Source organism: Sinohyriopsis cumingii, chromosome 7 (assembly GCF_028554795.1).
Source record: "Sinohyriopsis cumingii isolate HCF-2022 chromosome 7, ASM2855479v2, whole genome shotgun sequence".
Taxonomy (NCBI): domain Eukaryota; kingdom Metazoa; phylum Mollusca; class Bivalvia; order Unionida; family Unionidae; genus Sinohyriopsis; species Sinohyriopsis cumingii.
The window spans coordinates 103263481-103335569 of NC_142967.1; the positions used below are offsets into that span (position 1 = coordinate 103263481).

Genomic DNA, 72089 nt, shown 5'->3' on the forward strand with positions numbered 1-72089 from the left:
ATGGACTCAAGGACGGAAGTGATAAGTGTACTACAGGTGTAATGGCATCAATGTACTGGCACGAGTTAACATCACCATTATAGCGTGGGATCTTATGACATTACGACCAGCAGGAAAACTACACGAAACTGACCAACAATATGGGATTTACCAATTGCACATCCATGGTCTTTACTAGATGCTCAGGAAGAATTTCGGAGAGAGATCTGCAAATGAATTACACAGGATTTACTTCATTGGGCACTCGAACAATCATGAACATTGAGTCAGATTTATGGTTCATAAAGGACATGGGTTGGAGTCATGGGTTGTCAACCAGTGTCGAAGACGATGATTAAGATCCGCCTGAGGGCATCTCCTTTCAACAGCAACATTACATAAGTTTATGACCAAACACCTAGAAACGATGACGAGTAAGAGGATGGTTTATGCGACCATGGTTTATCTCTCATTAACAAGACATTCAAGAAGGATATTATATTCATTAAAGGAGACTGAAATGCCAATACTGAAGACGCACATCACCACATTGAAAATGTTTTTGGTCCGTACTCCAATGAAAAAATAACGAGAGGGGGATGACGTTCATAGGCTTCGACACCCACAAGAACCTAGTGCTAACAGCCACGCTTAGCCCCCACATATACTGGAGAAGAGGGTTTGCTGCTATCATGAGCTTTAGGTACTGTCCTAGATGATTGCTGTTGTGTATTTACAAACAGAAGGTCTTACCTACTGAATGTTGAGATGCGATGCATTTTGTGACTGGTTTATTAGTTAACTTGGTTTACTTCAAATGCCTGTTTTGAAGTAGAAGGGTTAAACATTCCGGAAGCCGGTATTTAATCATTATATGCAAATAAATATATTCGTATTTATTAACAGTAATAATGTATAGCAACGATGATTTCAGTGTAAAATGGAGATCATTTAACAGATTCACGCTCATTATAATTCTTTTAAAAACTGATGATTCTCACGTGATTTGGGACTCTAAAGCAAATGGGTGTCACTTTAAATAACCCTAGACTATATCCAGACGTGCTTCAAGATAATATGTTTTATTCCTATGTCTAAACTCAGATTTAGGGACCACTCTTCCTCCTAACGGCACACAATATTCAGTTTATTCTAACACGTTTATTTACAAACTTTACGAGTATTAGGTATCAGGTTTGGAAAGACATACACAGGAACGTGCATACCTTAATTGACTCCATTTGGGCGTGTGATTATATTGGAGTGGAGATTAGTGGAGTGTATGTTGTTCTCGATTGTGTTGATTTCGTCTTCAAGAAAGGTATTTTCATATATTTCGAAGACAAAGCCGAAATAGGAATGAACCAACAGTCGCGTAGAAGCTTTCTTGACAAATTGTACATATGCTAGTGCACGTTTGGTCGTGTCAATCATCTTAGTGTCGAAATCATCCAATGCTCGGTTTGTACCTGCAAATACTGATTCTTCTGAAGGCACGATTAAAGTCCCGTCAATTTTCAAAATATACAAAGGTAAAGGTTTCAACATTTGCAAATTATGCACTTAAATGAAATAAGAAACTTAATGATATTGATCATTGGCGAAATCTGATGGCAATTTGGTCAGAATAAGCCTTTTCCGAATCAGCATGTATATGAATGACTTTGCTTAGCAGTAGTGTGAGCATATTTGATGATGGATCAGCATTCAGTTTGATTAAAATAGTAAACCACATTACAGAAGGTTCATAAGAAGGACTACATCGTTTTTTTACGAGATAATGATTTAATGAGAAATTACGAATGATCCCACTATTTCTTTAATTTCTTAATTCTTCTGTTAGTGGTATAATTAATAACATTGATGAAACTGACGAAGCGATCAGAACATATTGGATTTCTTCTTTCTTGAGAAACCCCCGGCGAACAAAATTACTGCACCAAAATATATGTGAGGCATTCAAATTTTCTCGAAGATGCCATTACAGATTTCATATTTCCGAAAGTGACAAACATTATACAGAACATCATGTTTCTTAGGATACTTCTCTTTGAAATGTGAAGATTTAACTGTACATTTCTGATTACATTTAAACTAGGAATTCCAAATATCACCATAAGACAAATCAGACTTGATTAGCAACTGTTGTCTAACCGTCTAATTTCTCTCTCCCACAACGCTTTGTGTCAAAATTGGTCATTGTTTCAGAACTTGTTTTAATGTCGCTTTCCTTGATTTATGTTTAAACTGTTTTGTAACAGTAACAATGGTGTAAGCATGAAAAACAAAACATAAATGGAGAGCTTTTATTAAACTTCAAATGAAAAAGTAATTTCAGATTCATTTACGCTGCAGTTAAAATGGGTTATGGAGTGTATACTGCATACTTATTTCTGTAATGATTTGAGCCTTTCTGTTGACTTTGCACAGCACAAAAAATATAAATGATGGCTGCAAACGATGAATGGAAAAAAAGTAGGAGAAAATGCCACATGAAGTGAATTATCTTTGCTAACAAATATTTGTTTCAAGCACAGGGCCAGAGTCATTAAAACAAAAACGTTGCATGATTGTACATCAAAGCTCAACCGAAATATCATGATTGTACGTATTTAATTTTTAATATGAAGATTAATGGTATATTTACGAAAACAATTTCGTTAGGCATAAACATTTAATATGCAAGATCGATTTTTTTTAATTTGGAGATTGCAACATATTCATGCCATTCAAGGATTCATATCCACCTTTATTGGTTAGGAAAACATATTTACGGGCAAGGTATAATAATCGAAGAATGTGATCAGATGTTAGTATCACTCAAAATACTGGAAGAGAAGTTATACAAGTGATAGTGTTTGGAAAGAAGTTAGGACACGTCAGGCTTTCCCTATGTTGGTAGTTCATGGGCCACTTTTTCATACTGTACATTACACTCGTCAAAGCAATTAAGATGGCTAAGGGTGTATTAACTACTCTATGATTATATCTTGAATTCACCAGAATAGGCCTGAGGGGATGTTGCTGGTCTGTGAAAGTGATCACGAAACGTTGTGCATCGCCGCATTTGACAATATATCAGTAACTATATAGCCTCTGCCAAACATGATTTCTTCTTAGTGTTTTCAAGTGGGACCTGAGTTTACTGAGGCCACTAGCTGTTTATGTTATAAGAAACTATATATATATATATATATATATATATATATATATATATATATATATATACTATTATTTAAGGTGGGTCGTGGGCAGTTTTGTCGTCCTCAGACGGTTTCGTGGGCAGATAAAAGTTCGTGGGCAGATTTCCATCTGCCCACGAAACACGTCGTCCTTTTCTGCACTCTTGCCACAAATATCAATAAAATAAATGCATATTTACGCTGCTGAATGTTAAATATTCGATAAATATTCATCTGCAAAATAAATAATTGCCTTTTTACCTATTTATTTCCATTTTTTCATTAATGAATTGAATTGAATAGCACAACTTGAGTTACCTCCCATTATGGACTAGTATATATTGCACCTTAAAAATAGATTGACCCGGAAGTAGTATGTTTCAAATTTACTGCCCATGATGACAGGGGGTCGTTACAAAGAAAATCAAGGGATGGGGTTCTAACCTGTAACAATATAATATGTTAATAGTGTTACAGGTTAGAACCCAAATCTGTTGATTTTCTTTGTAACGAGCCACTGTGCCCGTGATTATTATTGTGAGAGATCAAAACTGCCCGGGAACCAAGATGTGGAGTGAATAATCTGCCAATGTCGCCAACAAGCACCATACATATATACTATTTATTTTGATATCTAAGAAGTTTTCAATAATGCTAATTAGTAACATTATAATGAGTGAGCTGTTATATGTCTTTCGAAATACCTCTATTCACTATTGCTGGTCTTGAGCCCAAACTAAGAGGATTGTGGCTGTCATTAGAAATACAAGTGATACCATTTATATAAATCCAGGCTTAGTAAGTTCATAACTTCACTTAAGTTCATATTATATGCTGCTGCATTTTCTTCTCTCAGTCTACCATTAACAATGACAACAAAAGAAAAATGGTGTTTACTCAGAATTTGTTCCTATATTTATCAAAAAATTTGTTTTGGAACAGATATTTTGTTGGAAAAGCTGAAAGAATAAAATTGGGGGAAAATCATGATGGTATAATAATACAATTGTTTACTTATAATAAAAGAATACTAGATTTAGTGTACAACATCCTTGCAATAATTAAATGGCATTGTGAATATGCAGAACCCCAGTTCTTTAATGTACATGTACTGTTTAAGGTACAAAACTGTTTTGCATACTTCATAACTTATTTCTCTAATAGTGCAAATAATAGGAGACAGAAGACATTTAGAAAGAATTAATTTGTCAAAATAAGTTAAATATCAAGATTAGTTTAATGGACGTTTGAAAATTTACTATTAAAGTAAAATTGCCTATTTTTGAGAGAAAAATCCTAATAGTAATACACGTAATTTTATTTAAATTAGCAGTAATGTAGAGGATGCTGATTTATTTATGAAATATACCATAAACGTGTGTTTCATGTTCATTACTCCAAAGTAAAATACCCAAGAACCACCTCAGAAAATCAGTAATGACATATTCACGTGAAACACAAAACACAATTCTAAAAAAGTGATGGAGATGCAGTTATCAGCTGTGAGTCACATAGCTAACACATGTTGAGTAGCAGACTGGATGATTGGTATGGAACGAATTGTATTTGCCTTGTCAGAATAGTTGGTAAAGATTTTAAGAGGACTTCCTGGTTGGAAAAAAATGAATTGGAGAAATGTATTATTTTTTTTTTCATCGTATGTGTCCTTGTTTCACTTCATTAATAATAATGATATGACTTTTGACAAATCTTTTTGTCCGAGTGACTCAATGCTGATAAGTGTAAAAAAATGTCGAGGCTGCGACAGATGTGTCCTCTGTAGAAATGGGTGTTTATTAAACTAGGTCAAAATTAGGTAGTGTAAAAATAGGAAGTGGAACAATACACAATATGGAAAACGCTCGCTGTGGAAGACATTGGGCGGACATACAGACACATCAAGATGTATTTAATAAGATTCATACACATATTATATACTGTTGTATAGCTCTCCTTGTATGCTTCAGATTTATACTATAAACATTGAAGTTTGTGATACCGAGACAAACGGCAATGGAAGATGCAAGTATCAAGGTTATGAAGATTGTTAAATTCACAAGCGATACAGAGTCAAATATACCAAAACTTTCATATTGCATTTTCTTACATTTCTACTATCACAGATCGATTTAGACTGATGCGAAACTTATCAATTTATATCAAATTTGTCAAAATCGGGGTTTATTTACTATTGTTATGAGTTATTCACCTGTATGGAAAACGATCGTATAGGAAGACATTAGGCGAAATGACAGACAAAGGAAGATATACTTAATAAGATATATACACATACTATTTACAGTTGTACGGCTTTAATTATATGCTTTAGATATATAGCAATAGCATCGAAATATGTAGTACGATCGCAAAAAGGCAATGGTAGATTCACGTAGCAAGGATATGCAGATCGGTAAAGTCGCACCCGATATTCAGTAAAAAGAACAAAACCTTCTATTTTGCATTTTCACACATGTCTATTGGCACAGATCGATTTAGTATGATTAGAAACATATCAATTAAAATCAAATTTGTCATCTGATATCAAATGTGTCAAAACCGTTGTTTTTGCGATTGTTATGACTTATTCGCCCATATGAAAAACTTTCGTATAGGTCGGATCTAGGCGCACGGACAGACAAATAAAGACGTGCTTATTAAGATATATACACACATTTTATAATATTGTATAGTTTTAATTCTATACTTCAGATCTCTAATATTAGCATCGAAGTATGTGCTACAATCACAAAACGGGAAGGGTGTATTAAAGTAGCAAGCATATGAAGATCGGTAAAGTCGCACCCGATATTCCGTAAAAAGTGGAACTTTTTTATTTTGTATTTTCACACACGTCTATTGGCACAAATCGATTTAGGCAGATGAGAACCTATATATTAATATGAAATTTGTCAAAAGCTGTGTTTGTTTACTATTGGTATAAATTATTCACCTATATGGAAACCGTTCGGATAGGAAGGCATCGGGTGCACAAACAGACATATGAAACCGTACTTAATAAGATACATACACATATTATTTAATGTTGTACATCTTAAATTATATGCTTCAAATCTATAGTATTAGCATCCAAGTATGTGCTACTATCGCAAAACGGGAAGGGTAGATGCACATATCAAGGATATGAAGATCGGTAAAGTCGCAAGCAATAATGAGTCATAAATATCAACTTTTTTATTATTAATTTTCTCGACTTTTTTTGGCACAGATCGATTTAAACTGATGAGAAACCTATACATTGATATTATATATGTCGAAATATATGGTTGTTTAAGATTGGTACAACTAATTTACCTATATGGAAAATCTTTGTGTTGGAAGGTATTTGGCGCACGGAAAGACAAATGAAGACGTACTTAATAATATATGTAAACATGTTATATGCTGTTGTTTAGCTTTAATTTTATGCTTGAAATCAGTAGTATTAGCATCGAAGTATGTTGTAACCCCCCTCCCCTTAGTACGCTACTGCAAGCAGACTTTGTCAAATGGTAAGAGACACTAATTGTTCGAAAATTATAATTTAAAAAATATTTATGTATTTATGGACTCGTATATTATAACCTTATAATGCGCCTTCATTTTCCATCAGGTAGGTCTCCAGGTCGAGTTGTCATGAAAAACAGGAACCAGTATCGTACATTCTTTACTAAGCGACTTCTCCGATGGTGCAATGTGTCTATAGAGCGTCCGCCTCGGATGCGAGGGGTCGCGTATTCAAACCCCGGCCGAATCATACTAAAGACATAAAAATGGTACTAGCAGCTGCCTCTTTTGGTGCCGATCATTAAGAGGTTAGTGTTCGGATTAGTCGGCCTGGTGTCAGGATAGTGTGACTGGGTGGGACAAGTTTGTCTTATGTCCGCTAAAATGCAAAAGCCTACTGAACCAAGTCGAACAGGTTACGTATTATACAACTTATTTTCGAGGTTTCAGCGCCCCCCCCCCCCCCTTAAATGCGTACATATATTATCAGTATACCTCCATGCTCAAGCCTATGCATTTGGGTTACCCCCCCCCCCCTCACCCCTCTATGCGTACATACTAAATGGACGGCCCCTAACCATTCATGAGATGGTATTGATTCAAATTTACGAGTGCGATTGTGATGTACGCATTTCCCTACACAAACACGGGATGGTATTATTCAACCGTACATGTCCACAAAACTATATATATTTATAGATATATGTATACAACCATGGTACATCAATTAGGTATATAATTACATAATGACAGTGTAGTGGTTAGCAAATTTGAGAAATATACTTTTTTATTCAGACACCATGCCAAAAGGAAAGAACTAACTTACAGTTTACGCTGAACTAAATTAAATTTACTATTTTTGTTTCCAGCATGGTCGGAATATGTTTACATGTTTCATATTAGGAAACAATTTGCATTATGGCTAAGTATATCTAAGAAGGAAATAAGATGTTCTTACAAACTCTTATTTTGTTGGTGTATTGGTTACCTCTCAACATATGAACCATTCTTTGCCATCTCACGATTATAATCCGTATGTACTTAAGCGTTGTCTCATTTGTAGTGTTAATTTTTAAATGTATACTTTGCTTGTAAAATGATCCCACTTTATATAAATGTACAAACACCGCAATCGTGATGTGCTTACAAGAATACATTCTTCTGAGTTCTACTGAAGTCAGTTATTCAGTATAATTTGTAAAACGATATGGACTGATTGATAAAAGTGACTTTTTTCTTTACTTTGGTTTGTCGCAATATTTTTCTAACACAGTACACTGGTCACACATGACGCCCCAAAGAAGCAGTTGTAGTTAATTCTTTTTTACCTGTAGTAATGGGATTTTTACAATATATGGCTGTGGCAGATGTACGTCGATTATCAGACAATGGTCGGCTTTTGCACTATTCGCTTATTTCCCTACTTCGAGTGCGGACTGATTGACCGTTAAGCAAAATCTCAATTAATCTCTGCGATTTATGTGCAACGTACGATATTGTCCCCAGTGTTTATTTAATTCCATCATCGTTTAACAAAACTTCTTTTCTTATCCTCTCTAAATCAACTTTTGTTGACCAAAGACAATACATTTTATAAGCAAGGCAGAACGCAAAATCACATTACCCATCCACGAGTACAATGAAAATATGTAAACAAAAATAGTTAATAAAATTCCAAGGTATGTATAATATTGTAATATATTTTGGAGTATGCGCATTTGTTTACCGCTCTCCATTTTAAGGATTCCTTATATACTTGCTTGAATATGGGAAGTCGGTGCTGGGATTATAGTATTTAGACCAAAATAATTAGCCAATTACTAGGGGCAAACGTTACGGAGTGAAGTGTAAGTGAGTTTCAAGATGACATGGTTTACTTTTGGTGAATTCAGGCAAGAGCCGCATGAGTATCCCTGTCACTCAGTAGCCCCTATTCAAATCTAATTGCGTGAATTGATCGTGTGACTCCAGGTGCAGTATTTATGACTGGAGATTGGTAAATTATACAATGGAATCAACAGAAAAGGACTGTTCCGCCGTCGGCGGGCGCCATTTATTGTTGCTGTGGTGGTAAATATGTTACAAAGTTACAGGCGAAATGAAGCTAAAAATCATGATTTAAAAGGCCTAAGGTGGCGTAGTAAAAACGGTTCCCTGTATTAGGTTGTTGAGTTGTATAGTTTCACGGCGTGAAATACTGGCGGTAAGTTACGAAAAGTTAACGAAGAGAAGCTTTGCAGTTGTGACATTGACATACAATTGGGAAGTTGGGATTTGTGGTCATGTATTAATTAGAGTAACATTACTGATAGATTGGACGCGTTGGACTTTCCAGTTTGCAGAAGTAGTTGTACAGGATTCCTTTGAATCGGGGAAACCTATGACTCGTAGCGGGATTCGCGCAAGGGCTTGACATCGCTCGGTCAAGAAACCCATTTGGTTGATACAATATTTCTTGCGTGAGCATAATGCAAATATGTATACTGGCTTGCACTGTTTTCAGCTATGATGTACGATGTTAAGATCTCAGTCGGTCAGGATATTCTTTAACAACGGTATCTTTTATCCTAACACGTCTTTCAATACGGTACCATTTACCCCTTGCAATAAAGTATATCAGTTGGAGGTTGAGGATGAACTAATCGATATTGAATTTCTCTAAGTACTGTTTGGTCAATGTTCGGATCTCATTATCTTGTTATTGCAAAAAATATATATTGGTTATAATCAATTACACCTTTAGTTTTATGATTATTTAGACATTCTATATAAATCCAGCATGGTATCAGTTAATATTTCGACGATATTGTTATATGTGACCAGTACATTTGAACATGTATGATTATAAACAGTAAAATTAGGCATTTAAACTGTAGGAAAAAAAATTCTACTGAAAAATGTTTCATCAGCATAAAAAACTAAGGATTGTCAAATCCGAGACTAGCAATATTTTATAGTACCTATATTTGCTCTTTTCAGGCCAAGTTCTCACGTAATGGCTTGTTTTAGTAGATTGCTTGTTTTTGCGTGGGTTTTTTTTTTTTTGGTGCTCCCACACAAAATGCGCATGCGCGGAATTTATTTTCCGTTGCCATGACGTATAAAAGTTACCGGCCATGCACCAACATTTTTCTTTATACATCAGATTTGCATAACATGATTAAAAGTAGTTATACTTGAACAAAAAGAACCAAAAAAAACTATAAAGTGTACAGAAAAAATAATTTAATTTCTCGAAATAAAAGTATACATCACTGTTACTTAGATACTATTTTCCACCTATAGAGGACGCCAGCAGGAAATGACGTACATTTATCCCCACAAGACGAAGTACTGGGGGGGGGGGGCGGCACCAGACAGACCCCCCACCCCACTTTTCCAAAAAATTATAGTGTTTTATGTGTATTTATCCCCCCCCCCATGTGTTGTATGTTTTATATTATGCAAAAGAATTTAGGTCAAAAAAATTTAATTCTCCTTTTTAACGGGGTATTTCTTTTAAAACCTAGTTTTATCTATAGGGTTGTTTTTCCGAATAGATTTCCATCTTTCCATCACCTGACTTGAAATCCCTTCCCTATACTCTTGGTTGACCTTGGCTAGAGGTCGCCTATATCCCGTGTGTGCTATATATATATATATGCTATAGTTTGTGTATGCTATATTTTGCTTCCATGTTGGGATAGCCTTTATTTTTTCCCAAATCTCCCCAGTAATCTTAGGACCTTATAATCGGATCAAGAAAAGGTTTATTTTTATTTATTTAATATATTTTTGAATTTTGGCTAAGCAACGGTGTATTATAATTTAATTAAGAAAAAAAAAACTTAATGTGTTCTGTGTGCAAATATATTGTGTCATTATTCACATATTGGATTTGTAAATTGAAATCCGCTGTACTCGAGTTGGAGTCTATACACTTTTTTATTTGCTTGTATTTCTCCCACCTAGAGTTAGGCCGTCTCAAATTATTTATTGGATTTCTGCCAAAATCTCTAAAAATGGTTGTTCTTCCCACACACACACACACACACACACACACATACACACACAGTGGGGATTTACCGTGCAGTGCGAGAGCTGCACATTTTGAGCAAATAGAATTAGAAGACTTATTAGATCCTTTGTTTTCGTGTATGTATGTAAAGTTTCCTATATGAGGTGTTTTTCCCGACTCTTTCATAGCCCCATGACGTCATTATCTCGTACTTTTCCCATATAGTTTCTCTGTCCCGATAATTAGGATTTGTGATAGTTTACGTAATATAATTAAAGTCTATTTAATTATTTAATTTTAATTGTAATGGATAATAAAAAGAAACTGAAGCTGTTTAGGAAAATTTATAAGAAATTAAAAGGGTGGCGTCTACAGCAGATTCCAATCCGGGGTGGGGGTATGAGGGCAAGGGTTCACTTTGTGATGGTCCCCTTTAAGGGGAGATTATCCATTGCCCCATCTCCCTCCCCTTCTTTTCACCCTTTGCAGCCCCGTCCCTCTCATTCACAAATCTTCCTAGAAGTTCTTTTTTTTCTAATTAATTTGAAAGGATTACAAAAAAATTTGCCTATTCATTTTTTTTATGTTTATGACTTGGTCACACGCCATCATGGTCTTAGTTATGTTATCTGTTATTTTTCCTATTAAAGTTTTGTTAAAGTTGCCGTCTTGATATAAAACTTGGTTTCTTCTGTATTTTTATTTCTTGGATATCTCCATAATTAATTGTATCCTGTCTTGTTTCCTAAACTCGCACTGTGCCATCGCATGATATTTTGTGAAGTTCGCACATTTGCACATGAGATATTTTACATGTATGCATATGTCGTGTAGATATTTGAATATCAAGCTTTGTATTTTTGGAGAGCCGATGTTGGTCCAGTACCTCCAAGGTCTGTCCCAATTAACCGAGATATTTCCTCCTCTACTTTATTTTTAATTTTAGAGGTTAAATTTTCCTTTATCCAATTATATGTTTCCTTAGTTTCAATTCCCCAAAGTTCTTCATTTTCCCTATATTTACATAAAAGTTCCTTTATACTTCTAAAGGTCCTTGTTGTTTCTAGTCTTTTTACAAGTTTATTATTTTTGCAGATGTCACTTATGTTTTTCATACTAAAACCAAACCAGTAAATGTATAAAGCTTCCTAAGGGGTTTTGGGTTGGATATTTACTTCTTTTACATTATAAATTAAATACTAGAGAGGAGAGAAAGTGCGGACCCTGACTCGAATACAGCCTACCTCATTTTGAAAATAGACTTTAATGTGAGAAACGCCACACCATAGTCAATCACATAAAACAAAAGGTTTTATTTTAATTTCAAATGGTAGTATACCGTTCATCTCGCCGGAATTCTAAATTGCAAATTAATTCAAAAGCAACTAAATTTATACCAGGACAAACAAATAAATTTGAAAAGTCCATAGAAAAATATATATTAAGACAACAGAGACAAATTTGACATAGTATTGCTGTCCCTACACACAGACTATATAGCATACACACACCATAGCATTGATACACATAGCATACACGGAACATAGAAAATTCTTGACAAAGATCACTAAAAATCAAGGATATGAAATCTGAAAATGGGAATAAGACCCATGTTTCAGACTACTACCCTTTAGAAAACACTAGGACTAATTATAAACTAATAGTTTGATCAAAATTCCTTTTTTAAACTTTAAACAAGCACACACATCTTGGGGTATACAAGAGTACATGAAAACACTTTATTTTTTGTGGGGGGGGGTCATCTGTCTGGTGCCCCCCCCCATGATACTTTCGTAACTCATACTAGCGAAAGATTATCATTTGCACTCGCATTGTATGTTCTTTAAAATAATGATTTTTTTTTATTTGCGAGATATCGTCGTATAGTTAACCTGGATACAATATAATCTTGGTCCGTTTGCACCTTGAAACTTATCATGCGTGAATGGCAGGCGCCTTCAAGCAATCTGGTGATATTTTCGTCTCTTTTGCGATATTTTTTTTATCTGACATTAGCGATACACACACAGTAAGGATGCATACGCATGCCGGCATCCGCTACATTTACGGAGTTCGTTGATATATTTTGTTCTGTAAATTTCGCATGATGAAAAAAGAAGGAATACATTATAACAATGCAAGGTTAGTTTCTTTTATTTTATTTTCAATCAAGTGTTTGTCTATTGTACCGTACCGGGGCGGGGTGGGAGGGGGGGGGGGGGGGCACAAATTCAACACAAAATTAGTTCCTTTCTTATCTGCATGGAATAATGGAGCAAATATGATTGACGATATTGACTAGTAATAACAAGCTTTCAATTTACGCGCGCACACACGAAGACAACTTGAAAAATAGAAACAAACAATAAAATTAACTGGTAACTTCGCACTTGCTCAAGGCTTTGTAGTTACAATGCGGGGGGGGGGTCTGTGCTATTATCTGGTTAGGCATGACTATTTCGCAGAAATACAAACAAATCTTTTGAGATGAGCATAAAAAACAATTATTTCTTTTCCTCCATACATTTACGATGCTCTCAAGGGACCCACATATTTAGGTAAAAGTATGACCGTTACCAGGCGTTACCGAGTTGAAAATATGCCGAGTAAACTTACGAATTACGCCACGTACAATGTATAAACAACACTTGGCAACTTTTAATGATAAAAGATGGTGTTTTTATTTATTTACTTATTTATTTAGTTATCAGAACTCTTTCAGAATAACAATGTAACTGCCGATTATACAGCTCGCCTCTAAGAAGATTTTCGTAGTTTCCAACTGCCATGCATAAAATAAGTTTATGCCAAAGTGATCGTGACCTACAAAATGTTGGCCATTGTCACAGGGCATAAAATTCATAAAACAATAAAGAACATTCCTTTTTGTTCTACCAAAGCAGCGGAACCATAATGAGTTGACAAAACACAAGGATATTTGTTGTTATTTTGCAAACCATTGCTAATAAAATCAGCTTCAGAAACTATTATTATTGTCCGCCCTAGAGGAAAGATTTTACAAGGTGGAAATCACTGACTGTCAGTATCCCTGGAATGACAACCAGTATGACAACTATAACTAGCTTGTGCATCAGTAAATAATCTTGAGTAGCCACTGCACCTGAAATGCGTGCAGTCCATTCATCGAATACCTCCTATTCATTCATTGTATAATACACATTTTACTTACTAAGAATACCCTATCACAGTATAAATGTTTAGTCATAAATCGGGAAAGTTTACAACTGTATATGCATATTTATTTCTATTTTAACCGTACTGTCATAAAGGTACTTCTGTGGAGGCTAGTGTGTATATGTCATGATGAAAGCTTATGTCATTAATAGTTTTCTTTCTTTGCTCTTTACAAAAAATCAAAAATAATAAGACTTTCGTTCATCTTTTGTTAGATTTCATATTTTCTTGAAAATTTTTTTAAAAATGTATCTGGAAAGTAAACATAAAAAATACGATAATTTATAAAATGAAATTTGGGTCTCCATCTAAAGAATTTATATATTCTTAGTTACTACTCAGTAATTTTTAATTATTCATAAATGATTGTAAGATAAATTAGTTTTACAATGTAAAAGTGCGAGTTTGCTCCATTTACAGAAGGGTTTACTTGCTATTCTCTTTGTATAATTCTCCCATCTTTAAACTACAGATACAGAACATTACATAAGACAGCGAATTTCAGTCTTAACCTAAAGCTCGAGGCTGGAGAAGAGGTCACTAAATTACCGTTTCCATAGTTACACGCTGGTCAGATAGAGCAGTCTCCCGCAGGTATCATTCCCTATAGATGAATTAGAGGCCAAGTAAACTGCCTTCATTTCATGAGCTATACTAGTGTAGTATAGATGAAATAAGTTTTAAATTGCAAAAGTTGTCTCTTTTGTAACCAAAGTGCAAATCAATAAAGAAATATAATGACATGTAAAATTACATGAACAACAATGAAGGATCTTTTCACGAGAGTCGCAAAAGATTGAAACTATTTAACGAATTTCATAAATTTCATTTTAAATAATATTAAATGTAAGATTATGTTATGTGTATCACATGACAGAAATAATATTCAATAAAAAGCATAAAAATAGGTTACATAATTGACTTTAAATTACATTCGTCATTACACCTTCAATTCATATGTCGTCATGCCGGCATTTGCTGAGTTATTGGGTGTTATTAAACGTATCATATAGTTACGTATGATACTGGAAAATATCATATGGGTATATTAATCTTAAGAGGAGCAACATTGGCTCAGTGGTTAGCGTCTCAGACCTGCGACCGAAAGGATGCAGGTTCAACCCCTGCCATCGGATCAAATCCTCGACCTTATTGGAAAATAATGAGATAACAAGTACATTCTACAAAGACATGGAACCTATTACCTCCACTGAAACGTACGAAATGATCATCTAAATTTGCAACAAGTGATCAGGAGAAGTGCGACCTGTTGAACTCGGAAGTTTGATATGTTACACGTTTAAAAAATTATGATAAACAGTTACCGCATTTTGAAGTTAGAAATGAAACTTTTATTTTTGCCATCATTATATATAAACAAGAAATTATAGATGTAGTAACTAGTCTTGACCTAAACAAAACCGCTGGAACCAATCCAATAAGTAATAAACTTGTACAAGTATAGTTGAAGAAATGTATGTTCCATTGCAAATACATTTAAATAAATCACTCCCAGCCAGCGTGTTCCTAACACAGTGCAAGCTAGCGTATGACATACCGATGTATAAGAAAGGAGATAAAACACTACCGTCTAAATGCAGACTAATTGTTGACTTCAGCTAAATTATATACACTATTCATAAGTCCAACCTTAGAATATACTTCTGGAGTCTGGGATAATTGTTCTATTGAAGATTCGGAAAGATCAGAATAAAGGGGGGAAAATCAGATGGAAGATGCACGGATCGTTCCAGATCTATACCCATTAATTCTTCTAGATAGTCTCTTTATGCGGAAACTGCTTGGTTTGCACAACGAAGGAAAAGGAAGAGATTATGCATTATGTATTCGATTATAAATACTCAAGTACCTAACTATTTAAACGAACTTCTTCCACAAAGGAGATATGAGGCATCTAATTATCGTCTACGTTACTCTCAAAGTATCACACCAATCTCAACCAAACTTTATATTTTCACACGACCTTTTACCATATACGATTCGTCTTTAGAACTCTCTGCCTGATGATATCCGAAATCCTCCAAATCTTTCTATTTTTAAGAAACATTTCTCTAATTTAACTAACGTGTCATCACACAAGCAGAAAGACATCTTATTGTAGGTGAGTAGTCACGTCACTTTTCAATGATAAATCTAGACTTAACCAAGAAGTGTATTGAAAGGTAGAGCGAAAGAGCTGGGATCTTTGGCATTAGGTAAGGGGCAATAGACAAAGTGTTCAACTTCATTATCATAAGCACATGCACACGTGAAAGAGTTAACTAAATTCACCATGTAAAGGTCGGATTTCAGGAGACTACCTGCTTGTCTAAGTTTAGTATGTAGGATATTAAGGTGACATTTGTCAGTAGCGTAATTTTAGCGTGATGACCCGTTAGTTGAATTAGAAAAACGTTTCTTAAAAACAGAAAGATTTGGAGGATGAGAAACCTATAAACTGATATCAAATGTGTTAACATCGGTGGTTCTTTACAATTGGCATGACTTATTTGGTTATATACAAACCATCAAAAAACGGCAAGGGTAGAAGCGGGTAGCAAAGATATGAAGATCGGTAAGTCGCAAGCAATACCGAGACAAAAAAGGCAACTTTCAAGGTAGCATTTTCACACATTTATATTGACACGGGTCGTTTTAGACTAATGAGAAACCAATAACTGGATATCAAATAGGTCCAAATCTTTGTAGCTTTTTTTACGATTAACATGACATATTTAGCCTTATAGAAAACGATCATGTTGCAAGGATATAGGCGCACGGACAGAGAAATGAAGATGTACTTAATAAGATACATACACATAATTTTTACTGTTTTATTGCTTAAGTATATGCTTCATATCACTAGTATCAGCATCGAGGTATGTGATACCATCGCAACACAGCAATACTAGAGGCACGTAACAAGGATATGAAGATTGGTAATGGTAAAGTCGCAAAGGATACTGGGTAAAATATATAAACTTTTCTAGGTTGCATTTTCACACATTTCTGTAGGCATAGATCAATTTAGACTGATGAGAAACCTACCAAATAATACCAGATTTGTCAAAATCTGTGTGTGCTTACGATTGGTATGACTTATTCGACTCTAAGATAAACGTTCGTGTTGTAAAGATCTAGGAGCACTAACATTCAAATGATTATCATCGAATTATATGGTACCATCTCAAAGCGGCAAGGGTAGAGGCACGTAGGTAGAATATAGAATATGATGATCCGTTGATGATCCGTAATATCGCAAGCGACACCAAGCAAAAAATATCAACTTTTTTACTTGCATTTTCACACATTTATATATTTCACAGATCAATTTAGACTGATGAGAAACCTATCAATTGATATCAAATTCGTCTAAATCGCGTTTTTAAAAAATTACTAATGTTATAACTTATTTGCCTATATGGAAAACGCTCATTGAGGAAGACATTGAGCGGACATACAGACACACAAAGATGTACTTTATAAGATGCATACACATATTATATATTGTTGTATAGCTTTCCTTATATGTTTGAGATCTATAATATTAAAATTGAAATATGTGGTACCGTGGCAAACTGTAATGGTAGAGGCACGTATCAAGGATATGAAGATCGTTAAAGTCGCAACCGATATCGAGTCAAAAATACAAACTATTTCATTTTCATTTTCACACATTTCTGTTGGCACAGATCGATTTAGACTGACGAGAAACCTAACAATTGATATCAAATTTTGCTAAATCGGTGTTTATTACTATTGTAATGACTTATTCACCTGTTTGTTAAACGATCGTATAGAAGACATTAGGAGAAAAGACAGACAAATGAAGACGTACTTAATAAGATACACACACATGTTATTTACTGTTGTACAGCTTTAATTATATTCTTCAAATTTATAGTATTAGCATCGAAATGTGTGGTACAATCGCAAAACGGCAATGGTAGTTTCACGTACCAAGGATATGAAGATCGGTAATGTTGCATTTTCACACATGTCTATTGGCAGAGATCGACTTAGAATCATGAGAAACGTATCAATTGATATCAAACTTGTCAACATCGTTGGTTGTTTGCGATTGGTATGACTTATTCGCCTATATGGAAAATGTTCGGTTAGGAAGGCACTAAACGCAAGGACGTACAAATGAAGACGTACTTCATAAGACGCATACACATTATTTACCGTTGAACAGCTTTTATTATATGTGTCAGGTTTATAGAATTAGCATCGAAAAAATGTGATACGATCGCAAAACGGGAATGGCAGATGGACGTAGCAAGGATACGATGATCGGTAACGTTGCAAGCGATACTGAGTGAAAAATACCAACTTTTCTATTTTGCATTTTCACCCATTTATATTGGCACAGATCTATTTAGACTGATAAAAATTTATCAACTGATATCAAACGTGTCAAAATCGTTTTTTGCGATTGGTATGACTTATTCGCCCATATGGAAAACTTTCGTATAGGTCAGATGTAGGCACACGGAAAGACAGATAAAGACGTACTTAATAAGATACATACACATATTTTATAATTATGTACAGCTTTAATTCTATGCTTCAGATCTATAGTATTAGCATGGACGTATGTGCTACCATCGCAGAACGGGAACGGTATATGAACGTAGCAAGGATATGAAGATCAGTAAAGTCGAACCCAATATTCAGTAAAAAGTACACTTTTTTGTATTCTGCATGTTCACACATGTCTGTTGGCACAGATCGAGTTAGACAGATGAGAAACCTATATATTAATATGAAATTTGTCAAAATCGGTGTTTATTTACTATTGGTATGACTTATTCGTGTATATCGAAACCGTTCGTAGAGGAAGGCATTGGGCACACGAACATACATTATGAAGACGTACTTAATAAGAAGATACATAAACATATTATTTACTGTTGTACAGCTTTAATTATATGCTTCAAATCTATAGTATTAGCATCCAAGTAGGTGCTACCATCCCTAAACGGGAAGGATGGAAGCATCAAGGATACGAAGTTCGGTAAAGTCGCAAGCGACAATGAGTCACAAATAGCAACTTTTTTATTATTCATTTTCACACATTTTTTTTAATTATTTTTTTTTTTTTTTTTTTTTTTTTGCACAGATCGATTTAAACTGATGAGAAACCTATCAATTGATATCATATATGTCGAAATCGGTGGTTGTTTACGATTGGTACAACTTATTTACCTATATGGAACATGTTCGTGTAGGAAGGCATTTTGGCGCACGGAAAGACAAATGAAGACGTATTTAATAAGATATATAAACATGTTATGCTGTTGTTTAGTTTTAATTTTATGCTTCAAATCAGTAGTCAGCATCGAAGTATGTTGTAAACTCCCCCTCCCCTTAGTATGCAACTGCAAGCACACTTTGTCAAATGCTAAAAGGCACTAACTTTCTTGAAAATTATAATAATCAAAAAAATTCCGGATTCGTATATTATAACGTTATAATGCGCTTTCATTTTCCGTCAGGGAGGTCTCCAGGTCGAGTTGTTATGAACAACAGGAAACAGTATCGTACATTCTTTGCTAAGCGATCGCTCAGGTGGTGCAGTGTCTGTACAGAGCGTCCGCCTTGGATGCGAGAGGTCGCGGATTCAAACCCCTGCCGAATCATACTAAAGACATAAAAATGGTACTAGCAGCTGCCTCTTTTGGCGCCCATCATTAAGATATTGGTGTGAGGATAATGTGATTGGGTGGGACAAAATCATGCCACATTGCTAGACATCATTATAAACTGTCACAATGCAGACATGGTAGCGATATGATTGCATTTTTTTTTTAAAGCTACGTTAAAAATTACACACACACACACACACACACACACACACACACTTTGCTTGGTTATTTGCTATTTGAAGAGATGGAATATTGTTCATATTTCAACCGCTTTTTATTAATGATCATCGATGTGACCAACATATACGATAATAATACTCCCGATGATGATGATGATGGTTGTTGTTCTGATTTCTGTATTACTACTGCTCCATGGGTATATTATATATCGAACTTGAAAACAGAAGCACTACCAGCAATAAAGCAGCTTTGAAAACAAATCGCACTTAATCGATATCAATATATATTGACATCAAAATGAACGTCAAATGCTCTGTGCAACTGTATCGAAATGAACTATTACATGCTGGGTTTTTTTTTGTTTTTTTTTTTGGACAGTTTTAGACCGAAAAAAGTAGTACTTCAAGGCTCTGTCTATGGTATAAATATGTTCATGTACACTTTTCCATTGTAACTTTAAGTGTATAGACTGCAAATACGATGAAGCACAAATCGAGGACGTCGAGTGTTAGCATTGGAACAATGTTACTACTTCGGTCGAGAAGGATAACGACCTATATATGTATTCCTGCCCACTACCATGTAGGATGTATCAAACTGTATATTACTCAAGCGCTCTTTGTCGAGCGTGCTGGTGTGTGTGTACAAAAAAAAATGGAATATACTAACTTTAACTGAAATATATACAATTAAATTCTATATAAAAGTGATGCGGCACCTGGGAGTAAAGCAAAAATGGAAGAAACAAATTTCCGGATCGCTACTATCAACAGCAATGGGATAGACAAAGCGAAAGCAGACAAAGTAGCCAAAGAAACAAACTTTGATGTAATAATGATACAAGAAACACACTATGGAATTAAGCCAGAGTTCAAAATTTTAGAAGAGGACAAACTTAACGCAATAAAGATATGCAACAATTTTGCAAATAATGATATTAGAGTTGGTTGCAACAATAATATTTTTAAAAAGCTGGTAAAGGTTTGAGGAGGGGGGAATTTTTTAAGGGACGGTTGCTACGTGTTAAAATGTTTAATTGGCAATATTATAAATGTGTACATGCCAGCTAATAGAAATAAGAAACTAATTTTAAAGAAAACTTATCTACCTACCTACAACAATATTCGATGGAAAATCTAATCATAGGGGGAGATTTCAACTGGGTAACTATAAATTAAACCAGTCTAGCAGGATTGATAAATTTTACGGAAATTTTTATGATCCATTAATATATATTAATACTGCAATAACCAACCAAAAGCTATCAGACCATTTCATGCTCACTATTGACCTAAAAATGAAAAAAAATAGAAAAATGTGGGCCAGGACTATGGAAACTAAATAATAAGATTTTAAATGACAAAGAATATGTCGAAATAATAATTAAAAAAAGAAATTGAAACCGTCAAAAATGAAGAAAATATTAATATAATAATTGATTGGGATGTTTTAAAAAACAAAATAAAAGGAATAAATATTCAGTACTCAAATAGAGGGCGGAAAAACCCCAGAAAAAAAAGACAAACACGAACTCAAATTAGAACTAAGCAAAACAACAAACGACGATGGAGAAAGAAAAAAAAAACGATTGACAGACAAAATTAAAATCGTTGAAGAAGACGAAAATCAGGGGAGAATAATAAGGGCGGGAAAATTTACAGAGATCTACAACGAGGCAAAAAACGTATATAAGCGAGAAGAATTTAGAAAAGGGGGTGATACAATTTTAAACAATATCAAAATAAACAATGTAACCCATACTGTAAAAGAAGATATCCTAAATAATATTTCCAAATATTATAAAGAACTATACACCACACACCACACAGAACATATACTTCAGCACAATCGACAGCTACTTAAAAAATGTCGACTGTGAGATGACATCAGCAGTACATAGAGACCAATGTGATGATGTCATCTCAGATGAAGAAATCACAAAAAGTATATCAACACTCACAAAAGTCACCAGGGAAAGATGGACTCATCGTGGAATTCTACCAAAAGTTCCACGGTGAACTGACGCCGATCTTAAACGCTTTGTATAATAATATAGTTTTAAGTAAAAATAAAATGACTAAATCTATGAGGGAGGGAGTTATCACAATTATATACAAAGGGAAAGGGAATAGAGACGAGATTAAAAACTGGAGGCCTATATCACTTTTAAACACGGACTATAAGATTTTAAGTAGGATTTTAACAAATATAGTAAAGGGTAGGATAAACAAGATAATTAATGTAAATCAAACTTGTGGGGGAGGGATATACAAAACAATATTTTAAACATTAAAACTATAATTAACTACATAAATGAAACTGGTATGATGAGTGCTATGGTACTCTTCGACCAGGAGAAAGCTTTCGACTGATTTGAACAAAACTGTATAAAGAATGTTTTTAAAAAATTTGGTTTCGGACCCAATTTCCAAAATGGACCAAAATCCTACACACTGGGATAATTAAACGGGAAATGCACGAAAGAATTTGAAATACAACGATCAGTGATACAAGGATGTCCACTATCAATGCTAGAATACGTAATGGCAATATAAATCCTACGTCACACGATAAGAAACAACCCAGATATACAAGCAGGGGCGTATTAACCATTAAGGAGACTAAGCACGTGCATAGGACACCAGGGCCAAAGGGGGCACCACAAAGTTGAGAAAAGGGTGAAAAGAAAGAAAGAAAAAAGAATGAAGATTTGTAAAAAAAAAACTGATACAACTAGTGCAAATTGATCATGATGTTCTGTTTCTTGATCATGGTACACCCTAGGGTTATCTTCTCAGGTGTACGTGGAAAAGAGGGGGGCACCAAGATTTGTCAGTGCTTAGGGCACCAGTGAGCCTTAATCCGCCCCTGATTATACAAGGCATACAAATACCAAACCTAAAAAAGAATTAAAAAATGCTCTAACATGCATATGATTGCAACATCTTTATAAGAGAGGGGAAATGCTATAAGCGTCGGGTTCCAAAATAAACCACAACAAGCACGAAATCTTAAAAATAGTTAACTGGAGGGGCAACCACCCTGGATTATCGCCCCCCCCCCCCCCCACTTACTGAGAGACACTGTAAAGGCTCTAGGGGTTTACTTTGGTAATAAAAAAAGAAGCTGTAGAAAATTATCAACATATTATCAATAAAATAAGAGAAAATGTGAAAATCTGGCCATGGCGCCATTACCTATCATGGAGCGGGCCCAAGTGGCCAAGACTTATTTATACTCAAATATTAACTACATAATTAAATCCATAGATATGGATAATACAATTTTAAACAAAACAGACAACGAAATAATAGATTATATATGGAATCATAAAATGCATCATGTAAAAAAAGAGACATTATATAGGGCCAAAAGTAGAGGGGGCTTGGGGTTGCCGAGCCCTCTACTACTATAATTAACTAACATAATCAATAGATTAAAAAAAAAATGCACTCAGACCCGGCTACAGCGTGAGAAGTACCGTACATCTACTGGTTCGGCTTCACCTTGAGAAACCGACCAGAGATATACAAAAATAACAAATTAATATAAAAAAATCGAAGTGCCACGCAAACATATGAGAACTAATTTTAAAATATAGAGACAAAACAGATTTATGCAAAATTTAATAAGTAAAAGTCACGCTTGGATTAGGGAGGAGGTAACCAAAAATATAAAATGTAGAGTAGAGCAGGACAACTGAGGGGGTAAATTGGACAAAAAATTGGAAAAATTGGGGAAAATAAGATTTGTCAAAACACAAAGTATAATTTTTAAATACCTGCACAACACCTGGCTAGCAGGCGAAGAAACAATCAAACATCGTATGCTGAGGATAATGCCGAAATGCCCTTTATGTAAAACAGCGAACTTCACCAAACTACATACGATTGTCCAATGTGATAAAACTAAACATAATAGGATAAAGTTAATAATGAAAATTTGCAAAAAAATATAAGTATAACAAAAATAACATTTTATTCATAGATTTAGACTACGAAAACAAAATCGTTCTAAAATGTATAGACTATATAGTAACTACGATGATATCCTGTCGACAGGTGATAAAGATTTTTAAATAAGATACGTGGTAAAAATAAGAATATTAACCACAACAAGAACTCAATACGTCTTACGACGAATAGATACTTACCGTCAGGTTGATATAACGCAATTGATGTTGGAATTGGGGGAGAGAGGGGGAGGGAGGAATAGGTATTACAGACCGAAGGGTCGCGTAGCGCAATTGCGAGCTGATGCCATACCCATACCCCCTCCTCGCACCCCACAACAGCCATATTTCAAAGAAAATTTCAAATTCTATTTCAAATATTTCAAAGAAACCCATATAACTTTTTTTTTTTAAAAGAGAAAAGGGAAGAAAGGAAGAAAGAAAAAAATAAAAGAATTTTGTAATTTAATTTTTTTTTTGTTTCTCTGAAAGAAAATTCTAAAGACATATATAGGAAGGGGTACAGGGAAAATATAAGGGGGAAGTAAATGGCGATGACATCATGGGGCTAAGTCACAGGGCTCAGTGAAGTGCACAGGCCCATCATGAGTCTTTGAAAACACCCAATGTAGAACATAAACAGACAAAATAAAGACACAAATACATACTGTATAACACTTAGTTTAAAACCCTACTAACTTCTCCCGCACTGCATGGTTGACCACTATAGAATAATGTGGTCTCATAAATACGTTTGGATCTTTCAATAAAGCATAATCAGATAAACTAAATAAAGGAGGCCTAACGCGACCCAGGAAAAACACATAGAGAATAAAGAAGCGTGAACCTTGGATCGAGCGTAACCTACTTATCAACATCTTTAAAGACTATTATGAGGAACGACACATATTATCACTCGAATAATAAAATAGGAAATTATTTTTTTTAAACAAAATCTAAATAGTACACCATTCCATCGTCAAAATTAGAAAACCATAAAACAAATTAAAAGATACAATATAACATCATAAAGGAAGAAATACAACTGGGAAAGATATTTGATCTATACTTGCTGTCTCAAACATAAAGAAAATATAGCATACACACAATATAACACCATTACATATAGCAAACACTGAGACCTAGGCGACATATAGCAAAGGTTACAAAACATTTCAAGGGAAGGAACTTCGAGCAAGGTGAGGGAAACCAGACTCGGACGAACAACCCTTTAGATAACACTATTGAAACATAAATACCCCATCAAAAATTCTAAAAACTAATTTTTTTTATATAAAATTTTGTTTTAATAAAACGTAGAACACATCTGAATGGGAAATACACAAATATAAAATACTTTTTATTTTTTTGGGGAAATGGGGGCATCTGTCCGGTGCCCCCACCCCACTCCCAAAAAAGTATGTGTGTGTGTGTTATTATACCCATTACATTACTTGCAAAATATATATGGTGCTGACATTTTCGGCAAGAGGGAGACCTACCGATATTCTGCATATAATTATTTTAATGTTTTTCAGAGCGAGAGTATTGGGGCCTGATCTGTTCAATATATTTCTCAACTGATACAGCAGGTATAATCAGAGGCGTAGCTAGGGGGGGGGGGGGGGAAGGGGAGTACATATGTCCCCGGGCGCCAAGGTACAGGGGCGCCAAAATGAGGCTTACAACGTTACATTATAATAAGTAAACAAGGGTAATATTCAAAAATGTGATTAAACGGGGAGGGGGCTGGGGCGCCAATTTTATAGTTCGTCCCCGGGCGCAAAATATCATAGCTACGCCTCTGGGTATAATAGAGATCCCCCCCCCCCCCCGAGTTTGCCACAGAGCGCTCGTGTAATATACGGTTTAATACAAAATACATGATTGTGGGCAGGAATATACAAATTTTGGTCGATATACATGATCGTTGGTATCTATTCAAACGAGGGCCATGAAATACATTAGCAAATTCCTACAGTATTTTAAGGCAGGCGATTACGAATTATTTAAAATACGTTTTTCATCTGTCACAGATTTTATAATCATTTTGAAGTGGCTGCTTTATCTCGAGGAAAACGAGCGGTAAGTGTTATACAAAACAAAATCTTAATAGCAATTTGATCACTTTTGCGTCATTTGACAGTAAGAATAGTAATAAATAGAGGATAATTTCTTTTCCTACGTTAGGCCTAATACCTGGTATGTTTTTTAGTGTGGTACACACACAAAAAACAACCCCAAAACAACACTAACAACATTTTAAAAAACCCACAAAAACGAGTACCGTGCCGAAGCCACGGGCTAAAATGCTTTATTATTATTTTTTTTTTATTTATAGCATCAATCACAAATTGAAATATATACAGTATTAGCGTTGGAAAAGAAAGTTTTCTTTTTGTTATATTTTTTTTTTCTCACCCTAGCGAAACACTTTCTGCAAATGACCTTAATAAAGAAAAATAATAAATTAACCTAAACCACTTTGAATGTCGACCGTATCTTTTATTTACACGGCATCATGCGCGGAAGAAAATACCAACTGAACCGGGATTTCAGACAGCAGATGAATTGAAGTTGATTCATTGAACATCATTAGCAATTGTACAATCAAACAGATGCAACAATGAAAAGTGGAACTATGAAAAATCGAGAATGTTAGATTTGCGAAGGATTTATTCCGAATCATTGTCTGCTAATAGAGAATTCATGTCAGTTGCTGTGTCGGCGATGCCCGCACAGCGCGCCGTCCAAATGTGAAGTTGCGTTTTGCTGAAAGACATAACACTGTGCCATAATTTATCTGATGGCATGTAAAGAAGCTGCTTAAATTATAGTATTTAAAAGTTTCTTCATTTTGTAAGAGCTCAAGAAATTAATTCTGGTTTGAAAGACAAGATGACGGTAAAACTCAGAAGACGTAGCTGTACAGTACCGTTGGTGTTGGAGACATCATAATAAAGGTAACTGCGTTAACTTCGCTTTTTGTTTGGTAATTTGTTGGATATTATCTTTTGCTGATCTTCTTTGAGCTTGGAGTAAATTTTACATTCTGAACATTTTTATTTGCACTTATCTGCTTAATATGTATTGCTGGGATATCATATAGAATATGAAGTCAGTATAATGGTACCATATTTTACATATTTGAATGATAAAAGACTGGTAAATAATATAATGATAAACTACAAAGTAAATAATTTGCCCATTATCCCAAATATGTTAATTAAAACAAACATTGAATGTAAATTCAGATATAATGAGCAGTTGTAAGAAGTAAGAAATAACATTTATCCATTGAACCTGTTATGTGTTATCATCGTTTTAAAATAAACACATGGAGACAAGTTTGCTTAAATTCTAAAATTAACACACACACACACACACACACACACGGTATTTAATCTAATACAGAAATGGTGACATTGATATATGCAGACCAATAGTTTTTTTTCTTCTACAGATATAAATTAAAAAGCCTAATTCTGAGAGTTTCACCTACAACATTCATGATGGGAAAGGGCCACTAATTAAGAGCTGACATATGTGGAAGAAAAATACCATCCATGTTGAAATGGGCTAGAGGTAATGTGAGAAAACATAATTTATCAATCTTATTTAACATTATTGTTGATATTTTATCTCAACTGGTCAAAAGGCTAAGTGGGTTTATGTAATGGTCCAGAGTGTGTTATTTATTTCACATCCCCTTCTGTCTTTCAACAGTAAGAAATTAGCTACTTTGGAGTCCATAGTTCTGATCAATTTGTTTATATAAAACTTGGTTTTGGGCTTAAATCAACATCTTGGATAAATCTAATAATGAGCAAAATCCAAGTATATACATGTGATCATGTATAAGATTAGTTGAGTTTTTTAACCAGCCTAAAAGCCATACTTCCACAATATAGGCTAAAATCATTAAGTTGTCCTTGAAGTTTGATGAGTGTTAACCATTAATAATAATAAGGTGATCTTTCATCTGAGTATGTTACCACCGCATGCAATATTTATACATGTAGTGCAGTTTTTACTAAACTTAGAATACATGCTTATATAAATGAGATCTAGATTGAAGAAGTGAAGATGCATACAAATACATGAGGTTATAACCACTACTGCTGATTCAAGTTTGATCATGCTTGGCCATTGGGCTTATATAGTCAAGTTTCACAATGATGCTTATTATGAGTGTGATAAAGGTATGGTAGTGAAGTGACCTTGCATCTGATTGGCAGAGTTTCTTATGATTTGCACAACAGTGTTTATGATCCAATTTAGATCTGACTTGTTTAATTATTTGCTTGTATGTCTGAGGCTATAAGCAAAATCTATGCATATAATGTAGTGGTTCTACATCTCACTAGCCATTCTTGCTACTGCTCTTAAAACTATTTCTCATTAATTTTATCAGACTTGGTGAATAGATTTATCTCATCGAGATATAGCAAAAGAGCAATTTTGTAAAAAAATATTCATTCATATTAAACTGAAATTCTGCATCTGATTGGTTGACCTTGCAAATACTATAAGGGCTCTATTTCTGACAAAAAGATTATTTTTATCTAATGTAGCAGAAATGCTTATATGATCAAAACATTGAACATATTTGATGACAAATAAGAAATAGTTTTTCATGCAAATTTGATAAACATTGATAAATCGGTTCATATCATTAAAAGCTTGGAAGAGTTTGATTACATGCGAGACCATCACATATTAATCATTCTTTATTTAGAGAATTATTTTCGTGAGGATTTAGTAAAATATGTAAAATCAATATGGACTGGTTTTGTTATGTACAGCAACACTAGTTGTTTACTGAGTACTGAGGGAATTGGAGTAAGGCAAGGGTACATTGCAGTAGGTAACCTGGTTGACTTGATAACAGGATTTTAACACAAACATTTTTATCAGGAGTCTAGCATACTATCCATTGATTCACTGCAGATCCTGCCCCCATTAGTTACCTTTTAATACATAAAGCATTTGGGTTTTTTATGTCACAAATCCCATAGGGATTAAAATTAACATCATAGGTCTCACTGGATAGTTTCGTATTTTGACAACCCTATAATTTTTAAGGTAGAAGGCATGAACCTAATTATCACAAGCCTAGCATTTATAAATTTACACATAAGCTAAATCTATAATGTGGTTCAGATTTACTTTGAGTTAGGCATGGAAATAGGTTGGCTTGTTGGTGACTGCCTGTCACGGTTAGATGAGCATTGGAGATCATATGCGTAACTTAGTCTGCAAATGAGCTGCCGACTTTTATTTGTGTCTGCTACAGAGGTAAATATAAAAAAATCTTGATGGTAGAGGGGTGATGAAAAGTATGCTAATTTGTTATACTACTAGTGAACTATATTCATGCATAAGGCACATACTGATTCTTTTAGTTGCCTTGTCACAGAAAAATATTGAAAATAGCTATTTCTAGTAAAAAATGAATGTAAAATGTACCTGCATCCTCTGACCCTACCAGAACCAAACTAAAAGCTCAAATTTGTGCAGCTGCTTTTGCTCATCACAAACATAATTGGGAGTATAACTGCTAACCCTACCCTCTAGCACACATTTAAGATCTTTAGAGGTTTTAAATACAGCCTTATAATTATACAAGTTTCATTATATTGGTCAATAATTAGTCACATGTGATGACACTTGTAACTAATCAAACCACAGCAACTGAGAGCAGACTAAGCACTGATATTTATATGGTATACAGTCTGTCTGCCGCAACACATGAAACAAACTGGACAAATCTGAAAGCCTTGAATTTGACTTTATTTATCTGTATGGTAGAACAGAACCTGAGTTGAAAAGCTTTTAAAGAAAGACCTTGATATCAAACCTAATAATAACTGCAGGAGTTATATTATGGATAATTAACCATTCTCTCAGTTTCAAACTGGGCATTCCATCCCATGGGGTTCTAAATGTAAACCAAGTGTAACTGATATCCTAATGAACTGTAAAGACCATAGCAGCACAACAGCAGGGGACCAGATATGTCCAGATCCAGAAATCATAGACCAGTTTCAAACTGATGATGAACCACATAAAAATTACACATCTGCTAGAACTTATGTTATGAAGATAACTTAAATTGCATTATTATTAATCCTCCTCCTCACATTCATCATAATTGAGATGCATCATATATGTTTTATTGTAAAATAGTTTATGCAACATAATTCAGTGAAGACCTTTGCTGCCAATTTACCAGTGAACCATTTGTTTCAATGAACATATTTTATGTTGTAACAAGGAGCATCATTTAAACATTATAATACACTTATCATACCTGTATATGAAATCTTAATACTAACACTTATACTTGCAATACTACTACTAATAAAAACACCTGCATTGATAATTTGATTATGTTCAATTGGACTTGTATCTAAATGATCACCAGCTGTATGAAAAGACATATTTTAATATATAGATATTGGATGGAATACTAGCTACCACAATTGAATAGTCATATGATAAATGATATATTATTTTAAACAATTTATATTTGCAGTGAAACATACTTTTACATTATTTTCCCTTAAATTTCATTTATAGAGCAGTATACTCTGCATTCATTAAATTACTGAAATGGTTAATAATACAACAACAAATACTGCAACTTCCAGAATCACAAAAATCAAAAGATATAAACAAAAACTTCCCTACATGTATCAACAGTTGTCACTTAATAGACAGAACTATGAAGATTTAGAATAGGATGTTAACAAATTAGGTATTCAAGTTAAAAAGAAAAAAATACCAAGTAAGCTTACTACCAAAAAATCAAACAATAACAGTGAATTTTAGTACATTCCCAGGAAACAGAATATATGATTTTTCTTAACTTGATCTGATACATCTTAAATCTATAGAAAATGATTCATATTGTATGACTAAAATATTATGTAAACAAAAATTCCATCACTTTTTTCAGATGCAACATGCATACCCCAACCCATCCTTCTTGATCATAAAGTATACCAGCATTCCACTATAAGATGGGGAGCTGTAGTGGCTCAGTGGTTAGCTTTCTGGACCTGTGAAATAAGGTAGGTTCAAATTCTACCATCAGACCAACCTGGGTTAGCTACCATGGTGTGTCCTTGGGCAAGGCACTATACTTAAAGTGCCTTGGCACTAAATAACTTACTTGTGTTGGTTTACCATAAAAGACCAAACCAAACACAAAAAAACAACAACTTTAAAATATGAGTTTTGTCAATACTAAGTAAATGAAAATCATACTGAAGAAATGTTTTTGTTAATACAGTTTAATGGATCTAAAAAATCTCTTTCTTCTGCAGGAGTTTAAAATGTTAAATTAAAAAGGTCATGGTACACATTGCTTTGTTCGTACACATCAGGCTCCGTAACCCATATCCAACTAAAAATTTTAGTAGAGTCTGAATAAAACATATTTTAATCTGGATGATAATATTCTTTCTCCATTCATATATTACACCACCAAGATTGATCCAAATAAGATTACATTTTACTATAACACTAAGGATGAGTATGCCTCTTAACAACTGACAAATGTGGAGAGAATGGAGTTAAACTGAACTTTGATTTCTTTTCAACCATTGCACAAGATGATCATTTATTATGAAAAAACCTGAATAAAGTTGGAGTTCATAACCATGACAGTCTTGATACAATATAAATTCAATATATTATTGTTGTCTTGAGGTATAGTTCTGTATATTACAATCTCACACAAGATCAGGGTATATTTTAGTACCATACAGTTAATTCGGGATTGTATTAATACCTATTCTGGTGAATGAACATTAAATAAGATTTACTATTTTGGAACCAGTTGCAATAAAGTTTACTAAACAAGAGAAAATATGACTTTACTATAATATTTAAAATGTAAAATCTGCAAACAGAATACTTGCTTGACTTTACACTTCAGCTATATCATAATATTTATTTGAAATGAATTTATACAAATGGCATTAAATTGGGTTTCAGGCTGGTAATGACAATGGTAGTAGTGAATAGGGACGGTCTAGGGACTAGGGAACTTCCATGTTAAAAAGGGTATATCCACTCTGGGGATTATGTAATTTAACATGGGAGAAAAAAAAAATATCCATTCTAGGGACAAGGGGAATTTAACATGGGAGAAAGAAAAAAAACTATTGAACATGGGGAATAAATCGTGGGACTGTCTTGGGACTAGGGGAAATGGAACAGGGTCGGGACCCTATTTTAATAAGGTCCCGACCTGATGGGTCTATGAAAATGAAACAGGCGAAAATTGAAACAGGGAGGGGTCTCTATTTTTTTATTATTTTTTTAAACAAAAAAATAAAAAAAGGGGTAGGCAATTGAAAGTCAAGATCTTTTCGAGAGATAGGAATGGCCCTGAAAAGGGCCTTTGGTTTTATGTTAATATACCCTTAACATAAAGGGCATCTGTGACATCTTCTTCTTGACCTTAGGCTGCGCCTGACTGCAGGACCATAGATTAAGACTCTTTTGAGGCATCCTTGATGCTCCACATAAGATTCTTCGCATCCACAGGCTGGTGTCTGTCCTGTGGATAACTGTCCAGTTGGATTGGACATACATTGATATGTCCGTCCGGAACATCATCGAAGACACAAGCGTTGAAGATTGTACGTCGGTCCACATGTTGGGGTGCTGAGTAACAGGTGAAGGAATGCAGTGAACTGTACTTATTTATAGGGGGAGGAAGGATTGAAACGGATTGAGTTTGTTGACCAATCCAAACACGCGTTACAAAATTCAGTCAGCCCACGTCCAATCCGAAGAGAGCAGTCTGTGACGTCACATAGTCTATATAGATTCGCTAGCGCCTGTGCGCAGTCAATCTAAGCGACAGTTTTTCAACATGACGGAAACTCAGAAAACGATCAGTTGGGGTGCACTGATGGTGGAGACTACCCAAGGGAACCCAGACTTACTTTCAGAAGAGGTGAATTGGGATTTTGTGGATTTTTTTACCTTGCAAGAATTTGTTCCTGAAGCTTCGTCACCTTCTCCTTCATTACCGCACATGGAAAATTTTAGACAGAGACAGAAAGAAGAATTGGAGAAATTTATACAACAGCAAAAGGAAGCGGAACAAGCTTTTCTCCTACAGCAACAGCAGCAAGAAGAAGAGGTAAGAAAAAAACAACAACAAGAAGAAGCAGCAAGAAACAAGGGTGTCAAAATCAAACGGTCACGGTACTGTTAGACATTTTAGCGGAGTTAAGAAGTCTGAAACAAATGTATCAGACTTCTTTATTACGGCCGAAGAGAATACGACCTTCCCAAGCTAAACACTCCAACCCTGTGACTACGCCTACTGCACCACCCTTAGTGATTTCAACGAAATCATCATCAACAGTACGCAGTCCAGAAGTTAAAGTTGATTGTTTAAACTCACCCCTTACACCAAAAAAGGCCCTTTTCAGGGCCATCCACGTCTCTCGAAAAGAGATAGACTTTCAATTGCCAATAACTAAAAAAAAACATTTTACCCAATAGTACCTGTCTGTGTATGAGTGTGTGTGAGTGTAGGTTCTTATTTTAAAATCAAAACCCAAAGACACTTACCTTTTATAATTAATTTATTCTTTTATAAATATTTACAATTCACAATTCACAACAGAGCACTTTAAAAGGTTCATAGACTTATTCTGTCTCATTGTTCACTCTCTGTTTTTTTAATTTCTTCACCGTCATAGTCTTTTCCTCCTCTTCCTCCTCACTTTCTTCCCTTCTTTTCTTCTCCTGTTTCTTTTTCTTCACCTGTCTGTTTTCTTCCTCTTTGTCTTCCTCTTCCTCTGAAGAATCCCTCTCATCTTCTGACTCCTCTTGTTTCTTTTTTGGGCAGTCTGGTGACCAATGTCCTTTTTCTTGACAATAATAACAGGTATCTTGACTTTTGTCTCTTCTAACCCCTTTTTTTTCTTTTTTGACGGTCTGGACACTCTGAAGACCAATGCCCATTCTTCTGACAGATATAGCAAGTATCTTGACTTTTATCTTGAAAGGAAGGAGAGTAGTCCCTAGGCTGGTCTGAAGAGAATTTTCTAATGACCCCTCGCAAAGCTCTGATGAAACGTTCGATCTTGGTAGTCTCTTCCATCGTTGTGCTCAGTTTGAGAGTGAAATGAATAGTGAAAGGACAAGACACATACCCTTTATATACGCTGGTCTGCTATGATTATAAATTAGTCCATGGTGTTTAAACTTTAGTCATTTGACTTTTTGCTATCGAGATGAAATGATCCAATTCATTTGAGAAGAAAGAAGAAGAAAGTAAGAAGCAGAAACATGATCTGTCGCCTCGTACCAGGGCTGAAGTCTTGGCACAAATTCATGCCAGTGATTTTGAAGAGGACATGAGTGAACCAGAATCCAAACCCTCTAAACAAAGTTTACCACCCTTAGTCAACCCTGAAAAGTACTATGACATTCGAGAGACGGAAAAGCGTCCCTCTAGAAAATTTAGAACTACGGCTTACAAATGCACAGTGAAGTTTAAAGATTTCAAGTCTGAAGTACTGTTAGAGAAAGCAGAAGGGTTCATCACCGACATGTGGGATTCTTTGCTCACCACACTCAAGCGACAATGTCAACCCAAAGAAGATGATCGCTTGAGACTTTCCATACAACATGACGGCTTGAAATCCCCTGTTTGGATCGAGTTTAGCAGCCCTGCAGAATTGACCACTTCCAAAGTCATGGACAAGATTCAACACGTGCAACAATCTAATGACCAGTTTGACATCACCGATGGAAAAGCCACACTGGACGTGACCCACGTCTCTCCTCCTCAAGGGACCGGACAATGCAGAAAGACCTTATTGGTCAACAACCTTCGCATTACCAAAACAAGTCTTGTCCAAATTAACAATTTTCAAGACCTTATGTGTTTAGCCCGAGCCATCGTGGTGGGATGAACCTATGCCGACAAGAACGACACGGTAGAATGGAAAAGAGCCTGGGAGAACATTCGAAAATCGAACCGAGCCAAACAACGAAATGAAGCAGAACTTCTGTTACAACAAGCATGCCTGTCCAAAGACACATCCTGTGGCATTCCTGAGATGCAAAAATTGCAAGATGCCCTAGCTCCACGATACACCTTGAAAGTGCACCCTCAAGAAGTGCGTGGGTCTCTGTTGTTTCGAGGGAAAGACTTTAAGGATGGAAAATACATTCACCTCTATCATCACGATGACCATTTCGATACCATTACCACTATCACTGGATTCCTGGGATACAAATATTACTGTGAGAAATGTGACTTATGATGGTTATAATAATCGAGAGCAACACAAACATTGTGGATCGAAATGCTCAGGATGTTTGGCCTCTCAACCCTGTCTGAGCGAAGGGCAAGAACCAGTGCATTGTCCTGCTTGTCTGCGCACATTTGTCAGCCCTGCCTGTTACCAACAACATCTGAAGATGCAAGGTTCACAGAAGAAATGTGCTTGTCAACTCCTGAGATTGTGCCCAATGTGTGGACAAGGTCTATGTATCAACAGTACCAAGGCACACGTATGTTCAGGAAAGAAAAAATGTCACATTTGTCACTGCATCGTGGACTTGGATCACCAATGCTACATGCAAAAATACCAATCCCAACCAGAGAAAGAGGATAGTCACAAGAAGAAGAAAGGCAATTTCATCTTTTTCGATTTCGAATGCATGCAAGAGACCGGTATTCACATTCCTAATTTCTGCGTGGCTCATCGAGCGTGCGAGAAGTGATTCAAGAACCTATCTTGAGTTATTGCCCTCACTGCAGTAAGATTCCTGGAGGGCGTGAAAAAATCTTTCAAGGACCGAACACACTAGCCGATTTCACACAATGGGTCTTAGACCCCATCGACAAGACGTGGAGCCAAGAGGACATCGAACATTATTATGGAGAATGTCATCACCATGCCACGGTGATGGCTCACAATTTCTCCGGATACGATGGACAGTTTCTTTTGAGATGTTATACGGAACGTGGCATCGAGCGTCCTAAAATCACTTTCAACGGAGCCAAAATCATTTTCATGCAAGTGGGACAAGTGCAGTTTAAAGATTCGATGAGCTACTTAGCCATGCCTTTGAGTCGAATGCCTAAAATGTTTGGAATGACAGAAATGGCTAAAGGGTACTTTCCACACTTTTTCAATACAGAAGCCAATCAACACGCCGTTCTACCCCATTTGCCTCAGGCTCACTATTACGACCCTGACAACATGCGTACCGAACGAGAAACTTTCTACGCTTGGTACCAGGTTCACGCCTCCGACCCTTTCGACTTTCAGGAAGAAATGCTAAAGTATCGTCGTTCCGACGTGGACATTTTACGGCGATGCTGTGGAAAATTTCGAGAACTGTTCATGGAACACGGAGGGGTTGATCATTTAAAAGAGGCTTGCACCATTGCCAAAGCGTGTTCCTTAGTCTACCGACAACGATTCATGCTTGAAAACACTGTGGCTGTCATCAGTCCTCAAACGACTAACTATGTCAAACGTCAATACTCGGTCAAAGCCCCATGCTGGTTGCATTACTTGTGCGACAAGGAAGACAAATGGATTCAGCATGCCCGCAACGGACAGGGCGAAAAGATCATCGGAATGCATTCGGTCGATGGCTGGGACTTAGAAAACCCCAAGATCATGTACGAGTTTAACAGTTGCTTATTTCACGGATGTCCCGTCTGTTACCCTGACCGCGGCACTAAAAATCAGTTCTTACAACGAACCAAGGAAGACTTGTACCACGCCATTTGTCAGCGACGCCTAAAGTTAGAACAGGAAGGATACCAAGTGGTGGAAATGTGGGAACACAAATACAATCACTGTTTGAACACCGATCCCGAGTTTCAACGCCTCATGGAAAGTCACCAGTTCATGGACCCCCTGAACCCAAGTGATAGTTTGTACGGAGGAAGGACCAATGCCACCTGTTTGCTGTACCAAGCTGACGAAGAGAAAGGAGAAGAAATCAAATACTTGGACGTGTGTTCACTGTATCCCTACGTGTGCAAATATTGTTGCTTTCCTGCAGGGCACCCACAATTGTTCACCGAACACATCGACCTAAAAAACATTCGACAATACGAAGGCTTGATCAAGTGCAAAGTTTTGCCTCCCACGAACCTATACCATCCCGTCTTACCTCGCCATTGCCAAGGCAAACTTATGTGTCCTTTGTGCCGTACTTGTGCTGAAACGTGCAATCAAGATCAACCTTGTCATCACACCCAGAAAGAACGGGCCTTGACGGGGACATGGGTCAGCGTAGAATTGTTCAAAGCTCTGAACATGGGATACCAACTGTTAGAAGTGTACGAAATTTGCCACTTTCCCAAGACACAATAATTCCACAAGGGTGACCCCACGCAGAAAGGCATTTTCGCAGACTACGTGGATGCCTTTTTGAAACTGAGCAAGAAGCCAGTGGCTATCCGTCCTGGTGTCACACTCCCGAAGACCAAAAGACATTCAGAGAGAAATTCTGGGCACAAGAAGGCATTACTTTAGATCACATTGAGAAAAATTAAGGCAGGCGATCGTTTGCCAAAGTGATGTTAAATTGCTTGTGGGGTAAAATGGCACAATGACCGTGTTTACCCAAGACGGAGTATTTGACCGAACCTTTCCGCTACTTTCAGATGATTCACGACAAAGCCAAATTCATGAAAAACGTGGACGTCATTCGTGAGGATTTGATCTTGGTGAATTACGAAGAAGATCTGAACTTTGTAGAAGATGACCCCTTTGGAAATGTCATCATTGCAGCTTACATGACAGCTCATGCTCGCTTAAAATTGTACGAAGCTTTAGAACTGTTAGGGGAACGTGTCTTGTACTTTGACATGGACAGTTGCATTTATATCGATCACCTGAGTCAGGATTTGGATACGAAGTACAGTGTTTCGCTTGCAGACTGAAGTTACGAATGGATCTATGTATCTACAAAGATTCAGCTATTCTGGAACATACTCGATGGTCTCCGCACTGCCCTTACCTTTCAATGGCCTTTCCACCCATTAAACTACGGTACAATTATGACGGTACCTTAGAGACGGTACCTTCCAAAACTAGACGTAAACACATTGCATCCTATTTCATTGTTGTTTCTTTTCCACATAATAGCTTATTTTTTATAAAATGTTAAACTTTACTAATCTTTTTTCAAGATCACTTTAGTTTGCAAAAATATATCTTGTCATTTATTGGCATTCTACATTGAATTTTGTAAACTAGCTATAAACCTGACCTAATTGCTCAACTTAACTGCTGACAGAAACAGTCTACAGTAAATGTATTTCATTTCTATAGCTCGATGGATAAACATTACATCTTTTAAAGCTGTGCACAGAATAGGCCGACATATCACGAGTCAGGAAACATGGGGGTGGTATCCCCTGTGTCCAAAATTAATATCATTTTGAATAGAATATTCTAGTGACAATTGCCTCTTTTCAAATGGTAAGCATTGCTTTTTTTTATTTTCGTCAATCTGTCAAATTCGGTATGCATTTTGCTTTAATATTTGAGATGGAAACCTTAGGTGCATAGAAATGTCAGACAGCATTGTACATCATGGATGGTGTCCAACATACTTTTATGATCATAAAACAAAATCCCATTTTTTAGTTATGGCCACTGATTTAAAAAATATTCATCCAAGCTAAATATAATAATAATAATAATAATGAGGACTTTGTATAGCGCCTAATCTTTAGAAGCTCTAAGCGCTTTGCAACATTAGACAACATAAAAACATACACAATGATATGATTACAAAAACAAACACCATGAAATTAGAAAACATAAAAAACATGCTGAGAATATTTAAGGTAGTTAACATTATTAAGTCATTAAGTTTGTTTTTGTAGTCAGAATAAGTAGTTTTGAGAGCACTTTTGAATGGGATCACTGCGTCTTTGTGTCTAAGTTCAGTGGGCAATTCATTCCATGTTGCTGGGCCCTGGTATGCAAAAGAATGCTGTCCATGTGACTTTGTTTTCATAGTGAGAATAATGAGTATATGATTGTCGGAAGAGGAGTGTAAGTATCTTGCTTGTGTGTACACATAGGTGAGGTCGGATAGGTATGTTGGACTAGAGTCTGTCAGTGAAACGTAGCACAGAGAACTAATGTTGTGTTTGATTCTGGATCGAATGGATAGCCAGTGTTGGGTACAGAGCAGCGGGGAGGTGTGCTCTGATTGTGGTACTCTAAGTATGATCCAAGCAGCTATGTTTTGAACTTTTTGAAGTCTCTGCAGTAGATATTAAGATGAACCAGACAGAATTGAGTTACCATAGTCCAGTCTTGAAAGTAGTAATGAACACACAAGTGTTTTAGTGGCATCAACTGAAAGATATCTGAGAATGGAGCTGATGCGTCTCAGCTCAAGATATGCAGCCTTGCATATGTTCATGACATGTTGGTGCAATGTGAGAGTACTGTCTAGAGTAACACCTAGGTTTTGTACTGATTGTGTGAATTTAATGTTGGTGTTGCTGATATTTATTGTGTGAGGTAAAGGATGTGAATGAGAAAGTCTTTGTGTTGTAATCAGAATGGCCTCAGTTTTATCATCATTCATCTGCAGCTTGTTACAAGTCATCCATGATTTCACATCAGAAATGCACATCTCTACACCTTGGATGGTAGCATCAACTTCAGTTGGGTGGCTAGATTTCTATATTTGGGTGTCATCAGTGTACAATTGGTGAGACACTGGATGATGATCTATGACACTTGAGAGCAGCTGAGTGTATAGAGTGTAGAGAACAGGTCCAAGAACAGACCCCTGTGCAACACCACAACATAGATCAACTGGGCTGGAGTGTAATCTATTTGCAGACACAATTTGTGTCCTGTGGCAAGGGCGATATGCAGATTGTACATTGCTAAAAAGACTGTTTGAATTCAGACAAGATGCAAGCTGGGATTGAACAACCTTTTGTAAGATTTTTTATATGAATTGGAGATTAGAAACCGGGCAGTAGTTCTTTAAATCCTTATGGTGTAGTGTTAGTTTCTTCAGCAGAGGTTTTACAATGGGAGTTTTGAAAAATGATGGAAATTATGCTGATGAGAGAGAGGTATTAATAACATCAGTTAGTGAAGGCAATACTGGATCTAAGCACTCAAGCAGCAGTAATGTTGGAATTGGATCAAGTTCACATGACTTTGGTGCACTCTAGGATGATTATTTAAAGATGAAAATCTCAAGTGGAAACCTTTCTGGTCAGCCATCTCATCCAAAACCTCCTGAAATGGAGAGTATTTTGCAGACTCTAAGATTTCCTCTTATCCTGCTGGTATGTTCTATTTAGTTTATCTGGTCTCTTTTTATTTTTTATCAATTGCTTTTATACCATGCCACAATTGGAAATTCTTTATCAAAAGTATGTATAAATTTCATCATTTTTCTGTCTGTTTAATAAGATGTGTTTAAGAGTACTTACTTACTCATGATGCTGTATATATGAGATTAGATGTTTTGTTAAAAAAGAATGCATTTTGTGATATATTGTATCACTGCTTTATATACAGTGGTCATTGCAACCAGTATGCATTTTGTTTACATGCCAAAAAATCCAGTCTGATTTCTTTGTTTCTTTTTTACTGCAATTAAGGAGTAGTGATAATCTTTATACTCTTAGCTGCATCCAGAAGGACAACACCATCACCATCCCCATCCACTCTGGAGTGGAGAATATAAAGATTTCTCTCTGCCAGTTCCTCTGCAAGTAGTAAGTATTGAGGATGGAAAAAAAATGTACATTATAGAATAATGAAACAAATACTACAGGTGTTGACTTTTATATAATCTCTTATTTCATTTACAGCTCTCTAAATACGAGTAGGTCAATTATACACTGTATTTATGAATTTAATTCTCATCTAAGGTAGTAGAACTGTTTTATGTTTGACATAATGTTGGGTAATTTGTGGCCATACACTAAAAACACATTTTGTAGCATTTAAAAATGCTTATGTTCAATGCACGTAAAACTCATTGGTTTGTTGTCACTTCAGTTGATAATAGTCTTGTCATCTTGTAGACATTTTGAATGTTAGTGTTCAATGCTAAGGTCATATACATTGATTCAACATCAAAATTTGTTTGCAGAATGGAAGATTATGACATGAAAGCACAAGCTCTTGTAGCTTAGATACTGTTATTTCAGAACATTGTGAGATGTTAATTAATTAAATTATAGGTCATAAAACATACTGTTCAAGACTTATTTGTGCAAATAAACAATGAATTGTTTTTCATTGATGTGTCGACTGTTCATCATTCCATTGGTTTTTTTATTTTTCTTTCTGATGTATACCATTGTCTTGTGTAAGTCAGACGCCTAAACTATCTACATTGAATGCAGACTTTACAGACACCAGCAGTGAAACAACATATCCAGGGAATAAAAAAATAAAGGATTATAGGGAAAAGTTTTCATATAAACTGTACAAAAACCATGTATTTCATTCCATAAATATATTTCATTGTTAAACCCATGTTCACTGTACAGATCTTTTTAAGGAGTTTATAATAATGATCTTGATCTTTCAAAACTAATTTCATCACAAATCTGTTACAGATTTCCAGTTCAATGTACTTATGAAACTGGACACAAATATTGAGAATTTGTTGGAGCAGGTGGCCCTCCAAGTTCATACACAAGGCCCAGACACAGAATATAGAGAAGAAATTCTTGCAATGCCATGTGATTCAGTGGAGGAACTAGAGGGCTTTTGCCAGAGGTTGGAGGAGAATCCCAAACTCTCCAAGAAGATGGTAAATTGGGGCTTTATTTTCTATTTAAAAAAACTGTTATAACCTTTATTTGCTGTTGTGAACCTCAATATGCATTATGCAAGTTCTGCAGTGCCTGTATAATTATTTTTGGGGGTGGGGTGAACATGTAGTGGTCGGCTGTTTTGTCTTACGGATGTAGGCCAAAACATGTTTAGAGATGAACATGTAACAGGTATTTTACTACATATACACTATTACATATTATGTGGCTACTTGAATTCAATCCTTGAGTGAATGTCATTTATGAAGTTAATAGATTCACGGTGGTTAATTTGGTTTATAATTGCTATTAGTACATTGTGTTGCATAGTTAATGTTATCAAATTTTTTTCAAGTTAGAGAAATTAAATTTGCTTGCAAAACCATGGCAAAAAATAACTATATACAAGCATATTTTGTCACATCGATCATGAAATACTACTACTAATAATAATGTCAAAATCAAAAAATAGTAATATTATTATTATTATTATTTTCAGATATGCTACTTGAGCTCCCTTGGCAGGTTTACAATTGGGGATAGTGTCAGCAGGATGATGAAAAAGCTTAAAACAAAAAGACTGGCCAAAGTATAGTCCAAAGGGACGTAAAGGGAAAAAAGCATTTCAAGAGCTTGTGATATGTCAGGTTTTGATAAGTAAGTATGGCTTGATTTAAATTGTGTTTTTCATGTGACTTGCCAGGGATTTTTAAATGAATTGATAAAGTAACTTGAGACCACATTTCAAAGTACATGTTTTAAAAATATTCCATTGATTATTGCTGGCATTTAGAAAAATGCAATGCATCCTTTGTTGTGAAACTTATTTTAAAACATTGTATTACTCTTGCAGAGGCCTGCTTGAAAACTAATGGCAAAGCAAAGGCAAATGGAATGGAAGAGACCATATCAGAGACCCTCAAATATGCACCCAACCAACGCAGAATGATAAAAAACAAGGTAATCCAAATGACTCTTATTTCATCAATATTGGATTCAGTTTCGTCTTTTAAAGCATAGTATTTGCAAGGCGGATGCATTTCTAAACTGATAACAAAATCAGCTTATCCTATTGCCCAGGACTATCAGAGCTAGAGTCCAGCTAACTACAATATGCATATATCTTGTCTGATCGGACAAGTGCCTCCATTTGGAATTTTTATTCACATGAAATATTTGGATGAAATAAATTCATCTTTGTGCAAATTGATTGCACCATCCACTTGCCAGAAATGACAAGTAAGTGCAAAGTTATCTTGTATCATGGCTTAACAATAGTAAGGGAAGCACAAGTGCAGTGAAGAAAATTTCATACATTTTTATAATGCTGATTAACATGACTTCTGCATATGTAACTAGTGCTGAGATGATATGACTTTATTTAAGCATTACAATTTTGTTTTAATTTGCAGGTGCCTGAGCAGAAGAAGTAATAGATAAACTTTACAGTGGAGTTGGAGACTGATTCTGATTCATAATCTTAATTAAATCTAGAAAATAAACATTAAAGTTATATTAAAATATCTGTTGTATTGTTTCCTTCTTTCATTTTTCTCTTAAAAACAAATGTCTGAACCTTTAGTCTGTAAATTCAGTGGATTCCTTATCAGCCCATCTACTTTTACTTTACACCATGCTACTTTAAAAAAAAATGAATTATCCCCATTGGGGTAGGTCCCCCCAACCCCCCACCCTACTTTGTCAACTTACCTGCCACATTTAAATCTAATGGAAGGCCCTGCTGTAAAGCCTGTTAGTAAAACTACTCAACAAGAGGATTTCATACATTTGCAACTCCTAGATGGACGGTAATGTTTTCATTTTTGTAATGTAGATTTGGACATTCTTGCCACCAGTATGGAATATGTGTTTCAGAAACACAAGCAGCTTTCATCAGATTTGCATATAGGTTTTATATGTTGTGAGTATGTTGTAGGAAGTTTTTTTAAATAACATCATATGAGATGATGCCAGTGGAAATGGCAGAAAAGTGTCTGTATTGTTCACCAACTACACCTTGTTCTTACAAAATGTGGCTGTTACACATTCCCATGATGATGTCACTGACAGCCATCAGTGAGGAATGCCCCAACAAGCATAATACAAATTGCTTCCATTATAATTGTTACAATTCCATTCTGACCACTCCGGTGTCCTAGTGGTTAGAGCATCTGCCTCAGAAGCGGGAGGTCATGGGTTCAAACCCCAGCCAAGTCATACCAAAGACTTACAAAAATGGTATTAACAGCTACCTCGCTAGACGCTCAGCATTAAGAGGTTAGTGTTAGGACTGATTGGCCTGGTGTCAGGATAATGTGACTGGGTGCAACATCATACCACATGTTTGCAGCATGATGCCCCAGTGCTATACATCACTATAAACTGCCACACTGCAGACATCGTAGCAATATGACTGAAAAATTATTCAAGCTACGTTAAAAATCCAATCACACACACACAATTCCATTCTACGATCCAGAACCAACACTAATTCCGTACTACAGTTCTTGCATTTCAATCCAATTTTGCTTTTGAAATGTAGTGCCACTCAATTCATAATGAACCCATTCATTTCAAACACTCGCAAATACTTATTATTCCTGTCTACAACTGAAAAATATCTATATAAAAAACCGTGTAACTGTGTTTTATGCAAGGGCATGGAGATGCACAAAAACTTGCACCTGAAGCTTGAATAAAACCCCGACTGTGGATAAGACTTTACCCATCGATTACCCCAGCTTGGGGATAAATTCCGACCGTGGCGATTTATTATATATCCTATGACTGCTCCAACTTGAGGGCAAAATCCAAGCACATCCCTAAAAAGATAACAAGTATAGTGGCTCTTTACCTTCTGTAAATGCCACTTGAGCTTCCTCATGCTGTTGTATCTGCCATTTGACAGAATCACGAATGTGGATATATTTCTTAATTGCCTCTAGTTGTTGAGCTAGTTTAGCTGTATGAAATTCCTTTGTGCAGACTCACTCATTATTAATATTACAACAGTGATTTAATTACACATCACCTGTCAGCACACCGATGATAAGTCAGTTATTTTATAACACACCAACAAGCTTGCCCCTTGCACCCCCCCCCCCTTTTATTTTTTGGGCACCTGTGGACATGAATCTGCAAGGCTCAAATTGTCATTTTTTATATAAGATCTCAACATTTTTAAGGCCTTAATTTTAAAGACATCCTTAAAACCCCCAAAAGGTTATCAACTGGATCACCAGCCTTCGTTTAGAGTAACAGCAAATATATATATATATATTTAGGTCTAAGGAAACACAATAAAAATGTTTGATTTAACAATGACATATTTGCCTCAGGTCTGTGATCCTGAAGTGAATATTAACTGTCCATTTATTTTCTTGGCTTTTCTTTACTAGGAAATTGATTATAGAGATTTCTGCAATGGTGAAGGCAATGTAAAAATTGGTTACTATAACATACTTTTTACGCCATGTTTGAAAAAATAAATCCAATGGAAAGGTTATAGTCTGAAAATCTTCATTAAATTAAGTTAATATAGGGGAAAAAACTTTAAGAGTTCATAAATATTTTTCAGTGCTGAATAAAGATATAACATAACACTTTCTGCTGTGATTTTAATAGTTTCTGAGAGCATGAAAAATTTCTAGAACTATAATGTATAAATGTTTTCAAAAGATTATATTAATATGAGGGAAAAATCTGTTATGAAATAAACCGACAAGATCTTGTATGAATTCATGTTATCTTTAAGTATGATATTTGTGTGAAAATATCTGGAAGAAAAAACAAGATGGTGCCACTCACACATACAATGTGGTTGCCACAGTAGCCATATTAAGAAACTTTTTATCGCTACTTCTGAATGGATAATTGTGTCAGCGTGTCAACATGTGTACAAAATACTTACGTTGATGTCTAGCAGGTCCTGAATGAGAATTATGGTGCTGTACAGACATCTTATAAGGCCACCAATGTGGCCATCCTGAAAATCTTGGTATAACTACTTCTCCTGAATGAATGGTCATATCAGTGAAAGACTTCTTATGTCTAGTTGGACGTAAATGAAAATAGTGCCAATGTAACCTCCAATATGGCTGTTTTAATGGGCATCTGGAAAACCCCTTCCTTGCTACTTCTCCTAGATGGCTGGTCATTTTGACATTGTGCTTTCACTAGATGACCTATTTGATGTCTGGTTGGCCGTAAATGGAACTATGCATATGGTTTTGATGTCTAGTTGGTCCTAAATGTGGTTTTTGCTGCTCATAAACTTCTAATGGTATTATAGTTGGTTCCTTAATGAAACTGCTGTACAAAATTAAAAGGCCTTCTCACTTTCTATCAAGTTGGATACAATTATCTTTACCAGCTAGGATTTCTTGATCCTCTTTTTTATACATCAACCCTTCGCATATGTAGTTAGCTAAAACAGTATTTTGAACAATTAATTGCCCTCTTGCAAATACAATCCCAATTGCATGCTTTTACCAGTGTGAGAGCTCCTTATATAAGTAGCTAAGTATTCAGTAACTGAATTTCCACATCCACATGCATCAACTCAGAATTAAAAGTTGCAAAACATATACAAATTTGAAAATCTTGAGACATGTGTCACTTTGCATGGTGGGTGTTATGATTTAAATGCAACAAGGAAATTGAATTAGGGTTAATTTCTTTAAGCTGTATTCAATCATGGGGCCCTGGATTATAGAATGGTCTAGGCATACACATCACTAATCAACTCTCTCTAGTCCAACCAATGTGTGTATATGAGAAAGCTTGCCAGTAGCGTTATGTGTGTTGATTTCTTCCAATAAATATGTTGGCTGCCATGTAAAGTCTATGATGTCCTGAAAAATGGTGTTAAGCTCCATACAAGCAAGCTAAACAATCAATGATATAATGGAACAGTAGACACCATTTTAGCTAAATATGCCAAGAATTGATTTAGAGACTTGGTTAGTGATGATGACTTAAAATTGGCAAGGGATTAAAAAGATAAAAGAAATGACCTTTCATGGCACTGTAATATAACAAATGAGGAAAAACAAAAGTTTATTGCATTTGAACCTTTTGTTTTTTCACAGTTTCAATTTAAGTCATAAGGCCCCTTATTTTGCCTTACCAAACATATAGCAAGTTATTACCTCAAGCCCTAGCACTAATAATGCCTCACAAGTAAGCAGTCATTTATGAAGTCTCAGGTCTGAGTATATGTCTAGCAATACTTATGTCCAGTTTGTTTATAAAATTCTTTCTCACATGGTACAGTTTTCAGAGAGACACGATAAATTCAACAAGTGTGGTAATGAAGGGACAGGCATTCTTTATTTATGCACACATCCCAAAGGGACATTGCTATGTTTGAATCAACACTGAACTGAAGAATGGAGCATCAGCTGCATCAATTAAAATATTGTGGCCCACACAAAATACTGCAAGGACTATAATCAATTTATGAGTGCAATGGGCATGAATTACTGTAGCAGACTGGAGGAAGTAATCCGAATTTATTAATATCTTGAAGCTAAATATAGTAAAGTTTTCATCTATAATCTGTGGAATCGTTTTTGCACACAGTTTGCAGGATTTGTCTTTGGGTCATCGTTTTTCTTTTTCTTCATCTTTCTAGCTTATGGTATCTTGATAAGTCTTATGGTGCCGTGCAACTGCACTTGATGATTACCACAGCCAGTGACATTGTATCAAATCTTCTGGGATCAGATGATTCAATGCAAATTCCACATAACCTATCACCATCCTCATGTTTGCCATCTGACTTACTAAGTTATTTTGCCTAAATAATAATAAAAACAATCTGGTCTGATGTATTGATAGCGTTCTGAATGACCATAATATATTCTCTGTATCTACCCTAGAAAATCCTGAGTGGATCGCTGTTTCGTTTTAATAAACCAAAGTAATCCAATGAAAGGCATTTTACAGACACAAGTGTCTGTTTCCTGTATGCAGTGATTAAATGATAGTATTATGTCTTTATTTTTTTAAAACTGATGATACATATGATCACCTTCAATGTGCAATATTAGTTATGTTAATTAACGAGTGGGCAATATTTGAATTTCAAAGATAAAAGTGTATGCCATGATCACTTTAGTAGGATGATTTGTCAAGTGAGGTTATCTTTTCTGTTTGAATAAATATTGTTAACTAAACTATTTTCGCAAGTTATGACATAAGAATGATTCAAAGAAAGAAAATTCATTAAATTGAACATATAAAATGTAATACTGCAACAGAGTCTAGATGAACTATTTCTTCAGAGACACAATCCAGACTCTGTGGCAGCAAAATTATCAAATAGGACACAACTAAGAGACAATCACATTTTCAGTCACAATGGTTTGACAATTATCAATGGCTTGAATTCATTGACTGTGAAGGCAAAGTGATTTGCAGTTACTGCAAAAAAAGTTCCCAAACTGTCACAGATCTTAAATTCTACCAGTGGACTTGTAAGTGTAACTGAGAAATTCAGGATTTAATCAAGCAAGTCTCATGATAGTATTATACCTAATAAAGCAAAATGTAGCACAGTATATTCATGACACTTAGGCCAGCATGTACAAAATATTCCTCAAGTTACAGTTGCTAGTACTCCACTAAGAAATGTCATTTTATAATAAATAAAAATGTAATGGAAAAAAAAAATCGATAAAGTGATTGCACTCTTTAACATAGCCTACTACCTAACTCAATAATGAAAATGATTTGGTTCATTATATCTTTGTGTTTTATGGAATAAATGCATACATCTGATTGAATTTTAGGCAAGAGACTGAACTTTTGGGTTAAGTTAAAATGTATGTGGAACAAATGCATTTTCTAAAACTACTTGTATCAGTGTGCATTGTGACTTTTCTTTAAGATAACTCTAAATGGTACTGGGTATATATCATTTTCTTCAACTGCACACTGTTGTCTTCCATTTGATTTGATGACTTACAGCTATACTGTCTACACAGTAGGCCTCAATGTCAGGAAAAATTCTGTATACTTCAGTTACAGCTGAAATAAATTTTGCATTAGTACCTGAATCAGACAAAAAAGGTTGTGTTCTGGTGTGTGAATAGAAATGGCTAAAAGTAATATAGACAAAAGCCATAAGAGTACACAGTTACATATGAAAACCACCAATTCACTTGCATGTGTGGCATACAAGTTCAAATATTTGCTTCATGTTTATTTGTGTACACACATTGTTCAACTCGTAAGATATTTTAAGAGCTATTTCTCTATTGTATGCATAATTCATTTACAAATGTGATTAGTGGGCCACACCGAAGGCCATACTATTAGTTCACTTGGCAATATGGTAACGTCAGCTGAAAAGCATAATCATCCATTAAAAGAGCATTATGATATGAACATTAGGTATTTAGGACATATAGATTTTTCTTTTCCAAATGGAGTCCAAGTAATTATTGCCCAATCCAGGTATAATTTTGTACACAAGTAAAGAACAAAATAAGATAAATCTTCATTTATTTGCAATTGACAATACACTTCTTAATGAATATACACTTTTGCATTTATTTTGTATCACTTGAATAAACAATATTTCTTTCAGTTCATTTTAAACTTTTATTTTATATCACTTGAGTAAACAATATCTCTTTCGTTTCATTTAACACTTAGAAACAGGTTCTTCCAGTTACAATAATCAACTCTGGAAACAATAAACAAACTGGAACTTTTGACCTAATTATATTACATTTACTAGGGTTAAAACAATAAATTCCTTAACATAATAAATTAACAGTTCCAGTTAATCAAACACAAAATCATCTTTTATACAGGGTGTGAACTGTTAATATTTACAGGATAAAGCTTATAGTTTCCAAATTGATTGAAGCTTACATGTTGCAGTTGCTGGCACATATCTATTTCCAGCATGGCTTGCATACATTCCACCTTTAATAATTTTGTTACTTCCCTACCCCACCCCATTCAGTAACAAGTATCAAAAATCAGGCTCATTCTAAGGCAAAGTCTGTAACTTGTGTACCACAGTCATCAGAGAGACAAAGATGCAAAACTTTATGATGCCTGTCAAAGGAAGAAAACAGTTTGTTGTTTACCCAAGTTTTGAACCAGTTAACTTGAATTCTCAGACCATCAATTGCTACAGCCCCACTAATTACAATTGTTAGGGAATAATGAGAACTCACTTTCAGTTATCTGTGTATATATATAATTTTAATAACCAAGAATACCGGATGTCTGGGAACATTATAGCATTCAATGGTAACATCAGAACTGAGATGAGAGAATTAAACAAGCATAGTACATGACATAATATATCCATAAACTATTGACTGGGAAAAATACTACAGAACACCATTTCTGCTGGCAGTAAGATGTTGAACCTATATGTCATAAATATCAGGTTGGACATCTAGGACCAGTAATATTCATAATGGGCAGTACCCACCCCCCACCCCCCAAGTGAGAAGGGCCTGATTTGTAATCTAAGCCACCCAACCTATCACAGCCTTTATAGTACTTGAAACAAATATTGAGTAATAGTAAAAAAAACTCTGAAAGTTATTAAAACCAATTTGTTATATTTCCATAACTCTGCATAGTTAACTGTGCAAGCAGACTTAAACATATCAGTATATGACAGTTAAATTGAGCTATAGCATCGATTAACAGAAGCTACGAATTCATCAACAAGCAGTGAACAATCATCTTCACAATAAATGTCAAACATTAGCATCCATAAGCTGTCAAGACAAGTTGTTACACTGGATATATAATCATCCATTTATTTCAAACAAGCTGTGAAAAACGAACCTCACGTCCGCTATATGTACGCTGGCCATTGCAAAGGATGCTTTAATAGATTAATGTTTATCGTCGTGTCTTGACAACCATTTTGCGCGCGCACACCGGAAAGTCATGCTATATATTTGTTACTTGTGAACGTATTCGTGGGCAGTACGCTATATATTGTTCCCGTGGCCGTATTCACGGGCAGAATGCTATATGTTTGTTCTTCGTGAACGTATTTTTGGGCAGTTACTTTGTCATCTTCAACCTAAAGGTCAAAACTGCCCATGAAATTTATATATCTGCCCACGAACCGAAAACATGAATAGGACTATAACATAAGTGTATATACTTATTTTCAACATATACATAATTACTATGTAAGAAATACAACCTATGTATATGTATTTTGATTTGAAATGTAAACTATATCATGTCCTTCCCGTAAACCCACTTTCGGGATGACTGCCCACAACGCACCTAAAACGTGTATATATATATATATATATATATATATATATATATATATATATATATATATATATATATATATAAGAGGGAGAGAGAGAGAGAGAGAGAAAGAGAGAGACTGGATATTGAAAGCTAGAAATTTTATATTTATTAATTTATCTCGGTGATCAATTAATATTAGGTTGCCAGATTTACTAGTTGATCTGTGCCAAAGAACCAACTGTTCTGACCGATGACTGGGGTTAATGATGACAAAAATCCCATCTTATAACAATTATATATTTTAGTGGATTGCATTTTGCAATATTAATACGGGTGGTCAAACAGATAAACAGTTTTAAGATGAAAGGTGTTAGAAACAATGCTCAAATTTGGCTTATATTTTGCACGAAAAACAAGAAGGCAATGGAAATGTTGTTCGAAGAGAATCACTTAAAACATATGAAACTAATTTAACGATTGTATATATTTGAGACCGGACAAAAACAAGAACCTAGTCTGAGTTCCCTTTCGGTACCACATTTCTGACATAACGAGGCAATAGGCATGACAAAATGGATTCTGTTTATATAAAGCTTATTCATGTCCTCATTCGTTTCCTATCTGCTGCGTTTTGGAATGGGTTGATGAAATAATAGACGTTTTCAACGTTTAAATAGTCCCTGTAATAATGTTTCATAACGTTTCAATACTTATGAACTATAATAATATTGCCATAATGTTAATAAAATGTCCACTTCATTACCTAAAGCTTTTGATTATATCGGTAAAGAGGCAAATTACAGCACACATGTTTGGCTACATATCCGTGAGCAGATCTGTTACCTTATATCTATATGTATTCTGTTCTCATTGTATGTTTGTTGTGCTTACGCGAGATTCTGTCTCATGCTTTTTTATACCTCAGTAGCATGATTTAATTTTGTTTTCACATGCCAATTTATTACATTTTTCATTCAGAAAATTCGGTTTCATCTTTTATCATGAATTTTCTTGAATTCACTATCATTCCTTGTTAATATCTCTGTCCACGAATATTTTTGGCGAGGATTTTGTTGTTCCAGTAAATAATAATTTGATTAAATAATTCTAAACTAAAATATGCCGAACAAAGCAGTAAGACTGATGCCTGTAAAAGAACAAACTCTGGAATTTAATATGCATAACATATAACCAGCAAGGGGTCATCTATAGTTCAACACCTCTCTCTTACTAGCCAAAATACCAATGCAGTAAACATCACAGTGAGGTTCTATCCAACTTCCTATTCCAATACTCTACAGGAGTTAAGGCGTTATTACCACTAATCAAATCAACTTTTGAAAACGAACACGTTTACTCACCAGTACATCCAATACATGATGACAACACACATGGTTCATTTATTTTCTGAGTTTGCGGATGACCACGCTCCATCAATATATATTACCTGACTTTATCCTCAATTTCCTTTCAACGGATTCCATTACACAACGTTACATGTATTGGGCAAATAAATGTTTACAAAACCAACAGACTACAGTCAATGCACCTTCCCCCAACAAGTAAACACATGCAATTCTAAACTCAACCAACATTTATAAAGGACAGACAATTTACCAAAAGCATGCCTAAATCGGGGGTGGGGTGGGGTAGGGGAGTCACCGGTTGCCAAGTTGTATAAAGCGCTAGCATTTGCCGTAGGTTGTCATCTGACCTCTTTCCATATGAGTTTGATTCTCTGTTTCGATCAACCCGTATCTATGTGAAAGCTTGCCAGTAGCTTCCCATTCGTATGTGGTTTACCGAAGTCCTTCGTCCATCAGTTGCATACTATCATGTGGTGAATAATGGAAGTAAATCCACAACAACAACAAAAAGTAGTCTTGCGTCGATTCAAATTTTCATTACGTCTGTGTTTGTGTTATTTGTGTTATTTATTTACATTTCGTCAAGCATGAATGCTTAACTAAGCACAATAACAACACTCATGATGGACGTGTACTACATGTCCTTCATTGTTTCGAACTATAAAGACGCAGAAGATTAAAACGCTTACAAGCATAATACCAATGACAATATTAAAATGCATTACCATATTATCACATATATGTGCGATTGCACAGCAAAATATGTCTAAACAATAGATAGATATAAAGGTATAACAATAGAAAGAAAGTCGACGACGAAACAACTAAAAGAACACAAAATGACTTGTGACACGAATGCCGACATGTCGTTAGAATGGTTTTTATTAACTTTTGGATAAATTGCGAATAAAAAGAAGAAAAAAGTATTTTATTTTATAGTTATTTACTTGTGTGCTATTGTGTTAAGAACATGTAATCTCTTTAATAATAAAATCATCGTACGATTTTAAGAAGAGCGGTTGTTATGTTTGAATGTTTTGTAGTTTTTATAGTCGCTTAATTTTATATTGTTTCTTGAGACAATGTTGTATGTTTAGAATGTCCTCTGATAAATATATTTTACCAGTATTGGTATGCCACTCATGTTTTCCTTGCATATTATAACAATGGTTTAAGGTGTCAGGCGGCACACCGAGTGACAAAATTACCACCGATTGCTAGGATAACCATTTGGACACATGACACTGTATAGCATGCTAAAATAAATGAGGTAAATAGCTTACAAGCAATTCGTTCCACACATGACCCTCCGTTTTAGCTTCCAAACATTTCGTTCCACACATGACCCTCCATGTTAGCCAACTCGTCGCTGACTTTTCGGTAGTGCATATGACGGTTGTTAAAGGCACCAAAACGTATGAATATGATGAGACAAAATTACGCTCGCTACATGTAGCGGTACTATCAGAGAGATAAAACACATTCTTCAATTAATCTAAGATGCATGTTGAAATATTTCATATTTGTATTCATCCTAAGAATGAAACACCCCTTCGAATGAAAACAAAATAAATTTGTATATACTGCAATACATCTTTTTATATCACAGTAACAATCTAGATTATATATATTTGGTTCATAAATCTTAAGAAGTAAATATCTGTGGCTTCCATGATAAGTTTATTACCTGTATCATCTGTTAGTTTGTCATGGAACGCGAAATGGAAGTTATCATTCAGTAACATAGCTATAGAATTTGTAGAATAGGAACTGAAAATAAAACTATTCATTTCTAAAGGAATCCCACATGAACGTTTCCCGATTTTCTTCTAAGATGGCTGTCTTGAAGAAAGTATATTGAATACTTTTTAATCACAGGAAGCATATATACATCTCGTATTTTGTTAAGATTCCCCAAACGATAATAATTCAATGAGTAATGCTTGTTGACTAATACATACAGAAAGTTTATAATATTCTTATGATATCTGTGTACAGAGGCCATGACAAGCTTGTATCAAGCTGATTTGGTGGATAAACCATGCCCACTCATGATATAAGAAACCAACGAATCACTGATGGAATAGCATATTCCAGATTTGGTATTCTGGTGTCACAAGATAGAGTCATATTCGTACCACCTGACCTTTGAACCCTGTAACTCTCTTTCGCATCTATTTTCTGCTTACGCTATATAATGTATTGATGACATAGCATATATATTTGTGTCAAGTTGCCTGTTCATATCTTTAGTTAAAAGCTGGTTGTTTTCCCGTGAAAATACATCATAAATGTATGTCAATCTTGCACCAGTGTCGGTCTAAATCTGTAAAGGCATGTCTTGAGATGACTACTTATACTTTCAGCTCTTACACGATTAAGGACTTTAGAAACCATACCGCATGAGTTCATTGGGTATTGCTGAATGCGTTAAAAAGTACATTATCATTCAGCGCTAACTTCAATCACATAACCGTTGAATAAGTTTTGCATTCAGATATCCTTGTCTGTAAACTTTCCTGCTTAACCATTTATCCAACCTCGTTTATTCGTGTACTTATTATATTAAAACAAACAAATATTTCAGCCGAACTTGTACACGACTTTCAGCGATCAAGCAAAAATGTGGATCCTATTTTTAAAAATTAAAATTAAATTTAACAGCAAATCAGAAATTTACACATATTTTGTGTTTTTCAATTTAATTTTTTTAAAATATTAATACAATTCTACTGAAGACCCCCTGCAATCATAGTAATGACTTATTCTGGTTTTAGCAATGCCCGAAACCTTACATTTTTTTGTGTGTTGACTTAACAACAGAGAACATACTAGTGTAGAGCCCCAACAATATCAGGATACAGAGTTTAAATCGGAATTGAAACATTTACTTAAATTCCATGTTACCTGAAGCGTTTTAGTTTATTTCTACATAAAATGTTCATGCGCTTCTAAATTCGCCTTCCTGGTCTTACGGAATTGAAACTGTCACACGTTCCTTGGCTGAGAAAAAGAAGGTGATTATATATATATATATATATATATATATATATATATATATATATATATATATATATATATATATATATATATATATATACCATAGAAAGCACATGACAATATGTAACAGAGACTTAGTTTGTTCCATTTAATTAATTATCATGTTTTTAAAGACTATTCACTTAGGAAAACGGTAATCATGCACTTTATGACGTTGTGAAAAAGCTTTTTCCTAGTCAATTTCCTCATCCCTGAAGAACGTCTCATTTCTTCAGATTCATTAATTTATTAAAATTTAGAAGGATAACTAACTGATTCGTATAGACGCACAATACAGTTTTCTAGACTGACTCGCCGATGTTTGAGTAAAGCGGTATATTCTCAAACTTTGCCAAAATGGGACTTGTTTACCGCTGCAATAAGGGATATATCGGGACCCATTTTAGGGTAAAAGGAAGGTTTTGGAACGAACACTTTAGGCTAAAAAAGTGATCTTGTGGTTTTGTAGATACAAAAAACGGCTATCCCTCTTCATCAATTACATTTTCAAAATTTTTGACATGGTAGGAAAAAAGTTATACGCTTGCTATTATTTATCCTCCTTAAATGCTGCAAGAAACAATGCAGTGTCCAAACTTGGTTCAAGTTAATACGCGACAATTAACTTGTGTTAATATCAGGTAAGTGATTCGCGTAAATGCGTAATAAATACGCAGCGAGTGGCTCGTGTAAATACCAAATGAGACCGCTATATACATTTGTTTACGCAGTCTCGAAATATACATCAGTTGGTAAAGTTATTTTTAAGTACTATAGGAAATTTCTCTAGTGGTGAATAGCAACATGGCAATGTGGCATTTGATCAAGTGAGTCCTGAACATGCAACGTGTAGTTTGGATTTAAGCTCTACTTTAAGTATACACAGTTACCAAAGGCACACCACTTTATTGCGTTTAAACGCATCCATACATATAGATTCTTACATGCCATCATTATATTTTGTCTCTGGCCGAGGCTGAGATTTGCATACATGTTCAGTCAGTATACGTGTACATTTAATATAGACTAAAGTTTTATGGAATTATGGTTAATGTTAACAACGTTTAAAATTCCATTTTTTTGCAAATGGTCAAATAAACACGAGCAGTGAGAAAATCAGGAAGTGACCAACTTCCGGTGTGATTATTTCAGTATCGTACAAATGAATTGAATACTATCATGTTTTGCGGTTAACTATAGGATAGAGTATATATATTATTCTTCCCAATAGCAACTTTCGAAGTCGTAAAGAATGAAATATTATGTGACTTAATGTTAATAGGACAACTAATATAATCAACCAACACTAAAATCATGTACCACGTTTCAAATCTTCTACACATTATCAGCAGAACCTGGAATGAAATCCTAAGCAGAGCTAACTCAGATCAACATACAAAGCACGCAACTGTGCCTATGTAAAATATAATGAAGTTTATTGTAAGAAACTGAATTAACACCACAATATAAAAATAAAATAAAAAACGCATTGTGTTAATATCAGGTAAGTGATTCGCGTAAATCCATGATACATATGCAGCGAGTGGTTCGTGTAAATAGCAAATGGTACCGCTATATATACATTTATTTACGCAGTCTGGAAACATACATCAGTTAGTAAAGTTATTCTTAAGTACTATAGGAAATTTCCCTTCTGGGTTAATAGCACCATGGCAAGGTGGCATTTGATCTAGTGAGCCGTGAACAAGCAACTTGCAGTTTGGATTAAAGCTCTACCTTAAGTATACACGGTTACCAAAGACACACCACTTTACTGCGTTCAAACGCATCAAGAAATATAGATTCTTACATGTCATCATTATATTTTGTCTCTGGCCGAGGCTGAGATTTGCATACATGTTCATTCATTCTACGTGTACTTTTAATATTGACTAAAGATTTATGGAATTGTGGTTAATGTTAACAGCGTTTAAAATTCCATTTTTTTGCAGATGGTCAAATTAACACCAGCAGTGAGAGAATCAGGAAGTGACCAACTTCCGGTGTGATTATTTAAGTATCGTACAAATTAATTGAAGAACATCATGTTTTGCCCTTAAATATAGGATACAATATACATATTATTCTTCCCAATCGCAACTTTCGAAGTCGTAAGGATGAAAGATTATGTGACTTAATGTTGTTGGGGAAGCTAATATAATGAACCAACAATAAAAGCATGTACCACGTTTCAAACCTTCTACACGTTATTAGCAGAGCCTGGAATAGAATCCTAAGCAGAGCTAACTCAAATCAGCATACAAAGCACGCAACTGTGTCTATTTAAAATATAATGAAGTTTGCTGTGGAAAACTGAATTAACACCACAATATAAAAATAAAATAAAAAACGCATTGCATCTTTTAGGCAATACATTTTACATGGCAGAAACAATGATATCACTGAAATATAATCCATGTATTTAGAAGCAACGACCAAAATAATAACACAGCAAACACACATCAAAGATAAACAAACATAGAAGAACGACCTCCTTATTCAAGATGTAAGTGGTAACTATTGCCTCTCGCAATGAACCTAACAGAAATGAACTTTATGGTTAGGAGACAGATTAAAAATTTACAAAGATAATATCAGACAGCATGATATATTTTCAATTTAACTTTTGTCTTTCTAGTACTCCTCAGAGTTATAATAGTATTTTTAACAAATCAAGCTTAAACTATTATCATTCTCACACAAAATCCATGCATAAAGCGTTAACAAAATTGTGTTTAAGTAACATAATCGTCTTTCCTTCATTATTATTTTTTCACTTTATTCTTCATCACTGTTATAAAAAAATAAACACTTCTAACGATAATTATTTCCGGGACCTTGCGAAATGTATTGCAAATAGTACAATGTATACAGATCCTTGCAGCTGGACAGTTTCAGTCCGTTTTATTTCTTATTTTGTTCAGGTAACATCAGTCTTCAACGGACATACTCTTCTGTTTAACCATTATTTGAGAGGAAACAGTTATTTTGATTATTCTTTGGAATTACAAAGTGCGCATTGGTCTTAAATATTTTATGTGACTGTTATGAATTATTTAAAGAAGGTCTATTTTGAAAAACCTGGACTGTTGGAAGACCAGTGCGTTCGAGGATCTGTAATGCATTCGGAACATTCATACATGCTCATTTCATAGGTTAGATAATTAAATGTTGTATTAAGGTATACAAAATTAGTTTGTTTTGCGTCTGTTTTATATATACTTTATCAGCAAATAGTCGTAATATAATATCGGAACAGTCTGCAAACTTGACAAGTCTGGCATCTTAAAACATCTTTGAACATTATTCCTGTTTTGATTTTGTTTTTATATTTTCATCAGTTATTTTCTACCCCTATCATGGCATTATTTATTAAAATAAGCTCGTTTTCATCCAGTAGTGCTTGAAGCAGTAGTATGTGTAAAAGGTACTATGGACACCTATGCTAAATCAACTAAGTTAATTTCAGTATTGTTAATAAACAAAGGAAGAACTGATGTGAAAGAATGTCCAAGTTTTCTTAAACTTGTATCACACAAATAGTCACTTTGATCCTTGAACTTTATAATCCTAATCAGCTTTGATATATTTATTCTGTAGAATGTACTGATGGCATATCGGGAATACTTGTGATTGGTTTCATGTTCCCATCTCTTAGAGTAGAGCTCTTGGATATGCTGAGGAATTTAATGCTCAAAGAGCACACTTTTACCATTTTATGTAACTGTCACATGAAAAGACTTGTTTGCTCTGCAACTTTAACAACGTGGAGATAATCTACATACGTATACAAGTCTCTCAACTAAATGGATAGATATGATCTGGTCAATATAAAAAGACTATGAGCTATCTAAAGCACACAAACAATGCAAATAACCGATACAGTTTTCTTGGAAATGTGCTGAAAGTTCATTAATAACCTGGTGTACGAATTATCGTTTTCTATTAGCACACTTATACACTTTAAAATAACATATTTGCTTTAGTAATATTATTAAGGCAATACAAAATTATCCATTCAGTACAACTTATTATTTTTATATGTCCGATTATTTATCCTTTATTACCAGAATAACTGCAATGGTCGACATCTGGCAAACTAGCTGAAATTTCATCTACTGTACTGACTCATGCTTGAGATGATTTAAATACTGTTTAAGGATATGCTCATATATGACGTACACAACTTTATTGAATGTAAATGCTCAACGAAATATTGTATTTTACATATCATCATGGCATTTTGACTGTGAGTCAGGGTGAGATTTCCATACATGTTCAGTCGTACTACGTGTAATGGTGATATTGGCTAAAGTTTGATGGAATGGTTATTAATGTAAACAACTGTTACAGTTTGACATTTTAGTGGATTGTCAAAATTACATCATCAAGGAAAACACAGTGAACATGTTCCCAAAACGACCAATGTCTAGTGCGGCTATATCAATATTGTACTCAAGGAATTGAAAATCTTGTTTTGCACTTCAAAACATTGAGTTCGACATCAATATTTAATAGAAACCCAAGTGACATTTTGGCTCCAAATGACGAAACATGGATTAACATCGAACATAAAACATGTATCACCTTGACATATAAATTGTTACTCTGAATTACCGAACTTTTGTAATAATTAATTGCAATCAATCATTGAGCTGCTGGATTGAACTGCGGTTATCAAACGACTTGAGACATTTAGGATGCGAGCACCCATCCTCAAGAGGATTTTTTTGCTAAATACAAAAATAGACCTAGACAGAGAAGTAACCAATGTATCATCCATAAACAAGTGAAGAACAATAATAAGTCTGAAATTCCCACATCAGTTAGTTATTCATTAGCAAAACACATAAAGTCTGAATTTAACACATTCAATTCGAGGAAATAGTGAATATTAAATACAAACATAATAATCAAAGTCATACTTACTTTAGAAAGATATTATAAAGCAGAAAATCTAACTCATCAGTTTAATTTTTAAGCAACAACAAAAAAGAAGGAAAAACTCTACAATCGAATATCCGCATGATCTCATATTATTTTGGAACGTCCTGGCGAGGCATACCAATTTGACAAAAGCATATCTCTCTTGAAAGATTTGTTTGAACTTGAGAAGATCAGTTAGTGCAGAACTTATGATGGTAATGTCAAATTTTAAACACGTATATATTTGTCATATCATGATATCATCAACCCTTTTTCTTATATTCTTTGAATGAGGTTGTACTATAAGTTTAATACTTTACAGTTGTTTGTGCAGTGTTAAATCGATTATAAGTTTATATTATAGCAGAACACATTTATAGATGTCTTCATTTTTGATTGTCATAAAGTTTAAACTATTTTGTATTAATTTTTTTACTATTGATTATTAGGGAATTCTTAACAAATATGTATTATAGCCAAATTTGCAGGGACGTATTGATACCGTCTCTCTCTCTCTCTCTCTCTCTCTCTCTGTCCGTGTATATATATATATATATATATATATATATATATATATATATATATATATATATATATATATATATATATATAAGTTTCTTTTGGGGAGATCCACTTATTCTCAAATCAAACAGGACGCTCACGCATCGATAGACACAGATATTTGTAGATTTTGGGACAGCTTAGGACACAGTTCCTTTTCTAATAGCTTCCTTCGGACAGAGGATCAGCTAACAATTTCGTTTTCATTTTATGTTTTTAGTATTTATGTTTTTATTTCACAATCCTAAACAATTTCGATGTTTTCCTTTTCAGTGTCTGCAGTATGCACCTTTATCAGGTGCTAGCAGCAAACGAAGTCTTATATATATTAGTTACGATATTTAATTCTGTTTAACAAGACGCTAGTACACATTACTCCTAGCAATGACTAAAGGTCGTAGATTGCCGTTTCTTAATCATACTTGACCAGCTTACCTGTGAGCCGTATAGCCTTCAGATATTTCACATTAATACGATTAACTGGCTTAATCTCTTTTCATTGTTCGACACAGAAACGATATGAACAAGACATATTCACCCCTGAATGAAACTGGCTGTATAACAAGCACACAATCTTTGCTGTCCACGTGGTATGTTTGTAATATTCAATTCCGTTAATATTTTTGAAAGTTTACTGGATAAACAAATTAGAGATCATTAGGTATGATGAGATTTAAAATATCCTCTCACCAAAGTCCTGTTGCTTCGAGCATGAACTGGTCAAAATATATATGGTCTGCCAATGACATACTAAAATTTGATAATAATTTAAGGCAAAAATATCTATCACGATCAATTATATTGCACTCATGATTCAAATGTTTTGTTTTAGATAAAAAAAGAACTGTAAGGAAGAAAATAAGATAATAAAAGAAGACCACTGGCAATGACATGAATATAACGATTGTAGATATACGTACCAGTTGTCAAATAAATGCATGTTTCGAAACGAACCTAATCAGTGTTAAGAGTTAATCGGACTAAATATTTATTATATAAAGTTGTGACGTTGTTGCAGCAGCCAGGAATGAAGCTAAAAATAAAAACCTGGACAGACTTGAACATCTTCTACACATCATCTGCATAGCCTTTAATGATTAGTATATGACCAATTATTTCATCATTAATTCAAGTTGGTCTGCTGAATAACTGTAATGGTTGAATTATGGTAAACTAGCTGGCATATCATATATTGTATGGAAGCATACTTTGAGGGATTTAAACACTATTTAAGGATATAGTCACATCTGAGGCACACAACTAAACTCCGAACTAAACAAATATTATTACATGTCATCAGGATATTGTGTCGCTGACTGAAGATAAGATCTGGAAACAGTGAAACTGCTAGTACTAATCACATTGACATTTTATGGAATGGTTATTGATAACAACTTGCAAAACATAAACATTGTATTGGATAGTAACATGTAAACGAAGAATGAGAGAAACGGCGTAAGTTTGAATAAGAGCTAAATGTACAAATGACAGCTAGTCATGGTACCCCTCCCCCATAACAATTTAAGTTCTATAATACATCTAGAGTTCCATCTTCGTGAACAAGAGGAATCTGTTAGCACAGCATCTGCTGCGATAACTGTTAACACTAGTGAAATGAAACAATACCAAATGTAAGTAATATGCTGTACTTGAAAAGTATTTACGTGAGAGGCGGGTCTCATGCAAAAAATACTAACTGTTCTTAATTAGTTAAGGATATACTTTCAAAACTCTGCATTTACGTTCGGATCCGTTGAAATATTGTATTAAACACCAGTGTAAAGCTGCAGATCATATTTACTTTCAAAAAGTTGTGCAAAGAAACAATTCAAATCCATCAGTTCTATATGTAAATTAAAACTGATTAAAGATTCTATCAATTACTTAAACAATATTATAACTTTTTGTAAAATCAACTTTGGGCCTCTCCAATTTGCAAACAGCTAAAGATTCTATAAGGATTTACTTAAAATTGTGGAAGTAAGTTCGTGTAGAAGCATGATGGTCTTGATGGTCAAGTCAAAGTTTTGTCACAAAATATATTTGTCATATCATGTAATTTGAGTCATACGTTTTAATTATATCCTTTGACTGAGATATGACGGAATTATTTATATAGGTTTGATACTTTAGAACTTTTAAAGTGTTACGTCGATTATAATTTTACGTTTTAACAGAAATATATGTTTCCCTGACTCTGTTCATTATGGGTACAGGGTATACATTATATTGTATTAACCGTATTTGTAAAGCCTATTTGTGAATTGATAAGAAATATGTTTTATACCCAAACATAAATTGATGAATCTATACCGTCTGACACACCGTTAGTCCTTAGATGCAAGTTAAATTTACAGTGATTCACTTATTCTGAAACTAAACATGATGCCCACGAATAGATATACACATAAATATGTCGAGTTTGAATTTGCTTGGAACAAGGCTAGCGTTACAACTACAAATCCAGTCGCTTAAACTTCATAAATTTGATGTAAGCATTCTCTTTATTTTCTTGGTATAGGTGTTTGTTCCAATTTTTCGCACGTTCAGAATAACAATCAAACATCTTACCGGGAAATCGATCTTTAAAATCTCAGTCACTGAAAGGCTAATTTGCCTATGGATTGTGCCATTGAACAGCTTACGTTTGAGCGGTATATCCTCGAGGCACTTCAACCGTAACACGCTTAATCGACCACATCTGAGTTTACTATTCGACAACGAAACTGTGTAAACGAGATACAGTCGCCTTTGAACGAAACTGATTGTTTGAAATGAAAGTGATCTGTAAAGCACACATGATGTGTTTTGAATATTCGTTCCGCAGAATCATTATTAGATCGACTAATGGATAAACAAGTTAAATAACGATTAGATATGACGGCATTTATGATATACTGTAAGTAACATCTTCTTGTCGAGTATGTGCCGCTGAAAGATTTTAATTGGTCGGTTTACTAAAGTAATGAGAAAATATGTCATTTGAACTCGATGATGGTCATCCAGTGCAACGTGTAACAAGTATATGATACATTATATCAACATTAGTTCTACCATCTTTGTATAAACATTTCAATGGTCTATTTTGTGTTCATAATGTTGAAAATAATTCACTATAAATAAGGATATGCTTCTACCTAAGGCAAATCACTCCAGAGACATTGTACTGTAAACGAAACAGCTATTCCTTATTAAAATATGCGTGTGCTTGAGGGTTAATTTTAATGACACGACCTGCGCTATTACTTCTAATAGTAACAATGATTAACCTTTGATGGAAGGGTGATAAATGATCATAACATTCAAGCGTAGGCATTCGGGGGGGAGGGGTAAAATGTATGACAACTGTGTGAAAGTCAGCAAAAGTTTAATCATGTATGGTGTAACTAAGCCCTCTGTCTATATATATATTTTATGAGAGGAATTGTCTCATAAATTCTTGGACAAGCTGTTTGCACGACCTGATAGAGAGAGCGAGAGAAAGAACGACGAAGTTCAATCCTCTTGAAAGAGGTATCACTAAAGAATTGACCAAAGAACTCACATGCCCGTGGATTGACGCTTTTTATATCTGTTTCTTAGGACAAAGCCAAATATGGATATACGCCAGGTTCTTGTGTGCGCCAGAATCGCAAAGTGGGGCTTTATAGTTTCTTACAGACTATCGTTTGGGTCTATGTAGGTCATTATACAGACGATTCTACCACGGCAGCGCGTGGAACTTATAGCTTAGTTAGGAAATTTAGCCTTCCGCAATGCGGCAACTTACACAACGAGTGTAGTTTTTGCTGATTTATGATACAAGGTAAATGTATGTAGAAGTTGGTTAGGAATTTTTGCTCATAAGAAACCAACCTGTATTAACTAGTATATATTTGTAATACCGAAATAATTGGATTTAATGTCAATATATTTTAATAGAAAATTATTTTCAATATAATTTAATCAAAACTTACTTGTAATATAATTAAGTCAAAATTGCTTTTAATGCAATTTAGAGACAATTTAAATCTTATTATTTGTACAAAACAATTCTGTCCTAATAGATAAAAGGCATGAAATCATTGCTCATTTGAAAAGTGACCTGTGAAATGATCGTGGAATAAGTTTCATGAGCATCTTATTATAATTATGCAGAAATACGGTAATATTTAAATTTATGTAGGTTATGATGACCGATTGTGAAAGATATATGTTTCCCTAGTCAATATTTATCGACGTTCAAAGTTCCATTATTCTTTAGTAAAGAGTACACTGTAAAGTTACCTATGCCTAAATCAAACATTTTACTAAGTTACTGAAATTTAAGTTATAAACACAAGATAGCTATAATATTGTATGACGTTGCAATCAATGTCACACACTATTAAAAGCAACATTTTAAGTTACTAAGGAAAGTATTACATGTTACTGTTACTTGTTATTCGCTTGTTAATTTTGTTGACCGCCATCATCATTCCAAGTAGCGTGAATATATGGCACGTTTGTGTGTGTGGTACAAATTGATGGTTTAAGTACTAAACTGGATCAAGGTCAATAAACAATATAAACAAATCAATCCACATGATTTAGTGGACAAAAAGACTTATCTAAATGAGCTGTTATATTTAGATATCATGGAAGAATTTGAACTGTTCAGTGCAAATAGAAAGTAATTATTATTAGGAACATGCTATTATTCTTGACAACGTCACGGTTGTTGGAGGAGCAGTACATTTCCTATTTTAAATATATAAGGAACATTCAATTCATGAGGACTTTCATGGACCTTTGAAACGACTAGTTTGGATTTACTTTATAATACTGTAACTTTTTATCATATTTTTAAATAACTTTAATACTTAACGTTTTGCTATATGTTTTTTAAAGCTTGTATGTTCTGCATCTTTTCCGTTACTTAAGTTTGTTACCACATTGTCGAATCACATACATACATACGTTCATACATACATACATACATACATACATACATACATACATACATACATACATACATGCATGCATACATACATACATACATATATACATACATACATACATACATACATATATAATAATCACTGCCTTAGTATCACTTTCTGCTTGTTTGTGTTGATAAAGCAACACAAGGGAATATTTTTCTGAGGTAGTTAAAATTTTAGAGATTGTTGTAAAACTTATTGAGCTTTTCTTTTTTAGAGTAAACCCAATGATTAAGAGGTCAAATAACGTCAAGCATGCTCATCCTGCACAAATGGGGAGTTACTGTAATACTGGGTCTTTTTGTGGTGAAATTCATAAATATCTACTTGAGGGAACGACTTGAGATCAACAAAAGAGAGAAAGGCAATTTTTCGCTTACAGCTAATGGATTTTTGGCCGTTGCAGGCACTCAGTTTGTGGATGGATAAAGTAACACTACGTCTGTAATTGACAAAATTATCTAATAAGACATATGTCAGAGATATACGGACCGGTCGAATTAGTTAGCATCGGCCTTGGAAACATAGATCTCAAATCAGAAGAACAAATTAGGGCTACCATATGTTTTTAATTGCTGTATCTGATAGATACACAAATGGGTCACATTTCCGGGACAAGGAGGATCACATACGAACAACTAACCACACTTATCTGAAGAACAAAGAAGCGGTTCTCACTGAAGTTGGAGGAAACATAGGAGAAGATGGAATTGTGTTCGGCAGGCTTTATAACCAACACAATAGTTTTATTGAACCCCTAGAAGATAATTTAGCATCTTAAAAGAAACATAATAAAACAATTTTCAAGTAACAGCGGTAAATGTTTAACTCAGAATAAAAAACGAGATTGTAATGGTCAACATTGAGGAAAAAACTAATAGCTAAGGACGGACAGAGAAACGGAGGGTATCAAATCACCCTTGCACATTCGGATATACAGTATATTTGCTAACAGTTCATTAATAATCAATATTAAGATAATGCATACAAAATAATGTATACTTTATAACAGTCAGGAATGTAGTCATACATAAATGTATTCTGTTATAATATAAACTAAAATAGGGTACAAATGCTAAAGTATTCAGCTTATATTGGGATCTCAGTGACAGGAGAAACTCGAATAGCATGATATGACAATGATATTTGTGATACAAACGTGACATGACCATCCTTATTAGGCACAAATTGCTTTTCTCAATTTCAAATGACCCTTTTAAATTCAGATTTGGATTGGCAAAGTTTTGTGATCCATTAAGTCGTTTCAAAATAATATAATATCATAAGAATAATCTATTGCATATTTAATCGATTTTGCATTTACAAATTGAACTGATGAGTTTAAAGTTCTGCTTTGGGACATTGATTCAAAAATAATTATGACCTTGTCAATTATTCTGGTAATTTATATACAATATTTACATCGACACAATATGTCAATACATCATTTTCAATGTTTCATCATATAAATGTATATTTTGTTAAATGATGGACAGTTTACATTTTCTGTAGATGCTTACCGCCTCGCATCTGAATACTTTTCAGATTGTTTATCTTATATTATTAACCGGTGTGAGAGTAAGTTCTGCTAATTATGCAATTATATATTCCCTACATTCGTGATGACGGAATTCCAGATCACCGGTTGTTTCTTTGTTGGTAGAAATGTGACAATCCATGAAAACGTGAAGCTTTGAAAGTTGTTCACATGAAAAGCCATTTGATCAAACATTGGACAATATGAAATAACTTGTAGTACGACTGTGCATGCATGCAAATCTCACCCTGCGTCAATTATACAATATCCTGATGACCTTTTATAATAAATGTTTCGTCGGGCGTGCAAATTCTACAAAAGTATATGCCTTATGAAGGAGGATATCCTTAAATAGTGTTTAAATCATCAAAGTATTCTCTCTGAGGACATATGTTACATCAATAAAATAAGAAATAACACAGCTCTACGGATTTGTATACTTGCATAAAGGATGAAAACGCAGTTTGATTTTATTAGCTATGTTACAAACATCCCACGTCGGAAACGAACCTACGTGACCTAACCCACACAATGGGAAATAACATAAATTTACTAAAAACCCGCCTCACTCCACCAGAGACCGATACATTACTTCAAAGTTGCCATTAGATTTAACTATTCATGTAGTATTCATAATCGTAAACGCTGAAGTCAATAAAAAGTTATAAGTATATATCCCACACAATCTAAAAGGTTAATATCTCCAAGTGGAATATTATACCCGTGTACCAAAATTAGCTATCTAACATCTTAACGAAAGATGACCGTTACGATTAACAGTCATGAACAAAAATTACACATGCTATAGACACAAGCATGTACCAAGAGTTGCAAACATTAATGATATACTTACCATTTTAAAGAGGCGTATTCTGACATTATGCCGCAACGCGTGTATAAAAAGAGAAGCACGTTTGTCACAGATGATGTTTAAAGAACATCATGTTTTCTTAATTTTGATTACGTATTAGTGTGAATGATTTTAGCTTGATAGAAGAGGGATATGATTTACTGCTGATATGCATCGGATAGAAGATTTCTAAATCAGAATCACTTTTTGAATGTACCAGAAGATTTGAGATACATTATATTTTTTGTTTAGTTATTTTTTGAATTTTATTATAGGCGCATTATCAACAATGTGAACATTTATTTTTTGAATCTAAAGAAAAGTATGTTTACTTTGTGCTATTTCCAATACATTTATTTATATTGACTGTAGCAGCTGCCAAATTGTTTCAATAATTACTCCGTTCAAATATGGCCAGGTTTCATTAAAATATCTTATGAATCTGTACTCGTTTGAATCTATTTGTTTTGAATCATGAATGTGTTTTAGTATGCTTTTATAAGACTTATTTAGTTATCCGTTGTAATTTATTTTATCTGTGATACAACTTTGCGATTGAATATAATTACCTACAGCTTGCCAATTAATGTAGACAACAGCTTACATCCGCTGTCTGAATTTTTTTAGGTATATACCTATATTATTCATCATATCGTTAGGTCCTTATCATATCCCATAATTATTCATTGGAAACAACTAAGGCAAAAAAACACCGTTTAAAAAGTATTGTATTTATTTTCAATTAGTTCGTTGCACTTATGCTGCTTGGTTTATGTTTTCATTCCTATTTGATTTTATCTAATGAAACTCATTTGAAAAACTAGAAAGCAGTGTGCATTAATTTACCAATCGATCATTTGTTGAATTATTGGATACCTTTACCTTTATTTATTCAGTTCAAACAGAGGAAGCATTCTCTCAAGCTATGTAGTTATTTAAATAAAGTCATATGACTTTTAGGCATAAACGAATTAACACAAATTAGCAAATTCAACAGGTTTTTAAAACTTCTAAAACAATTCAATTATCAATGGTATAAAATGAAAATTTAAAATTTGTTGTATATGTATTGAATTGATCCAAAATAATTCTGATAAAGAATTATCAACGTCAAAATGAATGAATTATTCCATATAAAATTCAGATCTAGCAAATTGTGCGTCCGTCAACAGTCATAACGTGTCCAAGTCGCTTTATCCCTAACTCCTTTGAATAATTAAGAATAGTCCCAAAATAATAGTATAGTCCGATGAGCACTTTCATTGTCGAATGAAAGATTCCTCTCAAATAATATCTAAAATTGCAGCATACATTAAATATACATCCTTGATGTTACAAGAACACAAAAATAATAAAATAATAAAATAAAAATGAGAAAATAGTTCTTTGATATTTACTTCATAACAGGACTAAGAAACAAAATGAACAATCGCCAACTCGTAGAAAGAAGCAAATTATTTAACCCAACATATAGAAAATAACTTAATGTTTCTCAGCACCCACCGGACTAACCAGTCCAACGGGAAACAATCCAAAACTTGTCAACTTATTTACTAATTCGTACGTAATCATCTATTATTTGATCTTATGCCGTTTTGCGTTCTTAATATGTTGAAATATGGTCTACGCAGGTACACACAATAAAGATATATATATATAATCACTGTAACTCACAGTCATGAATACAAGTTACAAAACTTATAGGCATACATAACAAATGGATACTAAATGAATATATATGCTGAAGAATAATATTCAGATAACAATCATACTTGTCATCGTCATCATCGTCATTACCATTTATTTTAAAGTTTGTGTGGTTATATGCAAAATTGAGGAATTTATCTTAGAAGTAAAGAGATTGTTCTAGTCGACTTGTCATACAGATTTTATATTGTGCTGATTAGTTTTGCGTGGTCCACAAAACTACATGCAATACCTTGTCGAACGCCTTCTCGAAGTCATTTAAGACATGTCCTTTTAATGCTGAATATACTTAGCACATATTATCATTAGATTAGTTATTTGTTCTCTAGAACTACGACTTGCTCAGTAACCAGCTGTTTCCAAATCTATGACGTGTTCTGCTTTTTAGTTTCAGTCAACTGAGGGTGATCTTTAGTATATCATTGCTCAGGCCACCGATGTGACTAATTATTCGTTAATTCTGGAACAACATCGGATTTCCTTTTTTAAGAACAATTATAATCAGAGATACAACTAATGGGTTAGGCCATTCTCCTGTTTGCCAGATTGTTTTGCAGATTGCTGTGAGGACTTTTATCAAGGAGGTTCCCCGTCCTTTAGCAAGCTAGGCTGGTATAATATCTACCGCATATGACTTTCCTTTGATTAGTGCCTTAACTGCGGCCGATACTACTTACCTGAAGATCTGTTAATCCACCTCGGTAGTGCATCTTGGTCTTCAGAATAGCTCCAGCTTGTAGAGCTCTGTATAGTATTCCGTCCATCTGTTAAGGTTCTCTTGATATTCTTGGAGACATTTGTACTAGTTGGTGTTCCATGTATATGTGTTATCACGTCTTTCACCCCATGGTATGTCTTTTTACCGATATATTATAGTTCAGGCGTATCTCGACTTCCTTATATCGGACCTTCAACCAGCTTTCCTTAGGTTGCTTTAATTTCAGTGTAATCTTGTTTATAATCTACGTGTATGTATCTGATACATCAAGGCATTCCCTATTCCACCTAAGATTGTATTTACAACCAAGCGGCCGAGGATATCGAACTAGTGATTCTTTATCCCACGAAGCTTGCCATGAATATATAAGGCTGTGCTTATTATTGCAGTGTTAAAGGTGGTTAAGAAGGAGAGAAGGTTTTTTTTAGCACTAAAAACTGTATAAGGCGCAAATTGTCCGCTTGTCAATGCTTCAGATGCTCCTGTGAAGCATGGATCTGTAAGGTTTTAAGGTTCAAACCTGCTCCTAACCAGTCCTGGCTTCTTGGACATCCTCAGACAGTTTTTGATATGTATCATCAGCAAGACATCGTCGCTTCGTAAGTCAGCTTCTGGAAAGCTACGTGTTCTGACACTGTTGACGGTAGACTGGACGCTTCATCACCAAGATATCTGGTTGTGTTATATTTTGTCTGGACTTTGCAAAGTCCGTCTTTAAGATGGTTTGTGGTGCCCAAGGTTAGTTCAGGTAGCAAAGCCTAGTAGCTTCCCTCCCCTCTCATCTGTCTCATGATTATAGTAGGGACGCACACATCTTTCCTATTTTGCTGTTCATTTCAGTCTCTTAGAATCATTAGAAGATAAAACATTCTCGTTCTCGTCATCATGGCTAGATGTTGCAGCACCAACCTCTATGACGGTAATGTTGAAAGGAGATACAATCAAGCGGATGGTGTTCATTCTCTTAGATACTGGTTGGCAACCAATGTCATTATGTACCATAAATTCTTCATCCTCATGCATGTCTTCGTGTCTACTTTTTACTTCATCTGTTGATATCTCTTCGAAATTCTTCCATCGCGTCTCGCATAGTGAAAGGATTATCGAGTCTACCAGCTGGACTAATGTCTTGACATTCCAACGTTCAAATGGTGATGTTATCTTTGCGTTCATAAATTGGCAGCTGCACCAGTGGCACACGTATCACCTCCGTCCATGAGTCGAGCAAATGGCGCGGGTATACGTATCTTGGTCGATGAAGGAGCCGTCATATAGTCATCTATTGCTTATGACGGGTAGTTGCACCCTGTGGAGGCCATCCATCTAAAGGCTGTAGATCACTGCCTCTATCCATGTTACCGTACGGCTCACTCGCCGCTCGAACAAGTTGGAATACTTCTGCTGTGTCATGTCATGCTACCACCACCTTATTTTTCCCATGGGTAGGAGGACAGTTAGAATAGTAATGGAATGTGTGTGTGTGTGTCATTTGGATTTTTAACGTAGCTTTAACAATTTTTTCATTCAAATCGTAACGATGTCTGCAGTGTGACAGTTTATAGTGATATCTAGCAATGGGGCATCATGCCGCAGACATGTAGCATGATGTCCCACCCAGTCACATTATCCTGACACCAGGCCGACCAGTCCTAAACCTAACCTCATACTGCTGAACGCAAAACGAGGCAGCTGTTAGTACCATTT

The 72089-nt window shown here is 34.7% G+C and overlaps 1 protein-coding gene across 12 annotated transcripts; it reads left to right on the forward strand.

Moving 5' to 3' along the window:
- The first annotated feature begins 25958 nt into the window (after window positions 1-25958).
- LOC149795847 (uncharacterized) lies at window positions 25959-42992 on the forward strand. 12 transcript variants are annotated; one of them, XM_089965765.1, is made up of 8 exons: window positions 25959-26603; window positions 27104-27225; window positions 30602-30716; window positions 40328-40417; window positions 41270-41466; window positions 41967-42124; window positions 42321-42427; window positions 42880-42992. In XM_089965765.1, exons 5-6 carry the CDS (start codon window positions 41290-41292, stop codon window positions 42060-42062), a joined length of 273 nt encoding a protein of 90 aa, XP_089821891.1. In that variant the 5' UTR covers window positions 25959-26603; window positions 27104-27225; window positions 30602-30716; window positions 40328-40417; window positions 41270-41289; the 3' UTR covers window positions 42063-42124; window positions 42321-42427; window positions 42880-42992. The 12 variants fall into 9 exon arrangements, with proteins under 12 accessions (XP_089821894.1, XP_089821891.1, XP_089821896.1 ...); XM_089965768.1 differs by having other exon boundaries at window positions 40301-40417; XM_089965763.1 differs by having other exon boundaries at window positions 40301-41466.
- Window positions 42993-72089: the final 29097 nt, after the last annotated feature.

What these genes read in the sequence shown, in the direction of transcription:
- LOC149795847 (XM_089965759.1), top strand. Translation starts at nt 35,595, where the DNA reads ATGGCTCACAATTTCTCCGGATACGATGGACAGTTTCTTTTGAGATGT.